The sequence below is a fragment of the Petromyzon marinus genome, chromosome 15 (genome assembly GCF_048934315.1).
Source record: "Petromyzon marinus isolate PM22_M1 ecotype Great Lakes invasive population chromosome 15, UKy_Petmar_22M1.pri1.0, whole genome shotgun sequence".
Taxonomy (NCBI): domain Eukaryota; kingdom Metazoa; phylum Chordata; class Hyperoartia; order Petromyzontiformes; family Petromyzontidae; genus Petromyzon; species Petromyzon marinus.
Genome location: NC_133681.1, coordinates 15,188,115 through 15,260,203, shown reverse-complemented (window position 1 = coordinate 15,260,203; position 72,089 = coordinate 15,188,115). Strand labels below are relative to the sequence as shown.

The 72,089-nt window shown below is 42.7% G+C and overlaps 2 long non-coding RNA genes across 3 annotated transcripts; both read right to left on the bottom strand.

Annotated features, from left to right (window-relative positions):
• Window positions 1-18,865: 18,865 nt before the first annotated feature.
• Window positions 18,866-45,731, bottom strand: LOC116942721 (uncharacterized). Of its 2 annotated transcripts, XR_004402847.2 has the most exons (4): window positions 38,433-45,731; window positions 37,943-38,053; window positions 22,785-22,983; window positions 18,866-20,949 (listed from the first exon to the last, which is right to left on the bottom strand). It is a non-coding gene; the product is annotated as an uncharacterized LOC116942721 (long non-coding RNA). The 2 variants fall into 2 exon arrangements; XR_004402844.2 differs by lacking the exon at window positions 38,433-45,731 and having other exon boundaries at window positions 37,943-38,391.
• A 7,589-nt stretch (window positions 45,732-53,320) lies between these two features.
• Window positions 53,321-60,083, bottom strand: LOC116942720 (uncharacterized). Its single transcript, XR_004402843.2, has 3 exons — window positions 59,353-60,083; window positions 57,586-57,661; window positions 53,321-53,683 (listed from the first exon to the last, which is right to left on the bottom strand). It is a non-coding gene; the product is annotated as an uncharacterized LOC116942720 (long non-coding RNA).
• Between the last annotated feature and the right edge of the window lie 12,006 nt (window positions 60,084-72,089).

Genomic DNA, 72,089 nt, shown 5'->3' with positions numbered 1-72,089 from the left:
CCCCAGTGGCGATGTTCACTACACACCGCACCAGGTACTCGTTTGAGGCTGAGTCGACCTAGGGGAGGCCCAGGACCGGTTCAGATTATCGTCACTGGTGTTGGCCATGAGAGAGAATCGACAAGCACACTCGCACGCGCACACATGAACGCACAGAAGCGTCAGCAGAAGTTCAGATCTCACTTTGGCTTAAGGATGCGAGCACAAACCGTCCCTGTGACCTGTCCAAGTGAACTCTTATCCCCGCCCCACCCCCATCACATTAACGACTTTTAACTGAATTATATATATTTTTTACAAATGTAAAATAATGCAACCACTTAAAACGATCACTGCAATCTGAGCGAGATCCGAATGGGTGCGTCGTCTCACGCGGTAGCGACCCCGACGGCACAATCGGGGATGCACCTGGGGGGGGCTAACGAGAAAACACATCCAACAATAATTGTAGCCAACTGAATTCAAATTGGGCTGGACGGTTAAAAAAATATATATATGCTCACACGCATGTGTAGCGTATAAGCGTTAAGTGGGAAAATAAGCTTCAGCATCCAACAACCAATTGACCGATGACCAGCCATGAAGCTGAAATGGAGAAAACGAAAAAGTGTGGGACGGCATAGTTAATGGGTTCCTGGAAGGCAGGGCTAATGGTATTAAGCTGGGGTGCATTGAAGTATTGGGTAAAGAAGGGCACATATTACAATGTGATGACACCATGCTGCAATTTTCTGTGGGACATCTTAAGCTGCTCTTCTTTTGAGACGCTCACTGCAATTAAGGCCCTGGAGAACCCTAGCCATATTATGCAATTCGTATTTCACTTAAAGCCCAGTTGAAGGTTGAACATTTTATGCACGATGTATGAAGCCAAATATCATCCTTGTAGCCTTTAACAGACTGTGGGGGAAAGTGCTGTTTGCAAGTACCTAGCAAGGTCTGCACATGGCACTATAGAATGCTGCATCAGATACTCATTTAAGGCTAAGCCGATGTAGGGGGAGGCCCAGGGCTGGTTCTGATATCACTCGCCACTGATGTAAGCTGTGGCCAGGAATTGAACTCAGGAGCTGGGTTTATAAAGCAGTTTGCTTACCACTGCACTGTACTGCACCCTTCACTCTGTGTGTGTGTGTCTGCTGAGGCTGCACACACAACGCACACAACGCACCGAGTGAATGTAAGCTATTCTTGGTTCTTTCGGTAAAGTCACGTAGAAGGGAAATAATAAAATAATAAAGATGCAACAATAAAAAATGTAATGTAAGATGTACACATAATTCAATAAGCTATGGAAAAAAATATGAATGCAAAATAATAAATTATATTAAAACAACGAGATAATTCTAGCTTAATGAGCTTAATTTTTCTTCGTTTTTCTGCATAAGCGTGACGTTTAATTCACTCGCTTCCAGTTCAGTTTATTTTTAAGTGGTCAACGAAATTTCAAGATACTTCAAATGAGGCCCTATCCCAGTAGCTGTCGCACACGTTAAATTAGTGCTGCTTCAGATAGTCTTACAAAATAACATTTGTATGAAAAAAAAACAGATAATATTTTTCCATCACTAAGACATCTCAGATAACTATAGCCTTATCTGTACAGATGATAATCTCTTTTGCATGCCGGTTGCCACGTATGCATGGTGAACGTATTTCGCACCGTACGTAGCCAACCGTGCTAATCGGAGGTGCGGAGGAAGGACAACAAACTGAACACACACAAAAAAAACGACACGACCCTTATCAAAACAACATTTTGAAATGTCTGTAATACTTGGCTTCACATTACTTTTCATGAACGCAGAGTAATATCAAACCAGAACGAGTCACGTCGGGAACCCCGACTCTGTGTAATGTGCGAGCGTCAATTACTCTCAGGTTGATTCAAGTCCAGCAAAGCAGCCACAGAGGGGTCACTATATGTACTACCTACCAACATCGTTGCATTGCTCCATCATGTGATCCAAAGGTTAGGAGAGAGAAGGAGCAGATGGTTGCACAAAAGTGGGAGGCTCTGGTCGGAGCTCAGCCAAAGGTGGGGAGTGAGGAGGCTGGGCGTGAGGGTATGTGTTCCACATCACATCCGAGATTTGTGCCTATGGGCACAGTCCAAGTGATTTACAAAAACACTGGCCCATCCTTATACCAATTCCTCCCCCCCCCCCCCCCCCATTTTCCCTCCCACCACAGTGACCTCCTGAAGACCTCATCAGAGGGAGCGTTGAAGAGAATGGGGGACAGCACATAAGTTGCCTGGCTCGCCGGTCCTATTCGGAGACATCCATGTATTGGCGGATCCTTTGGATGCGACGCTTCTGCGAGACGCTCTGAGCGGACACAACGCATTCGGATGCAAGCCGCTGGGTTCTCGGCGCCTTCCGATGCACACAATTAATGAATATTAACCGTGGCTGTTTTGCGCACAATTTACATAACTTTACAATCGCGTTGGGCGACATTTTACGCGAGGCAGCATTTTTGTTGTTTCATTCGCATGTTCAAACTATTAATGAACCAGCTTAAAAATGATACACCATGCGATGGAATAAGTAGAACACAAAATATGGTCACGTCACGCAAAATGCTGTGAATGCTGCACACGGTGATCTAAAACCGATGCGTCCAAGGTTCCACGCGAACTTGATATTTAGAGGTCCTGGGTGCAGTAACAGCATCCCATGGTCACCAGCTCGGCGTCGTGTGAAATGTTCTGGGATGGGAGAACACTTTCAATTTCCACAGGGGAGCCCTCGTGTTTTTCAGTGCAGCACAGGGATCCCCTTGGTACAAGCCTAGTGCGAGTAATCAACATGCTCGTGCTATGCTTTCTTTACTCATTTTGCTGCGTTAACTGTAAGCGTCCTTGGCCACTTTTACTTACAACTTAACCCTCAGCCAGCCCGTGCTTCTCGGGGAAAACCCCGGCACTCGTGCAAACTGCGACGGCGGCTGCAAGTGACGCTCCCCAGTGAACCTTCGAAAGCTATCGCGACGGACCGACGCGGGCATTTGGCGTAACGCGTTAACCGCCGATTTGAAACCTTGGGTGTTTTGGGGGCAGAAATGACCGCGCTCGATTGACAAAGTGGGGCTGGGTGGGGGGCAGCTTCAGGTGACTGGGCGTGCGCCTGAACGAGAGCAAACTGTTTCGGGCCAGCTGCGCAGGACAGGGTTAAATAAAGGCCAAAGCAGATGTTGTCGCTGCCGTGAATGTATTGCGCATCCCAGCCACCGTGGGGGGAAGGGTGCGCGCGGCGTATAGAATGGAACCGCAAGAACGTTAGAGCCCAGATTGGAGATATTTATCTTTGATGCCTCTCGGTGTGTTTTCCGTGCCCCCTGGCTAGCGTCGACAAACACAGAGCGCCATGTGTATAAACCCCGTCTGTAGACAGGAGCTGTAAATTAGGTCCATCCCTCATCCTGACGTCAATAACGTGGCCACACTTTTCATTATCAGGTAATGGACTGCCAGCGCCTTTTTCGCTGGCTACTTGCACTGCCTTTGATTTCAGTCCGTGACGGAGACATTGCGGGGAAATTAAGAGAAGAAAGCAAATGTTTGGCATGAGACAGGCCTGGCGAAAATTCGTGCCCGATGAAATTACTGTGTATATCTAACAGCGGTGTATTGTGACATGATGCTGGCGTGTAGTTTTCTGTCGGCGAATCGTCGCACAGGCATTTTCGAGAACATGTTTAGAGTCGCACATTTTAGAACGCTTACTAACTAAAAAAAAACTCCACCGATATAAAATGTACATTCCATGAGATGTGTATGCACCATTGGTGCCACTTAACACGGTGCCAGAAATGTGAGGCTGCAATATAAATCAGGTGTGGAATGCATGGAATTGGCATAATGTACAATACTGCAGCCCTATGCGCAGTTGACTCCGATTCCATTTATTCAACGTCAGATTTATGCAGCAACCTCACATATAAAGAGTCATACCACACCTGCCACATCTCCCGTATTCATTGGAAAGTCACCTCAGGGATAATGAAAAAAATGAAAAACGGATATTTTTCGCAGGTCCGTGCCCATACAAAAATAGAAAATCATCTTTGATTTCAAAACTAACCGTATAAGATATAGGATGCTAGAATAAAAATGATATGAATAAAATGTGGTATCTAGACTGCTCCTTTAGAATATCTACAGGCGATAATTCAACTTGTTAAGGGAGATGATGCAATACTTTCAAGGGCACCCCATACAAATTGCACGTAGTAATCGTGTGTTTATAACAAATGTAAGAAATGCAATTGAAGGCACGGCACTGTGTGTTATTATGTTATGGGGGTGGGAAATATCACTGTTATAGCTTTGTGTAATTGGCATGAATTACTCTAATTGAAATCGGCTAATTGAACACTGAATTTCATAGTAGGCAATAACAATTGCTGCACTAAATGCCATCAATGGGGAATTACGTAAACTGGATAACTACGTGTGAGATACATAGATGTTTGTAAGCAACACACAAAACTATACCGCCCAAGAGGATTAACTTGCCCTAGCCAATATAATACAATGCAATTTGGATTCGTATAACGTCTAAATTCGACAACATCTCAAGACTCTGTACGGACACAATGTACACAATCAATTTGAAGAAGCAGTCAGCTTTTACGCAGATAAATAGAGGAAGGTCTTGAGCCTGGACTCGAACGGGGGCATAGAGTTGGCAGCACGGGTGGCGAGGGGGGAAAATGGATTCCAGACATTTTGGGCAGCAGAGGAGAATGAGTGACCTCCCGCTGATCGAAGGTTGACTGGGGACTTCGACAGAAAGCCTAAGTTGCTCGAGCAGAGAGCGTGGGCAGGGGAGTAGAGTGAGAAGAGAGGGGGGCGAGTCCACAGAGGATCTTGGAGACGGTGAGAGCGATCTTGAAATTGATCTGGGATTGCATTGGAAGCCAGTGAAGCCATCAGCGTATTGCTTGGCCGTACTTCATCATGCTGGTCACCGTGGATTTGTGATCGGTACATAAACGTTTCAAAGCCAAAAGTAACGGCAATAAAATGTGGAACAAAAACGTCAACATCAACATTAGCATCGGACAAAATCAGGCAACCAGAAAATGTGCAACCAGAAAAAGTACACAGAAGCAGAAATATTCAGCACAATCTGCTCGGCTAACTGTACGCAAAATTAAAGACAATAAGCATGCAGGCTCTCATGCCTATCCTGTATGCCTTGACCAAGCTGCCCTGACCAGTGCGGTGAAGTTCAGTCAAATGACCCCCTGCGACCCGGAAGGCGTGGGTGAGGCCCTTCTGCTCTCTTTTGCACGGCTGCTGTAGACGCAGAGCAACAACCACAATTTCACATTCAGGTGGACGAGCCAGAAAACCGCGTCAGGAACAGAGGCCCTCATCCAGCAAAGGATTGACACAGCGGTTGTACGAGGCACCTAAGCATCTGTTCTGCTAAGAATGCAATAGGTTTAGCAGGAATATGCCTCAGTTATTTACGCAGTGTAGGAGCGGGCAAAGAACAATAATTAATTAGCTGTTCTGATGTCTTGCATGGGTTTAAAACATGATGTAAGTGGAGAGAGTGCATTACTTGGCACAAATGTGCAATTGAAGCACAGAAGGATTGGCAGAATTCCCAACTGGCTTGCAGGACTTGTGCTGAGAGTCAAGTGCCACCCAGAGATGCCATTGTGGTGATGGAAAAGAGTGGGTAGGATGGAGGGGGAGACGGCAGATAATGAGATGCCTAGTGCTCTTTCATGAGGCCATTAACAAAATTAGAGACAGTAACCTTTTCCAGTTAACATATTAGGAAGCTGCTGGATGTAAATCTGAACTTCAATTTGATTTGGGGAAGGCCAATAACTTACACACCATAAGTGTATATAACATTTATTTGACAAGGAGACTTGAATTTAAAATTACACCGCAATGCAGCGCAGGTTATTTTAATTTCGCATGTAAAGTGCTTTGTGTTAAAAGCAAAAGGGCTGCACTCTGGGTTTTAAAGGGCTGTTGTACCAAAAGAGCATGCCTTGATGTGCCTTTTTTACTCTGTTCGCTTGCGATAATATAATATTTGTACACTTAAATATATTGGAAATAAACGAGATCACTAAATGATGGGAAAACAAACATTTGTTTTCGATGCCAATTTAAGCAGAATTACTAATGCTCAGAAAATGTGTATTTTTATGGAAGGAATCATTTAAAGTTTACCGTTCCGATTAGTATAAGTAAATAAATGGATTTTTTTATGTCCGCACTTGAGTAAAGTCTTTACGTGTCCCAATTATTATCAGGAAGTGTAATTGCTTGCCCATATTTGCTAATAACAACTAGCACAGAAGCTTGCAGAATGGCCATGATTTGAGAGTGTGAATTAGGAACATGCATAATTAACTTAGTTCAATAAAGCTTGTCTCATTACCATGCATTAGGGAGAAAATTAGAGTCGTGGAAGATATGTAATTTTAATAAAATCTAACCGTGTAAAAGTATGTTTTTTTCCCGTGGTTGCAAATAATTGTCAACGTGGCATCTTGGCTAAATTCTCAGTAGGCAAACACTACAAATGGAAAATCCATCCTCTTAGAAACACAGGTCCACACACTACAATTAAACTATTATTTTGCGTTAAATGCTTAACCCATTACTCAGCGCCTATTGGCTTATTACTTTGCTGTTTAATGAGGATATGAATTATGCATGGACGGAAATTGCACAAAAGAACTACCTAATAATTTGCTAAAGAACAGTTTGGTTTCATTCCTTAGCACGCCTTATCTAAAAAAAAAACGAAAATCAAACAGGGCCATGCAATTTTAAACATTATAGGATCACATTAGAAATTTAAACAAATACTGTGGCAATCCAAGAGGAAATAATTTATAGGAATACTTCATCAGTATAGGTCCCTTTTGGACCCATATTGATGGGAATCTATGATACAAAAAATATATTTTATTGGCTAATAGGTTGAGCTGTGTATATTTTTAAATGTATGCATAGCTTAACAGCATCGATCTATATTTGTATGTTTTAAACATTTACATTATTGGGATTACACGTTTAATGATTCTACAGTTAAGCAGAAACTGGGGTAATAAATGGCATGCCCTTTAAGCGATGGTAATAATAAAAATGTAAAACGCTTTGTCAATCCACTGCTTCACTACCCTGCGTCGAACACGGGGTTTGTTTGACCATACTTCACCATTCTAGATTTGAAGCTTTCGTGACTGCAAGGATTCATACTCTTTGGTTTTATTCGGTAAAGTCACGTAGATAAAATAAAACAAAATAATTATATTCTTTTGTTTTATTTTACATACTTCACCACTCTGTAGGTTGGTGCAGTGAGGGTCCAGATATATCACTCACTGCTGACGTTAGCCATAGCGATTAGAAATCAAACTGAAGATGATTTGAGTTCACAGTGCAGTACACAAACCACTGCACCCACCGTTCACGTAAAAAATAAATATATATTTAAACCTCAATCACTGCACGAACCGCCGTTATTCAGATGTTGTATCTATCATGTGCGTAGAATGCAATACGATATTAAAAGTATATAAGTTTTGTTAAGTACAACATTGAAAGGGTGAGTTGTATGGCGTGGCCCAAAAGTCAGAACACAGGGTTATTATATTTACTTTAACAAATCACAAAGGGTGATTTTATTTATTTGAACACACGTTCAAACTGACTTCCATTCACATCAATGCATGCATGAATTCTGCTTTGAAATTAACTCAGAACTTTTTTGAAAGATTATAGCTGTAATCTTTGAACATTCATCAATCATTTTTTGTCTCAATGCAGTCATTTTTCTTTCCATTTTTGAATGTCGTCTGAAAAATGAAGAAGAAAAATAGATATCAAGAAGGATAATAGATACAGAATCCACCTAAAGAATAAACAGTTGAAATGCTCTAATGCCAGCGTTAAAATAAATATAATAACCCTGCGCGTTCTGACTTTTGGGCCACCTTGTATATTCAATTGCCATTTAATATATTAAATAACCAAAGATGGTAAATGATCAGAGAGAGCATGACCTTCAGCGATAAAAAAAACCTACATGCGAAGGCCACTGTGATTTCCGGGAAGGGAGCGATACATTCCGCTGTGTCTTTCCAAACGACTGAGCCGAGCCCAACACTGCCATTTCAGTTTGTCTCGTTTCTCTTTTTTTAGACCTCTCACAGAAAACACCTCTATTTCATCTCTACCCTGTCTCGAATTGGGACCGAAACACAACGTGCGCATTGCGCTGGGTTTGGGAGAACCCATTTCAGGCTCTCGTATTCGCACGTTCGTATCCCACCCCCCGACATCGACCATAACTTTGCTCGCCATCAACTTAAAGACAGATTTTTTAATAGTGGCACTCACTCTCCCCCAAGACACCGGGGGACAGGTTCCAATTGAGGGAATGAGCCTCGATAGTCACTGTCAGAAAACACTCTCCAGCTGATGGTGCCTTGATCCCCCGCAACACCGCTCACACTGATGTTTAAACTCCACCGCAATACATGCACATATATACTTGCGTACAAACATGCAGCTTATATAGATATAGCTGCATATTGGCCTACAATACATTGCCCCTTCATGAATGCTTGGCATTGGCCATCTACTGAGTGAAACTGCTACAAAAAATGGTTTGACACTGGAGCGAATTTGTCATACGATAGATGATGATGATGATTTGTCACGTGACGACGTTCACGATGGTGACAATGGTGATTATAGAGTGTTTAATTAATATAATAAATTATTATATACGGAGGTGGATAAATAAAATCATCTCCAGTGGATGTACGAGGTTGATGATGACACTGCAGGATCGTGAGGGACAGCAGCGGCTTGGGGAGGCCTCCATCCAGCAGTGGATTGACCATGGCTGCTGCTGATGATGATGATGACCCCTTAACCAACTCACACTGACCAGAGTGTTGCAGTACGGTCAGACAACCCCAACAGCCATCAACGTCGTCGATTGGAGAGAGATGCGAATCCTAATTGTATTCGTTTTGTATGTCACGTGGCATCGCAGAGCAGTGACATGTGACATTTTAATTGTACGAATACTTTGAGCTTACATGTACGGCACTCCAATGAAGAAACAAAATAAAATAACATCGCACTGAAGCCCCGCCCCTCCCCCCCCGTAATAACAGCATGGGGACACATTGATATGAACATAGTTGCATGCTTAGTCCTTGTATGTTTGTGCCAATAACAGGAGGTGGTTAGATATACATAAATCATATATAGATATATAATAAAACTCCTTATATCCTTATATAAATGATAGAACAGTTGGTGTCATGTATAGGCCATGGCTTTTCAGACTCCGGTGGGAACTGTATCCAGTCACAACTCCCTCCTAATATCTTATTAATGGCCACATATTACCTCAATAACAAAGTGATAAAGGGACTATCAACCAAAATACTGTTACGTTGGTAAGAGGACTGGGATGAACAACAAGGCCAATACACAATTTGGCAACTTGTGAATAAAATATATCCATCATGAGGAAGATGCGCTCCATCTCAGACCCAATGTTCCTACTGGGAAAAGCAACGTTGGTAAATCATCACACATATATATTGTGTACGTGCGCATGTGCAGTTTCAAATGTAACAAACGAGTGGGTTTTACAACTTTAGATATTGCTGTTTGTTCTGGTTTATGAAATGATTTAAACTGGGCATTTTACGCCGTGCTTTTACAATATATAAAAAAAGCAAAGCGTTTGCCAGGCGCCGTGTGCATACGCAGTTACCGGGCCTGATCGAGATTTCAGTCGAGCACCAAAAGGGATTGAATGCGATGCTCGTTAGATTCAAATTCATTTTCAAATTCATTTTGAATCTAATACAGGGATCTCTGCCCTGGGTGCAATGGTTAGCACGCTGGCGTAGCCAGAGGTCACCAGAAGGACCCCTCGGCACGGCAGTTGAAGCAACGGGGCAAGTTGATTTTACCACCCCCTCCCCGCCTCTCATCACCCATCGCAATTATCAATCAACAGAATCAGAATAATTATTTCTTTTGAAATTGCCACACCACACACGAGCTAATAAATGCATAAGCAGTTACATGTGTTGGCCAAATCATTGGTGTAGTGATGGCGCAGTGGTCATTGCACCATCACTGAACCCAACAACCTTTAGTTTGATTGATTCTCAGCCGCAATCAACATTAGTGGCGGAGTGATATCTGAACTGGTTCCGACCCCGTCCCCACCACCCAGTATGGTGAAGTATAGTCAACTGCCATGAATGGCACGGTGTGGAAAGGCCTTAAATGGGCAATCACCATGCATAGCAAGTTGTTATAGACTACGGGCTGCATGGTGAATAGCAGAGGGCAGTGCTGCACTTCTATGCTCTCGGCAGTAGATGGACAATCGACTGCTACCTATGCATTATCTAGTGCCTCCCATATCGGCCTTTTTGCATATGTATGCATGCATGTTGAACTTCTTTCGCACCGTACATAGCCAACCGTTCTAATCGGAGGTGCACATAGACAAAATGTAGGCCTTGCAAAGCCCACACAGCCGAACCTGCTTAGGTCACATCATGCCGATGCTCGACGGGCCTTGGTAACAAACAAAAAAAGAGCAATTCCGCAAGCCGTCCGTGGGTTATGCTGAAAAAGAGAGGCTGTCCATGGTCCATCGAGTTTTTGGCATCCTCCCATCATGCCTGAGGTGCAGGGTGCCTGAAAACATGAGGAGGATCCTCCCCATCCCCACGACATTGGTAAGCGAGGGTGATGAGGGGAGGCGGTGGTGTTAGGGGCGGGGGGGGGGGTGGTTAGCCCAGGCCTCGTGCCATCGCCCACGATGGAGCGAGGCAACTCCTCAACCAACGGCACTTGCCCCATCAAGCCTAACAGGCCGGGGCAGAATCATTATCTTTATTAGCTTATTCCGTTCTGTTATGTGACTTTCTGCCACTTTGGGTCGGAGGCAACAACAAAAAAACGGCCGACCCAACGTAGCGCCTGGTCTCGTACGATTACAGCAGAGCTCTCCGTGGCAAAAGTCTTTCTTTTATGCACACCCCCCCCCTCCCCCCCCCGCGAAATAAAATGTTTAGTAAAACTTGCAAAATAACACACATGCCATGCGGAGGTTATGTAAATTCTAGTCTACCGTATGCAATTCATAGATTCATTTTTTTTATTTAAACCTTGGAAAATACCGTCAGCTGTCGTCGGAAAGGGTTTGTGGGCACTTGCACCGGCAATGTTCATGTTCATTATTTTTTATTTTCCTCTTCTGAGGAAGACACGCATTTCACAGTTCTGCCATTAAAAAAAGGCCGCATTAGGCCCTGTATGGCTCATTTCCCATATAACTAAAGTCCTCTCATCAAGTGCAACCAAGAGGTCATATGGCTCACATTTTCCAGCATCATGCATTTAATCTTCAAGCTTATTCTATGGCAAAGCCTTTGGGTATGCATTCCAAAGAGATCATGTTAATTATTGAATTGATCGACTAAACTTGTGTTAATAAACTGTGAGATTACGCTCTCAAAATGCACAATGACATGGATACATTATGCATGATAAATCGATGTATTTGCTTTTTTCTTTAATGGAATAATTTTAAGATTTGTGCTTTAAATGCAACTTTGTTTCTTTTAAAATATTACCTCTTCGTCAGCATGTATTTTGTGGTTTTGGATCATTTGTTCTCTGTTTTACTTTTAACTTCCCCCCCCCCCCCCCAATTTCAATCCACTATACATTGCTATGCTATTCTATGGTTCTTTCGGGTTGCATCGATTTCAGATCTTGTGACATCTGCAGCGATGTGTCCCAAACCCTTAAGAGCTACATCGACCTGGGCAATGATGTCATCCATTGGTATATGTTTTGGGGTGGCTGCAAAGTTAAGATACCAGTCAGTAACATCAGTAAGGAGGAGCGTTTGAGTTATTTCAATAAAAAAGAGGGAAGATATCATCATCCTCTCAGCCGACAAGGGAAATACCAAGGTCATCATGGACAAACACGTGTACAATAACAAAATTCAGGACCTACTTAGTGATGGCAGCTACACAAAATTTTAAAGAGATCCGACCAACTACCTCGTTACAAAAACGAACAGACCAAATGGTTTTCCTTAAAACCTTCTGCTGCTAGATCACTCAGACTATATGACTTATCAAAAATCGTAAGGAAGAGACACCCCTTCATCCCATCTTCTCCACTATTGGCTCACCCACCTACAAACTGGCCCAACTTCTGTCTGAGACCTTGCAGCCATTCACTGGTAAGACCACCTCTTCTGTTCTAAACTCAGCTCACCTTGTATCGTCAATTAAAGACATCTCACAGTCCCCAGGTGATTTGCTCGTTAGTTTCGATGTAATTTCTCTGTTCACCAAAGTTCCTGGGCCCAATACCATTGCAATAATTGAAGATTTGGTCCAACAAGGACTGAATGCTGATGTTCCAGCCCTGGTGAGACACTGCCTCACGAATACATACTTCACCTGGAGTAGAACATTCTACAAACAAACTGAAGGCACCCGAATGGGTTCTCCCTTATCTCCGGTTGTGGCCAACATTTTGATGGAAAAATTTGAGACGGACGCCATCCGGGCATCCACTCTACGCCCGTCCTTGTGGAAGAGGTACGCAGATGACATGTTTGTCATCTGGCCTCATGGCTGACCGGCTCTGGAACAATTCCTCAACCACATCAATTCCATCCACCCAGCAATCAAATTTACCACGGAGGTAGAAAAGGATGGCATGCTCCCTTTCTTGGATGTCCTAATCAAAAAGAGACCAGATGGCTCAGTGAGCCATTCTGTCTATAGGAAAGTAACCCATACTGACGCCTACCTAAAACCCGATTCCCACCATCATCCATCCCGGAAGAATTCCCTCATCAAAACGCTACACCATAGAGCTCAACGTATCTTCGACCATGAACACCTGACCAGTGAACTCAAACATGTACACCAGGCTACATAATCCACAAAGCCATCATCCCAACCGTGAGGAAGGAGCCATCTGAAGATACAATCAAAACCATCACCTTACCTTACATAGCAGGGATAACCAAAAAGATTTCCAAAATCTTGAACAAGCACAAGATCCAGGTCCGATTTAACACAGTGCATAAAATTCGTGACCTGATCCCATCTGTGAAGGACAAGATTACTGACATGCAATATCCCAGCGTCTACAAACTAAGCTGTATCTGTGGCAGCAGTTACATTGGGGAAACCAAATGACATGTCTCGGACCATGTTCGTGAACATGAGGCAGATCTGAAACACAGCAGGACCAATACTTCTGCCATGGCTGATCATTACTTTAATGCGGCTGGCTCACGTGAAATTGATTTCTCTAAAATGATGGTACTTTGCAAGTCGACTGGCTATCAACAAAGATTTGTTCATGAAGCCATCCATATATACAGACACAGATACAATTTCAACCGAGACGACGAATTTAAACTCAGCAATCATTGGAAAGATGTCATCAACCAATTTGAGTAATGACTTGATTCATATTTTCTTGTCCACCTCCACCGTCAGCAGTGTAGGTGTGTGGAGCGAGGTGCAATGCTTTGATTGGTGTAGATCTACTGCGGGTGTCGGAGACCTCCCCCACGTTAACATTAGCTGCCCCGCCCATCTCTAAACCTTTATAAACAGCTCTTTGATTGGTGTAGATCTACTGCCGGTGTCGGAGACCTCTCCTACATTAACATTAGCTGCCCCGCCCATCTCTAAACCTTAATAAACAGCTCTTTGATTGGTGTAGACCTACTGCCGGTGTCGGAGACCTCTCCTACATTAACATTAGCTGCCCCGCCCATCTCTAAACCTTTATAAATAGCTCTTTGATTGGTGTAGACCTACTGGCGGTGTCGGAGCCCTCTCCTACATTAACATTAGCTGCCCCGCCCATCTCTAAACCTTTATAAACAGCTTGCCCTCAGAGGCTAACCTCCCTGTTCCTGATGACGACCGCTTGTGTTGTGATCGAAACGTTGTGATATTTTTATCATTTTTTAATCACTTTATTTTCATTTTTATTATTTTATTGTTATTATTTTTTCTATCTACGTGACTTTCCCGAAAGAACCATAGAATATGAATTCCTGCAGTCATGAAAGTTTTAAGTCAAAATTGCTATGCTAGTTAATGTATTGCGTTACAATTCTGAAATTCACATAGAAGCTGATTCATACCATCACTCGTAAAAGCATTATATTTAAAGTGGTGCAGATGAACAAACAACATATGAAAACAGACAAATAAATAATATGGTTATCACACTGTTTAACGAGCCTGGCGACCTGACTTCACTTCCCTGCCAAAGCTATTATCGGTGACGAGTGATTCTCGAATTGATGCTGCGTCCCCACTTCACCAACCTGCCTGCATTGGTTCGCATGGTGAAGTATGGTGATAAATTGTCCACGACCAACATCATGTGCGGAGACCCTCTATCCAGCAGTGGATTGACAAAGGGCTGGAAAATAATAATCATCATTTTTTTTTAAGTAATGCCTATTTGACTGATGGTTATAGCATTATTCTCTTTACACATTTTACCGTAAATATCTAATAACAAAATAAATACATTTAGTTACAACATTTTTTCATGCTTTTCAATGCACTAATTTGACGGTTGAAAATTAACTGAAACCTCCATATTTAAATCGGTGATCTATTCAATTGTTCCCATTACGGTTCAGTGTACAGAAAAAAAAGCGAAAAAAGTAAACCAGAGGTCATCCCTCCAGACCCGTAACCTTTATATCCCGGGGCTGTGCAGCTGGTGGCTCTCGCCCCGAATCCCTTTATAGCACTCGTATAGTCAGCAGCAGCCTAAGCCATGTGACACACACTGGAATTAAAAAAGACGTTCTGGAAATCAAAGCAGCGGGAGGCTCGCCACGGACTGAAGTGGTCGTTTTGACTCTTCACACAGAAGCCCTTTCATTCCTAAAGCAGTCTGGCTGGGGACACGAGGTTTAGCCGCACCAGTAAATAAAGTCACGCGTAGGCCCTGGCGAAAAGAGCCCCCTTTCACTGCCACTCCAAAACGCCTCTGGCCCATGGGTATCAATAACTTCAAACGCGTAATTTGTCCATGCAGCGGTAGTTGCCAAATTCAGACAAAGTGTGGCCTTTTTGAGCCGTTCCCGGAGTCTCATTCAAAAGCTTCAATTGAAGACGCTGGAGCACATGTCATAGGCAAACAGACGTACAATTACAGTGCCTCCAAACAGAGCAGACTTTTCTCGGCAATTCCTCAGCTCGTTATGAATGTAAAGGAAACTTACACTGGTTGGAATCGTATTTTGTAATTTAAGTACAATTTTAATGTCAGAGAGGCATCGGGAAGTCTTCATTGACCGGTGTTTCATTGACATAGAGGTGTACATTGTTTGTCAACTTTATATTGTAATTATTACCATATCCAACACCATGATGAGGAGCATTAAAGTCGTAGTAATGGTTTATAGCAATCAAATGCACACACCGAATGTATGGCAAGTAGCTGTAAGCCATTGGCTATGGACATACACCAATGCTTAAATCAATGTTCATATACATAAATGTCTTTAGATGTTATTAGTTTTAAATATGTCGATGATTTTCAGCTTACATGTAAATACACAAAACTAACACACGATCGTTTGGCAATTCTTTTTTTTACTCTGAGACATAATCATTGTGAGAAGAAATATATACTTTTTTACCATTCCAAAACGCTTTGTGGACCAAGTAATTTGTATAATCTTTCATTAAATTTAGCTGATTTATATATAAATAGTAAACATGGAAGTGGTTGATTCCAAGCGAATGAATTACTATTGACATCATGCTCATCCTTCTTTACTCCACTGCTAAATGAAGGCCTCCCAGTGTCGTTATGACCACGGAGTTTTACCATACTTCACCTCGCAGGTCAGTATGGAATGTTGAAGAGGGAGAGGAGGCACTCAGGACCGGTTTAGATATCACTCACCACTGATATTAACTTTGGGCGGGAATCAAACTTCGTTCGCTGGTTCATTGTATGGTGCGCTCACCACTGCAGCACCACTCACCCCTAGCACAATACATGTCCCATTAAAGTCTGTATAACGGTTAGGATACGATCCACATTGAAGGCTTCATTGTGAAATGATGCCTCTGCACTGTGTGGTAATCCACATGACTTGAATGGGTCCGCTTCAAATGTGAACGTGATTGCCCGAGCGTTTCCGTAGGAGTATTCGCAAAGGGTTAATAACATAGCAAAAGCGAAATATCAATTTCTTACATTACCTCAATGTTGCTAAATGCAACAGCAAAAAATCCTTTCTGGAAATTGCCGTGTATATGGGATCATGAGCTCAACATTTCTTGATAATTGTTTTCTGCAATTGGGGTTTTAGTCTAGGATTACAGAAATTGCACGAGGTTTAGACAACACATAACCCCGAATGGCTTTTCGGTATCTCGATATCGTATATCTCCCACGTGGATAAAAAAAAATCATGGCTCTCCCATTGCTACATTACCTTATTCCAAAACATTTAAAGTCCCATTCGCTGGAATCCTGTATTGAGATCAAATAATATAACAAAGCAGACCCAATTCAACGCTGCATTTAAACATTTGTTTTGATCCATTATCCCATGGATGATTAAAACAATATTATCCAGCAAATATTTGTTGAATTGATCAAACTTTGCAGCGGATCCAACCTTTTGGGTCTCATCAACATAGTCAGACTTGTCCAACAATTAGAGTGCTGTACTGCAGAATTTCCCGTTGTTATTGGCAAGAGAAAAAACATATGTATTGCAAGCATTATATGTTGCAAAATTCATCTTGACTGGCACAGGCATGTTAGTGATTATGCAGAGAAATGGGAATCAATTAATTAAGCATACAAAACACAACTCATTTTAACATATATTTATAAAGTTTAGCGGACAAATACAAACCGACTGCCTCAACGTGTCACAATGAGCCACCTTTTAGCACCTCCCAGAATATGACCAACTTTGTAAACATGCAACCTAAGATAATGACTCACGGCGAGCCTGGATACTTTCTAGACACTTGTTTCCGCTGCAGTCATACCGCACAGGATATGAAACAGAATCCTCTCCCTGGGTACGAAAAAAAAATACTTCAATGTGGCAACCATGGAAATGTTTCAAGACCGCCAGGTTAGGTGGTCAGCCACGGTCTGATGGAAGGTAAGTTTACAGAGTCAATGTCATCCTTTCTCTTTCTCTTCCCCTGCATGCTCAGGTCTCACGCGTCTCAGACGAGACACACATGATTAATCGCTCACCTTCAAGTGGAACCTGCTATGACAGGAATATTCTGATGTCGTCTCGACAACGGCCTTCATTGAGGTGAACCTGACAGCAGCGGCTTTCTTTGGCTACCTGGAAAATGCTTGCTAACCTTTGTTGTCATTGTGTTGGCAAGACAGTTACACACACCCCCACTTCCTGGAGATAACAAATCACCAAAGATGGAGAATGTCAATGTACAGCGTCTAACCTCAGGTATATCATTGCGCGACAGACCGATGATCTGCTTTCGCACAAAGGGGATTAATTTTGCTATGTCGCGGAACAACGGTTACTTATTTTTTTTATTGGTTATGACATTAACACGTTGAGGCATCTAAAATGTATTCATCAGGATTGTGTACAAAATAGGGTGGAGCTGCAGTGCAGTGGTTAGCGTGCTGTGCTATGAATCCGGAATCCTGAGTTTGATTCTTGGCCATGGTGAAAATCAGTGGCGAGTGATATCAAAACAGAGTCTTTACCTCCTGGCCCGTTCACCAACCAGCACTGACCAGTGTTGTGAAGTATGGTTAAAACAAGCTCCATGATCCACGTGGTGTGGGGGAGGCTTCCGTCCAGCAGTAGATTGAGAATGGGTGGAACGTATTTTTCTCATTTTTCATATTCAAAATTAATAGGAAAAAAACGTCACGTGGGTTCAGAAATTAATGGCCATCTGTGCAAATTTTCAGTCTAAACCGTTAACTGCAATTGTGTGCATTATTCCTTCTGCCTTACATTAAATATCACACACTACCATTTATGTTTGCATAAATAAATATATCTGCATGCTGTATGCCTCTTATCAACTTCAAAGACTTGTAGACATTTTTCTCTTTAAGCCACAAGCTTCATTACATTGTCAGCGTGCTAAAGGTTCTCAATATGAACATTTAAAATACTTAGAGAAGAAGTAAAATAAAAAAACGGGGGGGGGGGGGGTGGGGTAAAAAAAAAAACTAACTCGGGAGTGCAACATGAAATGGTAAGCACAGAATGGTACAAGGCGTAATTGCCTCCGATGGGGACCGCAAACATACCAGCGTGGGCCCGTACAAATAATTCACTGGGAAACCGGATTGCCTTAGGAAATCAGAAGCTATTTGCCGCTTCCTGTATGTCTCAAGAGCCCCACAGCTTCAGTATACGCCACTACAGGCGAGCTGTACGTAATCCATTATTGAAAATATATATCTCGTCCTTTGTTACAAATTCACGCGTCAACTTTTAGGGACAGATATCACATCATGTTTTTTGTTTTGGCAAGGGGGTGGGTTGGTGGTGGTGGTGGTGGTGGTTGGGGGGGGGGGAAGGGATTTCGGTTGTTGTTTGGTTTTGTTTGTTTTTGCTAAATACCTCACTGCTTGTGATAAGGGCCAGATCTGTTACATGGACGTTAACAGGAAACAAGAAATGCACCAAAAGTCACGTTGTGCTCTTCATGAAAAAGTATTTCATGGCATTAATTCCCTTTGATGCAAAGCCACAACACGCAAACCTTGAGTGCGGTGTGAATTATTTTACGTTTATTTTACATGTACATCTCACTGTCACTCTTTAAACAAGGAATCAGGGGTAATACATTTTAGGGCATGTGCACAGTTTAACAATGTCAAACAGTATATATTTTTAATATAATTGTTATAAAAAGTCAATATTAATTTTCCATTATGCAAAGAATCATACACAAATAGCAATATTGTATTATTGCTGTTATTGAAAAATATTAATCGTTAAATAGTTTTGACAATTCACAGAATGCAGCTCGGGCAATGCCTTAATGTTTAAAATTCAAGCACACGAAATTATTACATGTTCCATTAAATTTCTAATTATAATAAATAAACAAATAACACTAAGATACGTTTTGCAATTAAAAAATAATAATTATCAAAAATACTTTACATTTTGCTCTGTTACGTGTTTAAAGTAAAAATGCGACCACTTACAACCATGCCATCTTCTTGTGAAAGGGTGTTTTGATTCACACTGCTAACGATATAAATAAGTCAATACATATATATCGCCATCAGTGTCGTGACCAAGCAATTGCAGGGATGCGCCCTGACCTCTAAAAAAAATCTACAAAGCTTTACAGTACTTAAAGTTGTCTAACCTTCGATTGGAACAGTTCGTTACGTACGGTGCGAAAGAAGTTAACATACATTCATTTTAAGTGGAAACTCATTTGTCATTTTGGATTCCAGTTGTGATTTTAATTGCACCATAGTATGAAGTTGCTCTAGCAGTTAAAATAATACATGCTTTAATTTTCACAAAGACATTTGCCCACAATCTAAATCGCCAGGAGTAGCACGATGAGCAAGCAATTGAACGGTTGCACATTCGCCTTCTTTTAAATCTAAATACCTAACAAGGAACGCCAACTACACCATAGTAAACAGTTGTTAAAATTAATGCCTGTTTGAATTTTTCAGAGGCACATTGGTAATTCTATTCGTGGTGTTTTATTAGTGCTGTCATTTTTTTTCCTTTCCACTCCCCGACAACCCCGTTAGGCTGAAAATCTGGAGCCACACAGCATTGATCCACCTTCTGAGCCTGTTTATTAGCTGCAGGCGCAATGCACAACTGTACAGCAGGGATTTGAGCGGAACAGTATGGCGCATGTGTTTCCACGCTTATCAGTAAATCTTATTAGGATTTGGCTTTTGTACCTTATAAAACACGGCACACCATGTACGGATACACGGTGTGTTGTGTAAACGTGTTTGAAAAGTATAGTTTTACATTTTTATGGTATAATTTGAATTCGTATGATATCATGCACTGATGTCAGTGGACGTTTGCTTTTTTTACATATTCAATACATAGCAATGTTTAATTTGTATAATTTATTGCATTTATGGTTGGTGATAATTTTGACTCGTTTTGCATTTATAATTAAAATCAAGTTAAAACACATTGCACATCATCAATAAAAATGTTAAAAACGCGTGCCAATTTTACATATAAGTGATAACCAACCACATATGTGATCAATTATACAAATTGAACATTGTTGCGTATTCAATATATATGACAACAAAGCAGACATTCACTAAAATAAGTGCACTATATAAACATTAATTCAAATTAGATCAATCCATTAAAACAATATATTTCAAACATGTTTAAAATTCGCATCACAAATGCAAATTTTACAAAAATAACATTAAAGAAACATAGTAAATATTATTTAAAAAATGATAATACATTTTTAAAATAACCATTTGGAATGTCAAGTTAGACACAATCTCAATTTACAATTAATTAACTGATATATTTTATTTTGTTTAAGTTGTCTATACATTTCATGCATGTGCATAAATGGTAGCAGCCAGCAAATGTTCAAGCATCATTACTGCAAAGGGCTTTTCAGTGTCTTACAATTATGGAAGCATGAAGTCACATCCTGAGGCCCTCTTATTATTTAAAAAACATTTATTATTTGCTACATGTAAGAGTTGTGAATGCGCCTGGCATGGTATGGGGACTAATGCAATGAGCTACAGGAATTATATTTTAAAAGGCCTAGGCTTGATGTTACACAAACCAAATGCTCCGATGCATTCATCCGGTCATGCCTTTGGCCCTGAAGGGAAAAAAAATGGTTTCAGTGAAATTAAAGCCACGTATTTAATAAGTAAATAAAACAAATGCGCACAGGCAAGGAGGGGGGGGGGCAGTCCAAAAGTTATGGTACGTAGACACTAAAATTCAGGAAAACAAAGACTTATTCACCCATTTACTCCGCGCAAGTATTAAGTATCCGCGTCGGTGCACTCATTGTCATGTGAAACACGGAGAGCGCTCGAGATAAGCCCAAGGTTAGCTAGGCGCTACTCTTTGTAGGGTATCATTCTCAGATGGTTGATCCAGCCCCCCTCGTGTACGTACGTATATACAAGACAATTGTGCGCATTCGATGTATTTTACTTCAATTTAAATATGACATTGCATTCGACAACGCTGCAATCAAACGCAGCAACAAAACAATACCTATTGGACGACTCATTACGTGGGCAATGCATGTATGGATACACTTGGCCAGAGGGGTGCGTTTAAGGGCATGTGCAGTTGAATACATAAACTTGCTGACAATAAGCAGAGGAATATATAAAAAAAACCCGAATGTCTCAATGTTCTATATCGTCGTGTCATAATGAGGGTATCTAACAAGTTTGTCAGGTTTTATTTTTAAGTATGCTTCAGTTTATTTTGATGGTATAACTACATTCCAGCGGCAGAACCACATCACTTGCCAGGTTTTCAAGTAGCATTATCACCCAGATACAATTTTTGAGCAGTACTTAGGATGCTAAACAATATTAACCATGTAATGCGACAAATATTCCGATTATAACAGATATTTTTGGTTTGTTATATATTTGAGAAATAACCGTGAAAGTGTATAACAATCTTGATTGACAACAATGCCTCCGTCTAAAACATATTGTGGGGAAAGGTAAGCATGGTAGATCATATTGCAATCTACATTTGTGTAATAATCTGTATAATTATGAAAGCGAATTACCCAAACCATCACACATGATACGTACTTTTTTCCTTTTAGGGTGGTGTTTGTGACTCGTAAAATGGGTTGGGTTTTTGTTATATGTCCAACACTATAAATGCAGTTCTGTATTACAAACAAAGTGTTTAATAACCTATATTTTATTTGTTTCTAGAATGTCTATGTACCATAAGATGAGATAAAATTGTAAATTCTAAGCTGGTTCAAATATCATATTTTAAAGAAAGATATCCCGTAGGTATTTTTGTAAGGATTTTATTGTGACCTTAGCTTGTAATAGCAAGCTGAATCACTCGGCCCAACAAATGAGCTTTATGACAAATTGCAGCATGCCCTGAATAATAATTACATAATCAACGGCACGTCAGGTACACAGTAAATCCTAACACTTTATTCCTATGGGACGTCTATTAATTAAATAAATAACCGCGTAGCCCTACCGCTAAACAGAGAAAGATACGTTGCAGATTTTAATTTCGTCATACAACTCATATATTCACATAGTAAAAAATAAAAAGACGATTTTTGAAGTTTCATATTTTTTATTTATGCGTAAGAAAATAGAAATTTCAAGCCCTCATTTTATTTTCTCAATTTTATAGAAACTTGGCTACACATCCAGTGATAATTAATACACTGTCAAATCTTACAGTGACATATTCCATAATATTGCAAGACACCACCCTAACAGAAATTCAAGCCCACACCCAAGTCACTTGGATTGGATGAATGAGGAAACTGCGTACGGTTACATCTCTGCCCCCACTTTACACAGATGTGGGAGGAAAGAGAAAAGGGAAGAAGTTAACTGTGCCTCTAAATGCTCGAGAACAGCAGATCCACGGAGGAAATTGCTATTGTTGAAAAATGGAGACAGATTTTGAACCACTTACTGGCAGTATTGCAGTAACTTGTTTCTTCCATCACTTGCGGGCTGCAGGGTTATGGATGCCTCTCCGTGTGACTCCGATCTGACCGATGGGGTTTTTTTGAGAAGAACTCTGCAGACTACTGCGCACCACCCACAGTCTTCCATGGCAACGTGTTCCCGAAAACTGCCGCTGTAGCAATTGCCCTTGAGGTGGTGGGCTGCTGGGGGAAAAAAACAAAAGACACGTCGGGTATTATTTTCTCATTCCTTTTCTCTCCCTTTTAGAGCAACAAGATGAAGCTCTTCAATCCAATGTTGCCTAATTGGTGCACTTGGAGGCACCGTGCAATTTTTAAAATTAAATATTTTTACAGGAACAAGGGTAAAATTATTTCAAAGCGTGTTACCCCCCCCGCCCCCCTCCCTTAGACATTCGATAATTCATTTACATAGTTGGAACTGAACACTCCTGCACGCTTTGCACAACACCCGTTTAAACGCTCCGGCTTTTCATCGTCAATATCACGATTCGCCATTGATTTTTGTATTAGGCCACGAAATGATTTAAACAAATGTGTCATGAATCCCTCCACCACCCAACACAGCTTAACAAATTAAACTGCCCCCGTGCACAAGCGTTTTAACTGTACACTCCTGTACAGCTATAACCTATACTCGCTGTAGCACCTTAACAAGGTAGACTGGTATAATGATACTCTTGGTGTAGGCCTTTACTCTGCTGTAGCGATACAAGTTGTCCTACTGCGACTAGCACACACATTGTTCACTCCAAACGAGGTCTTAAACACATCCCTCGGCTCTATTTTCAGCCCTGTTGCAATTATTGTCGCTTCATGCTACTGAAAGCATGAATGAACATATATATTTTTTTTAAAATTATTCCAGCCTAGATTTACAGGAACACAAACTTTCACAGCACCTGCTCTTCATTTTCACGACACCGACGTTCGCACTTGAATTACATCTCAAAGTTCTACATCTCTACTCGTGCCGATGCGGATAGTGCCGTGAAAGCAAATCGTTTTATTGTTATCCGTCAAAGTGAAGCAATGAGCGAGTTACATGAACGCTAACACATTCCACGCACGTACACATTTGCCAAATGCGCTCTTGTATTTGTTTTGCCGCCAAAAAAAAAACCTGTTGAGAGATTCGATCGTGCGTGGTATCGCGTGTTTCAGCTGAGTATACCTGATTCACTTTGCACTCGCAAAACAAAACAAAAGTTACAGCCGCGTTCGCCATCAATTCAAAAACAACAAACAACAAACATGAAAACGGCCGAAACCTTTCACCCCTCGACTTTTTTTTGCAAAGTTAGTTTTATTTTCTTTAGTTCTGCCACGGCGAACACAACAACACACTTTGACCGTCGCTCGGCGTGCATCAGTGACCGGAGAGACGCATCACGTGGCAAAAACCTTCACGATTTCTTATCCCGTTCCCCCTTTTTTTCGTGGTGTTGTTGTTGTTGGTGGTGTTGTTGTTGTGTGTTGTGTGTCTTTGTGGTTTTTGGAACGAGTGCCCGCACATCCCCCCCCCCCCCGGGGGGCAGTGTGGATGCCCCAAAAGCCCACATAAGCCTGGGTAAGTGGCTAATTGATGATAGACAGGCTTCCTGATGGGATGCCTGCATTAATTACCTCAATAGCCGGCTGAGCCGACATACCAGCAGGGGCGGTGAGAGCACACACACACAGTCCTGTTCGTTTGGCCTGAGGCCTGGAACGCTCTCAACTGAAGCCCTACAATTATGGTGGATCAACGTATAATCTATTTTACTGTAGCTGAACAAATTATAATAGAAGAAGAAGAAATGCATAAAGTCTTTAGGTACACATATATGTAGATGTACCGCTGGGTACGAATAACAACAAAACTGTCTCGGGAAACTGTGAGCGCGAGCGGTGAGTGTTGCTGTAATATGGGTTTTGAGACGAGTTATTAACAACTCCCAGCAATCGTCGAGGGCAGTAGTTGTCATGTAATGTCCTTCGGGCTTCACTAGATGGCAGAGTGCAACTGAAACGACGCTGCGGGGGAGGGGCAATGAAGACACAGCGCCGTGGGGGGGGGGGGGTGCCGCCTTAATGACTTTGCGCGGGTCACAATGGAGAGGTCACATTTTTATGCCACACTCCCGCGCAAGGGCTCCCGACGTCAGATCCCAGGGGAATATGCATTCATTATTTCCCATCCTCAACCACCCTACTCCCTCATTCGCCCGCAGCCCTCCGCTCGCCCTTCCCTCACGACAGCTGTTATATTATGTGCTTTAACACCCGTGCGATGTGGCCGCAGTTCATCCTGCAGCCGCTGCAAACGGTGCTGGTGAAAAAGGGCATATCCCGTTTCAGCTTGCCGCCATATGGTCGCGAGCAAGAGCGTGCGCCGACGAAATCAAGTCAGGAACAGCAAAGCAACTTTTCACGTGTTCTGGTTATCGTCAACCAAATGACACGTAGTTTCGCTCATAAATAAGTAATAGGTTTTGTACAAACATTTATGGTGCTGATGAATTATTTTTTTTAAAAAATGCACCAATAATCATTGCATGTCATGTTCTATTAATCACCTCCATTAATATTATAACATATTTAAATTAAGGGAATGAACGTGAATGAACGCGGTCAATTATTAAACGTGAATATTTGCTATCCGTACTTACATACATTTTATGTAGTGCCTCAAACCACTTAAACTTTGACTTGCTTTATGCAACGCATGATTAAAGCAACGAGAAGCAAGTCAATAGAGCTGGTGGCTTTGATAAATTGTGGGTTTGGACTCTGCATCTGCTACTTAACCAGGTGTTTGGCACTGCGCATTACAGAGCCATAAGCTGGGTTCACAGCCATATATTCAATTTGCATACACCTGCTCAGGTGAAGGGTTATTTATTTTCCTCAACAATGCGTAGATTATAAAGTATACCCCCCCCACCCCCGCTCCACACACTGCAAAGCAATTGGATTGAACTGGTTTCAAAAAAATCGCAAGGCGAAGATTTTATTGTCGGAAATAAAGGTATAATTTATACAAAAGGGAGAATAATATTTGAAGGCAATAAAGGAAGGGAGGCAATGTGCGTGATATAAAATTAAACTAAACCAACAATCCCACAAGCAACAATATAATGCAATTAAGAATGAGGCTGGAATGGGGAAAAAAAATATGAGTCTACATTTGGCCGTGAGGGCTTTTCTCAGGACTGATGAAACACACTCAGATTTTGTCTTTATTTTAGTCATGATGAAGGCCCATAGGCCTTGTGTAATAATTACTATATCCCCCCCCACCCCCTTTCCTTTGTGTTATCTGGAATCCACTTTTATTTTATTACCTGTTAAAAGAATAAAACATTGACTTGAAGCTTTCGTGACTGCAGGAATTCGTTTTCTTTGGGTCGTTCCGTAAAGTCACGTGGATAGGTTTAAAGAAAATAATTTAAAAAAAACGACGACGTTTCGATCGCAACTCGAGCGGTCGTCATCAGGAAAAGGACAAAAAGAAAAATGAGAAAAAGAATAAAAGAATGCTGATGCCAGAGAAAAGAAAGCAAGAGCAGGAACAACAACGTGATTTACTAACTTTTTGGTTGCACAACTGTGTACTCTTTGGTTCTATTCGGTAAAGTCACGTAAAAAAAAATTCACGACGTTTCGGCCACACCACAAGTGGCCGAAACGTCGTGAATTTTTTTGTTGTTTTTTTTAACGTAACTTTACCGAATAGAACAAAAGAGTATTGATCCTTGCAGTCACGAAAGCTTCAAATCTAGAAATGCACGACTGTGTGTTAATGTCAACAGCGGCTTGGAACTGTGCACCGTGCTCCAAAATGTCTAAATTAAGTAGGTGCGGTAATTTTTTTTCTTCTTACGTAATGTCAAGTTACGCCTAAATTATACGTCCAGGTTGAGGTTTGCGAGCCGTGTGATAGCTTCGGGAGCAGCGTGACAAATGCCGTCCGGTCCGCCGGAGAGAGGGCATGGAATGCGGTTGCTCGCGATATAGTCCCAATGTGTGGTCCGGGTGGCCACAGCCACTGCATTGTGGGTCAACTTTAATTATCCGCTTGTGGCTAATACATTGATATGATGATGATGGTGGTGGTGATAATAATAATAATAATGTACAGCCCTATGTCATTCACGTGCTGAATAAACGCTTCTGCACACCATGCCAGTCGTGGAGTTTGTTTGACCATACTTCACCACGCTGGTCAGTGTGGGTTGCTGAAAAGGGGGAGGGGATCTGGGACCGGTGCAGACAGCAACTTGACAATTATTGTAGTCATGATCGGAATTAAAGTTCAGGTGGCCTGGGTGATAGCAGAGCACACTAATCACTGTGCCACCGCTTACCGCCATTATTATGTAGGCAGCTATTATGTATTTAAACAAATGAGACTCGAGAAGATACAAGCAGCAGCACCAAGCTGTGAGGAAAGAAAGGTACAATAACCCACGAAAAAACTACTTTGCTAAAATATATTACATGGAAGAAGACTACAGCATAAAAATAAGATATAGAGAATTGTACCATAACTCAAAGATGCATAGTATCGTTTTTAATACAATAAACCACAATACCAACGTGTATATATATAAAAAGCAGTCATTTTATATAACACTCAAAATATGGAGTGTGAAAAACAAATTCTACCATCTCACACAGGTGGCCAAGCGATGACAATTCAACAGTGTATTCCTAAATCTATCCGTGTGGATTCTGTTGATTGTTATCCACTCGCATGCGCGCATTTTCTCTTTAAATTCTCCGCACATGGCCAGAGACGCATTCATAGAATTAACCAAACATCTCAATGTGGAGCCATTGTGTTATTATTTTATAAAAGGTTCTTTCAATGGGCAGTCTCTATTGGGTAAAGAACAAAAGAGAGCCCATCGTTATTATGAGTATTATGACTTTTCTAAACGACACAGCATAAGACTCTTTAAAACCAAACAGGCCTCGCACCTGCCCCCCACTCCGCAATGGACAATTGGACATTGACTCGTCTGCCGGCTTGGTCAACGCGAGGTCACTGCTCGTGAACCCCAACGGCGCGATCGCTCTGCGCGGATTAGGAGAATTAAACGGGGCGGTCCCTGAAGCCGCCCGGTGGGCCATTGTGGGGGTCTCAGTGCGACAAACGGGCGATTGAAACCCACGCAGGGATTAATTCACTCACGCACGCCCTCCTTCGACTCTCCCCCTTGAGCCGCCATCGCCGTCCCACCGAGGAGGCACGTGGCTTTTGCAGCCCGTCACAAAGGAGGCGTCTTTGTATGCGGGGGGGGGGGGAGGAGGGGGGTGGAGAAAATAAAACCCTCTTCGCACAATATGTTAGGCATTTAACAGATTACATCCGACGAAACGTTTTTTTTTAGAAATCTCAACAAAGACGTATGCTAATCGTTTAGATCATATAGCGTTCATTTCGTTTGCCGCGCCTCTGTAAATGTTAGATGCCGTAGAGGGCTGCAGCAGCGATGTATTGAGGATGTAATAAAAGGTTTTAAGCGTGTTTTCCCATTCTGTCATTCTATTATTTGAAGAGGTAAAATTACAGTCTAAAGTATAATAATTGACTGTTCTTTGTCGATCCACTGCTGGATGAAGGTGCACCCACATCATGTCAATCATGGGCAAATCATGGAGTTAGGTCTTACCATACTGATCAGTGGAGGTTAATGAATCGGGGAGGGCGGGGGTAGTGGGGGGGGGGTGGGGGCGTGGCCTGTCAAGATGTCACTCGTCGCTATAGTTAGCCGTGGTCAGAAATTAAACTCGCTGGGTTCATAGCGCAGGGCACTGACCTATGCCCGACCGCTCCGCCCCACATAAAAGTTATCACTTCGTAATATACTGCTTCACCAGTAACATACAAAAAAATATAATGAAGACAATATCTGAGACAGTAGAGATGGTGTTATAGATAGTAACAACAGTATTGATGATGGCACTCACAATGTCAATAGCAGTTGTCATACAGCTGATGGTGGTGGCAGACACGGTGAAGATAACACCAAGATAGGGGACACGCTGGAGATGGCGTTAACCCTGCTAACCAACACTTGCAAAAATTGGTGTTGATATTGGAAAAGCCATCTGTTCTCTGTCAAAACGATGCATTTATAATCGCATATGTTCATTTGACAAATATGATTAAAAACAGCAATTATTGTGTATATTCCTCACTGTCAGAGAAAAGTGGACTGTGTTTTGGTAATTTGGTCTTGTACAGAATATGAATAATAAGTACATAAACATATTTTTATATTATACTGAGTTTTTAAATGCTTCAAGCTAGTATCGTTTTTAGTACAATGCCAAAGCAGTGTTTTAGATGTACAGCACAAGCAGAGTTTGATTTCTGATAATTACATTTCGAGTGTATTTGTATTACTATATCGTTAATGGACAGCAGACACCACACACACAGGCGCACGCGAAATGCTCTGCACCTCTTTGAAAGCGTACAGGAGCATTGTGCCCTTTGTTCTTGAGAAAGTTAAAAAGAATATGAGATGTGAAGTTGTATAGATGACTGCAATTAAATCACTTAAAGCCCCAGAGCATTAAAAACACATTACAATTGCTTCCAACGCACATCCCAGGACGATATGGTGCAGTGGCAGATGGTCATAGAGTGGTTAGAAACTATGGAAAAAAATTACACGTTAAGTCGGGAGAAACTTAATAATGCATTACACCAACACAAATGCACAATTGAGCTCGCGCTGGCAATGGACACAGTCGATGAAGAAGCCAAAAGGATTAAACTGGCTTCTCGGTATTGGGAGAGTTCAAAAGGAATGATTTGGGCCATCATCCCGCCACCACCATCAGAGAGGTGTGAGTGTCATCATTGCTGTGCACCCACCTCTATACAACGTGGCCGACTGTGACAAATTGTTAAACCCAAGCAACTAGAAAAAAAGGTGCGCAGATCGTAATAGTCCGTGGGCCAGAGCTGAAATTGGTACGACCTCAGATCGTAAAAATGTGAGTAGCACCGATGGCTAATGTGAGTGAATTACTTCATAATCCACTCATTGCAATGGTTATCCCATAATTCACAACAGTTGGTCACATAAAGATATCCAAACCACTGAAGTGATGCCATATCACGTGGTGCCACCTTGTGAAATCATCTGGCCTGCGCTGATGGACTATCATCTCCAGTGGGACTATAGGAAGTGGCCGTGTGTGCATATCTTCAGCATGAAGACTTCTCTACGGTGATCGTTGGCTCTGGGAAAGGTCACAGTCAGGTCAAAACGGTGGCCAGCAGAAGTGGCCAGGTGGCTCAGGGGACCAGAGCGTGAAGCCAAGTACCACTCATACCCTGGATTTAGCCACTCAGGATTAAGCAGCGTGTAGTGATCATCAACTCACTATGTGTAGTGCATGGGTGGTGTATGTATGCTGAACTTCTTTCGCACCATATGTAGCCATCCGTACTTATCGGAGGTGCGGGTCAAACAACCCCTATGACTGGTATGGCGTGGGAAGGCCATCATCCAGCACTGGATTGATCAACGGTCAATGAGAAAAAATATTTGTGAAACATCAAGCATTTCCTATGTTTTTACATTTTATGGAGCAACTCAATTCCTGTGGCCCAGTGTTAGATGGCTTCTGCCAGGGCACATGGCGGCATTAGTTTAACAGGCCAAATCTGTATGATGAGACTCAATGAAGACAAATCAGTTTAATGGTTACCATTTTAAACAAATGTATACATGTATGTATGTTGATCTTCTTTCGCACCCTGCACAGCCAACAGCGCTATGTGGAGGTGGGGGGGGGGGAAGGACAACAAACTAAACACAAAAAGCAGCTCTTAAGAATGGAGTTTTCAACCTAGATTTAAAAGCACATAGCTCCAGAGGCTTCATAATATTGGAAGGAAGGGCGTTCCAGACGGCCACAGAAGCGCATCTGAAAGCGCGTGATGCGGTGACCATCTTTGGTCGATGGCCAACCAAAAGCCGCTGCTACGAGAATGACCGGCGTTCACGTGATGGTTCATGTTCCTTGACAATACGCTGAGTTGAGCATCTCGTAATTAAACAGCGTGCAGGAACCGTGTTCCACTTATTTTGGCTGAATTACAGCTCGGAATAGCAGATGTCGATATAACTGCCACGTGATGAAAAGTTATCTGCAGCAGGGTATGCAGCAACATCTGCAACACCTCGTGTGAGGATAAAGAAGGTCAGTTGAATGTAATTAAGACGTTGTTATATTATATATATACTCCTGCGGGTAATTTGTAACATACAAAGCGACGCTTTGCTCTGAGAGACTTCCAAATGAGACTTTTTTATTGTCACGACATGACAAAAAATTAGCACAACTGGAATAAAATTGGGCAAAAGAAAGAGAGAGAGAGAGAAATAAAAAAAACGGGTGCCTAGAATGCTCTACACACAACCTTGTGGCATTGGGGGGGCGGTGGCATGGCAGCCAATATTAAACAAACTTTAAAACAAACGTGAAACCCTACACCGAATGAGTAACGATACGATCTGCTGTTGTCTGTCGTGCGTCCTGCTCCGGCTTCTCACCGCATCTCTGTGTTCGAGGGGAAAAAAAACCGAGAACGAAGCGATGGCTTCGTTGTTTTCGTTTTTTTTGCACTGACCACGTTTGACTGGACTGTCAGTCAAATGTGGTCAGTGCAAAGAGCATACACCATCACGCGCACAACCAAGCCTACCGATTTAAGCGGTAGGTTAACGATTGTGTATCTCTTTAACAGCATGCTCACTTACACAGTTAATGCCTCTTCTTTACAAAACAGAACATTCCCAGTAGGGTTGTGGTAAGTATGCAACAGGTATAGCAGTGCCTCTCTATGCGGAAAAACAAAACAGAATGCATCTTTTTCCCCAAGTGAGAATATAGCTCAGTTTAGCTACAAGCATTTAGGAAAATTATCAGGATGAGTAATTCGGCTATTATGTGTTTATATGATGCCAACATTTCTATAAATGTGTCACGCGAAAACCAGATGTTCATGTCATGGAACTGAATATATTTAGTCTGGTTGTGGTGAAGCGAAAAATTCCAAATCCATAAGATCTCCTTCCCATGGTCAGCTTCCCCTTCTAAGGCATTGCTTTGTTTGTGTCAGTGTCACATTAGAGTAATAACAACTTTACATTTCCACCATAGAATGAAGCATGTTTTCATCTTTAACATGTTTTAATTTTTACAGCAACAATTTGGAAAAGCCTTTATCCAGCAGTGGATTGATCATGGCTGCTTGATGATGATGGCGACTGCCATTCGCATAGTTGTTTGAGGGCACACCCATTAATGGAAATACGATCATCTCATTGTGCATATTCAACCACGATTGCATCTAAATCCGTTTCACACGTGCCGCAGTTCACACGCGCACGACTTTCGTGCGTGAAATTTGAACGCGTCCTTGTCGCCAGACCACGTGTGGCTTCGGGACACAATGCGGAGGTCACCACCGAAATGCGAGCGGCACTCAGTCGAATGTCCTGATGCGACTGAGGCCGCTGTTTTGTCTACGTCGTCGCGGGGAATTCCCATCCCGCGGCAGGTCCAGCGGAAAAAGGCGGGCATCAGACACGTGGTCGTCTGCGCCTCCCCATGCGTCTCGCTGCCGAGCCGTCTAGCTCCCCTGTTGCCTCAATCAATGGGCGAGGTGGGGCTGTCTTCATTCACAGCAGACGCTCACGCTGCTCCGCTCTTTAATTATCCCCCTTCCCCATCATAGGCCGTGTTGTGTCAACAGGAGCACTGTGATGTTAAATGCTCCCGCGGTTGGAGGGAGTTACAGCGCCACGCAGGCATCTCCACTCCTCTTAAACATTATCTTGGCGGCGGGCGATGGCTGGGTGTGGCGTTTGAAAGGGCTCCAAAGTAGAGGATTCCACACCAGGAGATGTTAAGCGCCCTACTTTTGAAAATTGCATTCATCAAGTGACTCTGGAAAAATAAGTGACGGTCGCTTCTGTTTACAGGCATCAGGAAGAGAGATAAATAAAGGGTCACATACAGCACTCACGCACACGAGCGCGAGTGCGTGCAGTACTCTATTTGCAGACACAATAGGAATAACATCAGTTTGTAATGTTAATAAAGATAGCCAGATCGCCCGCGCAAACATTGGCACGCTTTCACATCGTTCCATTTGCTATGGTAAACAAAATTTCGCTGCAATCGAAATATAATACAATTAAAAGCTATAAATTGAAATAATGAAAGCAAAAAACCCACGACTTTTTTCTCCGCCTGATGAAGGCCTCTTGTGTTGCAATCGAAACGTCGTGTTTTTTTATTTTATCATTTAAAGTTATCATTTGAATTTGTTTTAATCTACGTGACTTTACCAAAAGAACCAAGAATATGAATCCCTGCAGTCACGAAAGTTGTAAGCCAAAATTCGGAGAGACGTCATGGATATCGCCCCTCTCACACCAAGGCCACGATGTCTGTGCATCGTTGGTGTTCCCGCTGAAAAGGTTAACGCTGCAAAACACTAGAAAAACCTGGGTTCATTTATGCGTAGCTGGCCAGGGTTTATTTATTAATGTATTTATTTCCGGAATGAGCATTTAGGAGGAATATTAAACTAGTACGCATTCCAAAAATGTCTAATGTTAAAACATGTTTGCTTTTTTACGAGTTGCAGCTTGCTTCTTAATTATTTGGAAACCTGGTACCAGATATAATAATTGCACAATAGAAGCTAGGGGGAATGTTAAGCAAGTCTTGTCCATTATACCATAATATAGAGTTCAGTATAAAAATGTTCTTATCATGCCATTTACATGTTAAATATGTACATACCCCAATCATGCAGACATTAAATTTTGAGCCTAAAAGGTCGATATACAATAATTTAAAATCTTAATACATTTAAATACAAAAAAGCATTGTACGACACTGTTACGTGCATTGCATAACTGCCTGTCCAAACAATTAGTCTTCCACGCATGAGAGATAGAATAACACTTTGACTCGCACTCGATCGAGCGACGTTCAAACGCGTTTTCATCTATTTTTAACTTGTGTTGAGGGTCCACGCCACCTCTTCAGCAACCTCCAGCGAGGGATCCTGTGATCCACCACAGCGCAGGGTCAGGCTGGTGTCACGGGGCCAAAGGCCACTACAAACAGGACAGAGAGCACATTTACAACAACTACAGCCCGTCCCATTCATTGTGGATTGAACTCGATTCAAGCGGCCTCTTAACCTCTTCAATGTAAGTTTATGACAAGAGACCACATACCAAAGGCGGAGCAGTGGCTCGCGCAGCTCACTGCTCATCAATGAGCCTCTTTATGCTCATGAGTCCCGTATAACACTTTTAAGAGGTATACTCTAAGACACAAACGACCCCGCTGATCCCTCATCACGACAAAAAAAGGTGGCGCTGCCGAGGATTAGCTGATTGGCCGAGGAATGCCGAAAGAACAAATTTTCACGGTGGCTTCGGCAACTGCCCCTTCAGGTCACCCGTGTCGCCACCCGTGCGCAAAGAACTCGAGGAATGCGGTGCGGGGTCGTGGGCGAGCGTGGGTGAGTGTGGGTGAGAGTGGGTGAGCGTGGGTGAGTGTGGGTGAGCGTGGGTGAGTGTGGGTGAGCATGGAGGGGCAAACACCCGGCTAAGCTGCTCCGGATGACGACACTACTTCAAGGAGAGGGGTCGAGCAACAATTTCTCGTTCCCTGCAACTTGTCAATCAGTTTCAAAGTACTTTGAATATTTCCATGTGAGTTATCTGTCTCTCCATTCGACCTCTCCTTCCCTCCCCCCTCCCCCCTGTGTCCTGCTCACCTTTTTTCTATTTTTTTCCCAGCTCTACCTGCAGAAAAGTGCAACCAAGGCGATATGCTTATCGTCCAAATCCGTACGTCCAGGCAATTATAACACGGACGCCACTCCTGGGCTGCCTGCTGAGATTATGGATGTCAGTGTACGCTGTCAGCCGTGAAGTTTGTGCTGCACACACACAACCCACTTGCACTGCAGGTAAAAATAAGGTAGCCACTGTCCACGATCATAATACACCTTTTGTCAAGTAGACTAAACTATTAAACACATTTTTTTTATGTTGCCAGGTGAGGTCCACTGAGCTATGCAGCTCTCTTTCAGAAGCGAACTGGCCACAAATGAGAGCTCAACGAAGTGGCTCATCACGTGTGTGAACATGTATGGCACCTAAATACTCCAAACGCATGTGGATTCTAAATGTGGTGGGGGAAAAACCGGAGAACCCAGAGAAAATTCCTCGTGGCCACGGAGAGAAACTCCAAATATAGAGCAGGCAACAGGCTCGAGATAAAACCTACGACCTCCTGTATACCAGGTGAAGTAGTTCATATCTTGCCATCACAAATTTGCATAATCCTAGTTTGGTCCCTTCCTGTAAAGCCACGTTTTTTTTATTTTCTTTAAAAAGTAAATACCATGGCATGCTTTGCCAATTGTACCCATTCCCCCGACCACTGTGGAAACAATGCAAACCAAGCAAAAAGATCGTTTCAATTGTATCACATGCAATTGTGAAATACCGAAGGTAATGCATTTCATAATATATAAATATAATCTACGATATAAAAGAAACTTACGTGGCATCAACAGATGTTATGCCGTTGTAGTGTAATCTTTAAAAAATGGTAATAGTTCGTTGTTTATCCATTATATGCACGGGTCATATGTTCTTGTATATGAATTAACTATCGGTCATAGGCTAATAATAATCTACAGGTCATCTAACACTGTATCACACCAGGCGGGAGAGTGGGCCCTGGTCCGAATCCAGGAAAAGTCATTAACTCAATTCTGCATCTCCCCAGGGTTGATAAATTGCATGCCTCTTTGAGGGGACGTCAACAGTGGTAGTTTATTAATTGTATCTTCCCCTGCCATAGGAATGTGGAATTGCCACGACTGGCTCAGGGATGTTAAGATGAGATGAGCACCGTCATACGTTCGTTTGTGTGGAAAACCATGAATATATATTTTTAATGGACTATACATGTTTGTAGCATCGAATAATATATATGTATGACATTCATAGGCATGCATCTAGTCGGTTTACTGAATAAGAACAAATGTAGCACTTCATAATTACAGATGAAAGTAAAAAACAATGTAAGCATAAGACTTCAGGATATGCCACCCACAATTACTTAATAATGCAACTGGGTCTTATTAAATTGACACACAGGTCTGAAACATTGACACGGGAAAGTTGTATGATGCACAAGTTGATTGTGGAGAATGTAATTTATATCTTTACGATATGTCCGCGAGCCATAAATTACTCCGCACAAAGTTTATCCATTGTATGATTAATTGTAGCCAGTATGCCCTGCAACTGCTAAAAAAAAAGGAACCAAACTTTATTTATTACTTTTGTTTAATACCAACTGAAGCACACTTCATACATTATGAACAGGATAATAACCAATTCTTTAAGAAAGGTAACAACTGCCAATCCCCACACATACTGCAGGCAAGCCTTTAGGAATAGCAATAATTACATGCTTTATCATTACAATTTCCATACATGATTTACATGTTATGCTTATTTAGAGCTTGAATTAACGACGCGTTATCCATAGCACGGAAATTTTAGTGAATTTGTTTTCCCGGAAGTGACGTTTACAAACTTTCCGCGGCGTTTTTTTGCGCGTGCGGAGTGTGGACTCGCTTCCTTCCGTAGGGGTTGTTAGGCAAGAAGAGGAAAAATTATTCTACCCACCGCTAACACCGTATACACAGAGCTTCATCACAACAATGGTCTTGTAGCAAAATAATTTGTCCATTTATCAAAGTTGGACAGTTGACCCCCCCCTTGAAACATAACATCATTTGGACTCTGTCGATAAAGACCTCGGGCCTAAGCTTGCTTGTTACAACTTTGTCCGGCGCGGGGAAAATCTACAGCTGCTTTATGACACCAGCAAAGCTGAGCTTCAGCTTGGATCTAGAAATGTGTGGAAGTTTACTGAATATGTGTGTCTTTGTGCGTGGAAATCCACATCCATCTGCTCAATCATCTCACGAGGATTCTCTTCAAATTAATGCAACTGTGGGCTTTTCATCACCGCACATTGGCGTGCAGCCTAAACATAACATCCCTGCAGTTTCCTGCCCATGCCACTGCTGGCTGAAGGGCCTATGCGAGCAGGAGCTCTGGATAGGTCCTCTCGTCTAGAGGGCATTTTTGGCCTACTCTTCCACACTGGCTGGAAATTCTTCTACGCTTTCACGCTGGCCAGACACCTTTCAAGAGTTGGCAGGACATACATGTTATCCTGACACACGTGACCTGCCAATTGACTGGATTTTGTTATCCCATTTACACTGCTGATTGAACAGAGGCAGTGGATATTTAAGAAAGCTATACCATTGATTCAACTGCCGCGTCCGGAGATTGAACCGGTGACCCCTGGATTGCGAGTGTACATTGTTTAGTCTACAGGCAGCTTCCATCACGTCCAACGAAACATTGTCCTTGTTTAAAATAATGATAGCAATAATAAACGTGCAATATAAATGCATTTAAATACAATGCTGTAATTTCATATTTGGATAGATTATTTCTTGATTGCTTTAGCCATGCAATTGAATTGGGCGAAATGTTTCACAACCACAAAACTTGTTGGTGGTTTTAGAATGTGTCTGCGTATAAAACATCTATTGTATTTATTTTGGGTTCATGAATTTGCTGAAAACTACAAATGGCAAAAGCAGAGCGTAATGTTTATAATTGTCGTATTAATAACAATTTGGCATTTTTAAATATCTCATGCTTAAATGACAGTTGTCCGCGAATGTTTATGATAAAAACACTACTTTCAAAACGACTGCATTGCATGTCATTTATCAATGGCAAAGTGTATGACAAATGGGTGTGGATAATATCGTAAAAGAAATATTAAAATAGCGGTGAGAAGCCAATGCAATGATGGACGTAATAATGTATTATGATCAGTGGAGTTATTCCTTCTGAAGCAGTGCAGAATTAAATGAAAAAAAACCTTATTATAAATTATGTCAGGTAGAAGGAACTGTATTCACGACAAAGTGTAATTATCCCAAATTATGTTAAATAACGCCATCTCCTCTCATTCCAAGCCATGGTTGTACCTGTAATTCGTTAAGTTAATTTGGCTTAGATTAGTGCTAATCCACGCTTTGATCACTCCTTTGCATCTTCTGCAGGCAGCAACGTTCTCTGTAGGGAGCCACTCAAACCCACTGAAAAACAATCATAGAAGACATCAAATTATTAAACTCCCGAGTGCTGAGGGCAAGACATTTTTTTTTTGCGTACAAGTTCTACGTATTTGTTTAGCACGGTGTTTTTTTTCTGTACATTACCACTATTATTATTATTATCCTATTTTCATTTTTTTTCACATTGGGAAAGAAGCAAAAAGGAAACACTGGAATATCTGTCAAGCTGACAGGCCTAACTGGAAGGCATTGGAGGCTTCGCAGTCCTGAAGGTAATATTCTGTTGTGTCTGATCATGTTAAATGTCAATGGGAAGTGCGGGGTGGGGTGGGGGGCTAGTCGGGGGGGGGGGGTCAAGGATGGAAGGGGAGGAGGTCCCATCCCCGAAGTCCGCGCTCACCGTGAGCCGCATGACGAGAGCTTGCTGGCAGGCCGGATCTGTCACGGAGTGGCCAGTCTGCCTCTGGGTGGGTGGGTGGCCCGTGGCCCGCCCCTCCGCCCGCTGCTCCCGCTACGCGGCAACTCGCACACTCCCTCCCGTTGAGCGGACGCCGCTCATAACCTTACCGTGCAGTGGCGTTTGCCCTTCACGCTTCGCCCCCTTGTTAACCCTCGCCCGCCCCAGCCAGCCCGAGAGCCGCCCGCGCTTTGCGAATTGCCAGAGCGGCGAGCGATAGAAGGGAGCGGTGATTGAACGCTTCCCAGATTGAGAGCAACAACAATAACAAAAATGGCCCGTATCCGAAAGGAGCGTGTTGCTTAGACGGCAAGATGCCTGCGTGTAAATTGGCAAGAGGTCCGGTGCGCACTCACAAGATTGCACGTGTTGCGCTGGACGTGAGCTCGTTAAGACTGACAATTTTGCTTTAACACCGTATCGGCAGCTATCCCATGTATCCGCTGTACGCTATTCCTGGCCGCAGTGATGTTTACCTATTATGGTGGCTCCTGCCGTCAGTAACCTCAGGGATCCACGATAATTGTCCCCGTCCTATCCTATGGTCAGAATTAGGCAATTAACAAGCGTATGCAAAACAGTGTTGCTGATTTACATGTGGAGAGTGAAATGAGATAACTGTGCTACCAACTGACGAGTGAACACGACAGCAGCCATGAACGTCAAAGGGAAGTTTAAGGGTAGTTTCACATTTTGAGCTGGCTTAGAAATGTTGGTTGGAAGATTTACACTTGCAGATGCATGCCAATTTAATGTTGGCAACTTGAATAGCGTGGCGTTTCTGGCCATAGTCTAGGCATTAAAGGGTTCAATAATTATTTGCGTAAAGGCACCACAGCACATTTCATTAATGCGTCCTGTTTAGGCTAACAAGCAATGGCATCTGACATGCTGTTGGTCAAAGTCAACTTATGCATCATTACAAAAATTGTGCAAAAGCCTTCCTTTGACATTTTGATGCAATGCTCTTGCAAAAGTTATTGGCAATAAGTTTCGCATTCATCTTGACGTTATGTTTCAAAACAATTCTGAAGTATGAATGCGTCCAATATATATTTATTTTTTGCATTATATGCCATGATTTATCGTAGAGAAATATATATATAATTTGTGACCTAATTGGCCATATTTTTGTTCTCTAGTACAATAATACATCTATATGTTCATACAGATTTATATCATCACAACTTCAGGAATTGTACAACTTTAAAAAAATGCAAATTTTCTGGCAGCTTTATTACAAACTTATAACATTTCACCAACATTTCAGAAGTATGACTTTTTTTGCAAAAAACACATTTTCAACCTACATTCAATTTTGAGGCGTGTACAATCTGCAAGGTTTGGCCATTGCCTTCCACAACACTGATGCCCAATCCGGGAAGAACTACATATATATTTTTGCTGATACAGGAGGAAGTGCTCTGAAACTTTGACCATTTACTCACATTAACCACTTGTACAAGGGGGTCTGATTACCGCACGCGGGAATCACGCTCCGTCCTTGGTTGAGAGCAACAAACCCCATCCATGAAAGAAGTGGCCTACCAACTGGCGATCCCCAGGCAGGAGTGCCCATAAGCAAAACATTGCTGCTGCCACGTCCACGCTTGTTACGCGAGATTAGTGTAACACTGACCCCGACTGGCGCCAAACTCACCGTGAGATGACACACACGGAGCGATATGAACTCGGCTCATTCCTCCGCCCGCTGATCATTGCATCAGCTCGCTCGCAGCCAAAGCAAGACACGAAACTATAACTCCAAGAGGCCAAACAAAAAGAAAGGCGTGTTATTTTCCCAGCCAGTGCATTTTTGTTTGCTTCAAATGCCAATTAATGTATAAATAAGTGGAGCAGAAGTGCATTATAAAATTTGAGCGTTCTTAGGTTTGATGTGGCATTAGTTTACTGTTCATGCTTGTTTGTTTTGTTAATTCATGGGTGATGTAATGATTTATTTTTTGCAATAGCACGCAATAATACAATTAATTAAACATGTTCCGGTGTGTGTATATATAAGTGTAGTCCATTGTTTTATTCTTTAACACACACGCACATATACTGTTACATTCCAGAACCGCAAGCGATGACAACTTTGGGAGGCCTTCATCCAGCAGTGGATTGATCATGGCGAAGATGATGATGATGATGATACGTTTGACGAATTTATTTGCAGTGACAAAATGCACAGTTGCTAGCATTACACAACAACGCCATCACCATTAAGCACTGGTTATGTGAATGTTTGCCAAATGCAATGGAAGCAATGTTGTGCAGGAAAGATCTCTGGGGGACTATGTAAATGCAGCGTAAGCTTTAGCCCCATTGTGTATTATTGAGTGGCCAATTGTGTGAATTGATCTGCCCCTGCTTGTCCTTGATGCCACATTGTCCGGGTCATGGAAACTCCTCCAAGGTCACTCGAATTAGTCACAACTCACAAACGTGGTAAACGATAATCCCCCAAAAAATGATACATATGCTCATTGGCATCATCATCATGATCATCATCATATACCTACCACACGGATGGGTTCTGTTGCAGGGCCGTTCTTGTCAACTTTATAAACTGTCCGAATATAAAACTATTTCCTCTTCGAGTATGTGTATAAAAAAGGTAATAGTTCAAAAGTCATGGGAAGGGGACAAAGAAAAACACCCATTGCTATGTATAACCCATGGCCTGGAGTAACTAATAAATTAGCATAGCTGCAAATAGCCAATGCCCAGATAATAACATAGTCAGATTGCACCATATAGTATGCATGAAGATCCCATTATGCCATATATACATCAATAACACACGCACACAATCATACTTTCTTCCTAACAACGACCCATGTAAGCATCACATTTAATATACAGGATCGTGGTCGTCTGTCCGGTAGCGTTGTGTTTTGTAGTTACCATGCACAGGGTCAGTGCAGGTCTGAAGGCAGTTAATTTTGCAATGCTCAAAAGATATGAACATTCACTATTATATTGCTCTGCATTGTTATGACAATGCCAAAGATAGGGTGATTGGGATACCTTGTTTAGCTGTAGGGGTAAGAGGGCGTCACACATTTTATAATGTTTATAATTCCAACGGAATACATGAATTGTTGATAGCCCAGAGCACATCATTTCATGATGAACAGCAACGCATAGAAAAGAATATGTAAAATATAAATATATAAATGAACACAACCACGTAATGGTGAATACATTTTCCTTTGCTTAAATAAACATGAAGGTGTAGGTGGGAGCAGGTGGTCTGTGGACTTGTTCCAAAACTTCAAAAACAATTATAATAATTATATTTCTACCGAACGTCCAAGCCGTGGGTGATGCTCAAGTGCCATCACGCACGTGTGTGTGTGTGTACGGTAGTGTAGCAGCGGTTAGCGCTACGCTGCGCTACGAACCCGGCGACCCGAGTTCGATTCCCGCTCATGGTCAACACCAGTGTGACGAATATTTGAACCGGTCCTGGGCCTCCCCTAGGTCGACTCAGCCTCAAATGAGTACCTGGTGCGGTGTGTAAACATCGCCACTGGGGAGACAAAGGCGGTCGGACGTGGTGTTGGCCACCTACCCCCTTGTGTGCCGTGCCGGCCTTTATAGGTGCTCGCTAACAGCACTTGCCCCAACAGTCTTCGGGTCAGTGTCTGTTGTACATACAGTAGATGCAGTTGTAAAATAATAATAATAAATGTGTACATTCATTTCATTGTATGTGTCAGTCAAGAAGTGTTGTTGTACATGAATGCAAATGTTTTTATTTAAACCAGGGTAATACGGTGCGTCTGCCGACAACTCGAAATCTATTTCAGGTCAGCTGCATGCAGGAATAAGAATGCGTCCAAGAGAACGTGGAAGAGATGGAGCAATGAAATTGGCTTTTCTTGCAGGTGTTTGATGGCATTATTACAGCGCAGGATGGCGGGAGATGGCGGCGGCTTAGGGAGGCAGTGGATTGACCATGGCTGCTGCTGATGATTATGGTGGTTATGAAACAATGCACAACATCATAAATGTTGTATAGCCTGGCTTCCATTGTACCTGCAGTTGGACAGTTATACAAACTTTGGAATTCACTTCAATGGTTATTTTAACATCAGATTTGTTGTTGTTGTTGAACGCATATATACGTAATGTTTTACAGTATCGGGCCTAATGCAAATCATAGTTCCAGTATGTCGGCTTCTTAGCCATGAAACAAAATTGAGACAAAATAAATTCCTTTGTAAATCAACTTTTGGGTGGAGGCCTCCCAAAACTTTGTTGGTTGTGAGAGTTGTCTGACTACACTTCACCATACTGGTCAGTGCTGGTTGGTAAAGGGTCGGTGGGCAAGCCTGAGACTGGATCAGATGCCACTCGCCACCGATGTTAGCCGTGGCTGGGAATCGACCACGGATTATTGGGTTCATGGCATGCGACCCACTAAACCACTGCTCCCCATGCTAAAACATATGCGTACAATCATTTTAATAAAACAATTAAAGTATTTTTCAATGAGTAAAAACTAATCTGAATGCACTCAATCTCGTCAGAAGCTAATCAGGATTTTTTTTTTTAAGCCTGGCTAGTACTTGGATAGAAGTTTGATTATGAGCACGAGGTTTTGTGAAATTGCTGCTGTGAGGTGGCGCGGAGATGAGAGTAGAGCGATGGATTCTTGAATACATCTGTGCAGAGCTTTGGGTGTCACTCGCCTCTTATAACGTTTTATGTGGGGCACTCGCGTTTCGTCCCAAATGCTGGTAACTCATGAATGGAGCTGACCGAACTTCCCAGTGCAGGACGCTCGTCATCCCTAGAGTGGGAGTGAATCGCCTCAATGAGGCCCACTCATTTTATCGATGCCAGATGAGTGAGCACCCATGACTAGGAAGTGAACTTGTAACCTTCGCATCGTACGTATGTATGTATGTTGAACTCCATTCGCACTGTACGTAAACAACAGTGCCCATTGGAGGTGCTGGTAAGGTGTGCAGCCTAACCGCTGTTGTGCCAACCAAGGCGATTGTTCAAAATGACCGATTTGAACATTATATTATTTTGTCCTTATCACCCCGAATGCTACACGTATGTGGGATGCGATTGGTGGTGGAGTTGTTAGGGTGCTGTATTAGAAACGCACGCTCCAATTGGCATGGTTAGCTACGTACGGTGCGAAAGAAGTTCAAAATACGTGCATAAACCCTGGCGGCCTGGGTTAGATTCTCACATGCCATGGGCTAAAATCAGTGCGCTTAGATTCCTGAACCGGCTCTGGCTCCCCCTTCCCTAACCCGCACTGACTAGCGTGGTGAAGTATGGTCAAGCACCTCCACGACCGAAACATTAGAAAACTTACATTGAGAAGTTGGATTGGCAAAGGGCTGTAAATAAATGAATAAATAAAACCCCACGTATATGTTAATAGACTCGGCCATGGAATAATACTACCGATTTCAAATTATAGCCCAACATTAGATACGATGACATGGCAGTGAATAGAATTCAACCCGTTGCAAAAAGTACCATTAACAGTGAAGTTAATAATGTGTGGCAGGAAGAATGGAGAATAAAACCCCGTAGTTTATTAATTATAAACCATTCGGAAGCATTTAAGTCATTAACTTATGTGGGGTTTATTAAAAGTAATGACCATACTTTGCAGATACATTCTCAAATGTTCACGTTCTCATGTTTCAATCCATAAAACGTTATAGGAATGTCCAACATAGGCTGCACTATACATTACTGCTATAAAAATGCCTTTGAGGTTATGCTTTTAAAATGAAATCAATGCACATTTAAGCTTATTTGGCGGAGACATAGAGCCTTGGCTTCACAACATGGTTAGCATATGTCAAAGTACTTCTGCGTCATTTTCAACATGTGAGCTACACTGCGTTAGTCAAAACCGTTATGCTGAATTAATTCAGGATTTCTCTATGCAGTTCACTTTGCATATCCACATTTTGTCCTGTGAATTTACGAAGCGGTCTAACTCACGCAATATTTCGGGTTTACTGGCTAAGACTCACTCCCACGATCGATTTCTTTTTTGGGATCTGGTTTAAAATAAAGCTTGACAAATTCGCTGGCAACGAGTGCATGCGGTTACGTGGCATGCATCATAGCCACCACATGCAAATGCTTTTCAATCCGAAAGAAGTATAAACAACAATTGTGAACGTTTTGGAGATGTCATGAAGAAAGTAACAAGATGCAAAACAAAATCCGAAAAGGAGTCAAAGAAACGCCCTCCCATCAAGGGAATTTACAGCGATATCAGACATTTTATTTGATAATGGAAAGTAACTCACCAATGCATCCAAAAGTGGAACGTTTTCAATCAGTAGATATTGACCGTGATGATGTACGGACCAAAAAGATGGATTCTGATAAAAAAAAAGCGTGAACAAAAACTGAAACTATATCACGTGACCCTTTTTTGCCAGTATCAAGGTGTGAAAAATAAGAATAGGTTTAACCCGTTCTGGCAGTAGAAAAAAGGTGTTGTCCAATCAGTTTCAAAGACAATGCAGAAATTATATCAGAGCATGTTTGTGTGCATGTTCGCCACGAGAACGTGTGGTTAATGCAGACTTTTAATTCCTTGCAAAATGCATCTATTTTGTGTTTGGACATATTAACACAACTGTTTTATTGCCAGAAAGGGTACATCATATTCTTTGTTTTACTTTACTGAAACGATGCAGAGGCATGGAGAGAGGGCCAACGCTGGCAATTCGACTTGGAGATAGAAAGAGCAACACGTGGATGAGAGAGGTAAAGACATTCTAATTAGACACATCGCATTCACCGTTAGGACAGATGATAGCAGCCAAAGGAGGAAACACGGCCAATAGGACAATCAACATGCAGACGAAGTGATGGGGGTAAGTTCATGCGCAGGACCTAGATGGACCGTGGCACAGTAGGAGCTTGAAGCACCGCGAGGGAGGACTTCATCCAGCGGCACATGAATCAGGGTAGGTGGTGATGATTAAATATCGGTCAAAGACACAATAACAATTCCATTTATATAGCGGCTTTTCATAAACGTCCTCAAAGCGCTGGGCAGGACACAGCAGCAGCAGCAGACACTCAGCATAAAAATAATTACATTATAAATACATTTAAAGAAAACATTTACTCAAGAAACTAAAACTTTAGCAATGGATTAATGTTGGTAATATCGTCCTGTTGCATACGTCTCCTATGCACTGAATGTTGTGCTTCGCTAAAACTTTGGCAATATTACACCGAATATTACACCGAACATAGCCAACCGTGATAATAGGAGGTGTGGGCGAGGGACAACACAATAAGCACGCAAAGTGAGTTGCAAAGAAATGAGTTTTCAATTCAGATTTAAAAGTGCACGGCTCCAGTAGCTTCCTCACATCGGATGAGCGCGTTCCAGACGGCCACGGAAGCGCATCTGAAAGCGCGCGATGCGGCGACCGCCGCATTTGTCCGATGGTTTGGCCAAATCCCGCCTGTGGAGGGCACGACAGCGATCGCCGTAGCTGGCATGGCTGAGAGTGCAACTTCTCCTAGCGTGTGCAACCCAAACAACACAAAGCTCCGCGAAAAGGGCAATAAATGAAAGCGCATGGTGGGTTGGGGGGGGGTGGAAGCAACTTCTTTTTGCAGCGCCGCAGTTCGCGAAAGCCGCCCGCCCGCTCGCTCGCTCTAATCGCGCGCGCGCACGTGTCCACAAGCATCGTGTTCTAATAAAAATGTTGCACGCGTGAACAAGCCTTAAGAGAGGCGCAGCAGCGGCAGCAGCAGCGGCGGCAGTGTGCGTGTCTCCGCGTGCGTACGCAAGGTGTCGCAGGCAGTCACAAGTGGTCATGGAATCACGCGGGACTTCCGTTTGACTCGTTCGTGTCGCAAAGGACAGCGATCACAAGAACAAAGATCCCCCGCGCATAGCCGTTAGCAGACTGTTTGGGCAAGTGCTGTTAGCGAGTAACACCTATGAAGGCCCGGCACGGCACACGAGGGGGTAGGTGGCCAACATCACGCCCGGCCGCCTTTGCCTCCCTCGTGGCGATGTTTACGCGTCGCACCAGGTACCCATTTGAGGCTGAGTCGACCTAGATGAAGCCCAGGACCGGTTCAGTAATCGTCACCGCTGTTGGCCGTGAGCGGAGATCGAACCGCAGGTGGCCAGGTTCGTAGCGCATCGCATAGCGCTGCGAACCTAACCGCTACTACAATACCGCTCCCCACGCACAAAGGCAAAGGTCCCCCGTATAGCCTTCGCATACCGTTAGGGCAAGTGCTGTGAGCGAGCAGCACCTACGAAGGCCACGCGCACAAACACACGCAACCGGGGGGTGTTCTTTTGCTCTCTTCCAAGACGACTTCATTTGTTTTGGACGCAACCGTGACATCGATAAAAAAAAAACTCGCACCTGATTGGTCACGTGATTGCTGAAGCCAGCTAAAAGCCATTCAGTCGTAGACGGAGATATCAATTTCTTTGAAGTTGCGTCAGATATAAATTAAGGTGCAGCCCTGCAAGTGCTTGCTCATGCCACTCGTGGCATGAATAACCTTCACGAGACCGTAGACTCTACAGAACCTCTCTGGAGTCTCGAGGGCATTTGGCCTACTCGTCCACCCTGGCCCAGCTGTTTTGTAAGTGGTAGGAGTTGGCGCACTTTCGCCCACACTGCACGCGACCTGCCGCCCGACTACCTGCGGCGTAGTCATTTATCCTGCTCGGTGGACAGAAGCAGGGAGATTTTAAAATTATCCTGCACGTTATTTCAACTGCCACGCCGGGAAATCGAATCGAACCGGAGGGGCTCTCGATTGAAAGGTAGGATGGAACCGGCGACCAAAAGACAGGTGATGCAATGTGCTACAACCATTGCATTATGACAACAGAAAGGGTTTAATTCTATAACACTTTGACAAATCGGACATTTAATGTACATAAATCATTAGTTATATATTTTAAATGTTACATTTGTGACACATTTCCAAAGGGCAGGGGGTATCAGCTGGGAAGGGAGATGGGGGGGACAATACCCATTCTTCAAGTACTCACCTTTGCTGTATCCACACGGCTTAATGTGTGATGAGAAATGGCATTCGAGTCGTCGACTTCTTTGAGCTACATGCATGCAAACCGTTCCGGCAGCGGGCGAGGCTTGCCCCCTGAACAAGGCTCAGCTGCAAACGATTTACTCGCGGCCTGATGAGACGACGCCCCACTTTGCCCAAATCACAACTGTGCGAGATCGGGCGGAAAAGCAGTAAAAATAAAATAAAAATAAATGTGGCTTAATAGCGGAGTTCCTAGCTATCAGATCACTTTGATACACTCTATCCCCAAACCACAGCAGCGTTCTTAGATTTCTGCGGTGGAGACGCATTTGCAGTCTCCGGCTTGGAGACTCCTGCTCGTCACGTGAGGGGGCGATCGTGCCACCACCACCACCACCACCACCCAGGAATCATCCCTCAGGTAGCATTACCACCGTCTTGACTACAACCCCAGCAACGCGGAATACAATCCAGCCGGTGAATCATCATCATCATCATCATCGACATCAGCCATGATCAACCCACTGCTGGATGAAGGCTTTCCCTAGCTGTTGCCGTCTCTCACGGTTCTGAAATATACTTTGAAAACATTTTTTTTTTTAATTTTGATTTAAAGCTTTCGTGACTGCAGGGATTCATATTCTTGGTTCTTTCGGTAAAGTCACGTAGAAGGGAAACAAATAAAATACAATAAATATAAAACAATAACATTCTCACGACGTTTCACATGCAACACCAGCCATCATCATCAGGTGTGAAAACCTTCTACGTGACTTTATCGAACGAACCAAGAATATAACATTTTTTAAGAGGGATCAAGAGTAAAATTTCAGATTGTGTTCAATAATTGTGATCTGTTTTTTTTTTTTGCCAGGTTTCCTCACGAGATGAAGTGTTTTTGTTTGAGCGAAGACATCGATTCATTGCAAACTAAAGGCACATGATCAACAGCAGAGTCAGTGAAACTGGGTTTTTAATTATCCATAGTGTGTAGGATTTTTTTCACGTTCGCGCTGTGAAGCTCAACGGTGTGTTTTCGAGTCGTACTGCGTGCTGTTCGGCACGATGACCGACGTTTCAAAACATCGAACATCGTGCTAAACAACACGCGGTACAACCGAAAACACACACATTCATAATAATCTGTAAAAATATGAGCTATTTATTAACTGCTGCGGTATTTGACTCCAACTGCGCTCATTTTTGTTAACTTGTCTGTACAGTGTTTTTAATCGTGTTGATCGACTTTTTAATCGCCCTTTAATCGTGTTTTCAATCGTGCTTCACGAATGTATTTCCTCGTTTACTTCTTTGCCCCAGGGGCAAGATGTTAACTACCTCGCCTGGTATACAGGAGGTCGTGGGTTCAATCCCGACCCTGATGCCTGCTGTTTATTTGGAGTTTGCGTGTCTCTCTCCCCGTGGTCCCATGGCTTTTTCTCCAGATCCTTCGGTTTGTCACTTCACATTTATAGTCGACATGCATTTAGAATATTTGGCTGCTATGCCTTTCCACGTGATAAGCGACTCCATTGGGCTATCATTTATTGCTTTTGAAAAAAAATCTGCATAGCTCAGTGGACCTTTCCTAGTCAAAGCAAATGCACAATATATTAATATATGTTTAACTTCTCATTTATAGCCGTATTTAGAAATGTTAAAGGCCTAGTTATATATGAATTAATCGATTAATCTAGGTTGTCTATGCTCACAACAAATGTATTGAATCGTGGTCGTAATATAAATGTATCACATTCGTTGTATACAGTGGATTTATATTACCTCTACAGATACAAGCCGCCACTACATTCACCACACTGTCAATTCTTGAATCAAATATTGGACCCTGAACCATAACAATTTAATTATTCGCGAGAGGTGTGTCGTTACGCCCTACGGAAGACATCAAGCGAGTAATTCAAAGTGTCTAATTATTTTGGATGGAAATTTGAATGTAAAAATAACGATTAGCAACGTGAAATTTTACGAAGAAAATGTGTTTTGCTCATAGCTGTCTGAATGAAAATACAATTCAAATATAAATCGTTTTAATGAAACAATATCAAACAAAAATTGCTTCATTTTTTATTTAATATGATGTGGTGAGGGACATCAATTAATGTTTTTTTTATATTTCCAAATAAACACTATATTTTGCCAAGTCTCTACCACCAACAACAACAAAAATATTGCAATGTGTCTGAGCCGACCATCCAATTTTGATGAGAACCTGCAAACCAATGTTCCTTTCGGAAATGTATTATATCTTGTCAAGGTAAAAAGCCCATCCAAAACCAGCCCGAGTGGCTCAACTGCACAGCCGGTGGATGGAGCGCTCAACTTGAGCGAAACCTTCGCATCTCGTGAAACAAACCTGGTGAAAACAAATCACAATTATTGAATAAATCTCTCGATGTTACATTTTTCCCTTTCTGTGAACACGGCCCGCAGTGTCTACAGATGCACCGTAACAGAAAATGATCCAGCGTGTACGGAAAGTGTACCTGCTTTTTAATTTCTATAATATTTTCTGAAACTCTCAATAGAATTGTCCTTTCACACGCGTACGCTCTGTTTTTTTTTATCAGAATGATTTTTTTTTTATTTTCTTACATTGGACGAAGGAAAAGTAAGAAACACGCCCGGAGGACGTCCACTGCGGAGATGGATCGATTAAGTCAGCTCGCGTGAAGGAGCGAGATGGATTGTTGCGTAGTGTGACCGTGAGGAATGGCGGCGAGATTGGCAAGGCTTTCATCCAGCAGTGGATAAATCATTGCAGATGATGACGATGATGATGATGGTGTTGCATTTTCAGCATTTTAATTATCAACAAGTAATGTGGTAAAGGTCCTTTGAAATGTGATCATGTGTGCAAGCAAGCAAAGTTTACCTATCCATTTCAAGAATGGCTTAAGGTTTCCATGGTGTTAGCAACAAACTTTTTGTAAAAGGAGTAAAATACACAGCAGTCTATTCTATGGATCTATCTCACACAACCACAAATGTACATTTTTGTGTATAGCTACCCCAAATGTTATTAATCTGGATAATATTTATAAAATTAATATTCAGCACAGGCACTCTCAAACAGACATAATTACTTAATGGCAAGTTTTAAATTACATATGCAGGTCCACTTAATAACACGCACACATAGGTATATAAAACGGGAAGTCAAACCTGTCTCAGAATAAGGATATCAAAGTTACACAGTCTCGCACAAACACGTTTATTGTTCAGCGCATTAGTGTCTGACGCATATGCACTTACGTTATTCTACTACACAACTGGTACTGTATGTTAACTGCATGAGAATAATTAAGGTAAAGGGGTGGGCGAACATTTTTGGTGATGCACTCTGACAACTTTAAAGAACTATGTTGTGTGAGATCCCCAACAATCGCATGTCGATGACACATCCTGTCAAAAAGCAGTATAGCAGATACGTTTATGTGCACATACTTTGAGTGTTGTCTCCATATCGGCATGTTTTGGGTTTATTTTACATTTAGGGACTGCCCAAACGGTCTTTAGACACTATGCGCAGAGTATTTGGCTGCTATAAATCTCCACATGATAAGCCACGTCGTTTAAAAAGAGTTCTATAACTCAGTGTGCCTGCCCTGGTAAAATTAAAAATAGGCAAGATGTTCTGGAAAAAGTGACGAATTGCAATGATTCATGGTCATGATTCGATTCAAGATTCAAATAACTTTTGTCTGATTTGTAATGTCACAAATTCGTGCAGTTTGGAATGCACAATTGTTTCTAAATGTACCACTAGCATATCAAATGCATATGCATCACAACGATACTGGATTCATACACACAATTGAATGCATGTATCACAAGTAGGAGAATCAATTTCAATCGATTAGTCGTTACATTGCTTGCATCTGTGCCCTCTTTTCATCTTTTTTTTGCTACAAAATTTACTGCCCAACATGAGTTACTTAACGTAGTAAAACAACTCGTGTTCTTTTGCCACGGCTGTAAAACTGTGGCTTCGGACAGATGGGATTGGTTTGTTACAAAAAGAGCAATCACTTTGGAACTTGGCATCAGTACACACAAACAGTGCATGTAGCGTCATCACGGGGAAACGAACACCATCTTCAGAGGCTGTGACTCAGGCTCTTTAGTCAACAATAGAGGCACCTTTCATGCCACGTGCACTGAGAAATTTCCACAAAGCGCATGAAATGTTGATCTCTGAGGTCTATACTGTCAGATTGGTTTGCATGATCTCACAACGCGAGCAGATTGCTCTAACTCTGGGCTCGAGTTTGATTTTTTTTGGCACGCAAAAAAGACGGAATTTCTTCCACCAAATGAAAGGGCACCATAACATAGTAGCCGCTAAACTCTCGGTGCCATCACACGAGGCTGTGCAATCATTTAATAAAATGGGAATTTAAAAAAATTGCATTAAACTTTAATCACATGAGATAACGTACAATTAACCAAAAAAAATGTTCTTAATATGAGAAGTGAAATTATTCAGCAAAAGTATGCCAGTAACACTGTGTTATTGTGTACAATACGTCAGAATCCCTACAGGAGCTTTTAGGATATTGCCGAAATGCTATAGGATTTATTTTTGTAACAGTTCTCAGGGGAGAATAGGTGAAAGGGTTAAGTATGTCATATTTTAAACATTATTGCTCTGCTCCTGTTGATATAAAAAAGTAAACCAGTTTTATATCGTTTATAGAAACTCCAGCAGATGGTAATAGAGTAATACTTTTAACATTTTTCATAGACTCACATTTTTTTATTCTAATTTGACCACGTGCAAAAATTGCTTGATAATTTGCGAACATGCCAAAACGACACTTTTAATTCGACCATACGGTTAAATCATCCATACAATCGTCTTAGGGGATCACTGTGCAGCATTCTGCATCTTGTATTCTGCTTCAGCATTACTAGATCATGTAGACAGCGAAAATAGAAATCCTTCATTTAGCTGCAGACCACACTTCATCTTCGTGCCTGTCCGCCACGCTGCAGTTTACAAGTTCCAATTGTTTGCCGTTGGAAAGGCGAGTAAGGGTCACATTGAGAGCAGCATATTGCTTCTGGGTTTGAACACACACTACCCGTAGCCCATCCCGAAGGCTTGCAGAGTTCAGACAAGCCCAAAGGAATTCTTGAGAAAGGGCTCTGCAGTCCGCCAGGCTATATTTAGCTTTATAACCCCTCCCCCCCCCCCCCCCCCCCCCCCCCGGGGAGGAGTGCTGAAGCAATTGGGGGCTTAAAGCGCTTTGTTCCTCACTGCGTTAAAATTCCAAAGCTCTGATCAGAGGTTTTACACATCCATCCGCAGTGGGTTTCATGGTGTTTATATATGGCATAATGAGTACCCCACCCCTCCTACCCCTCTTTTTTTTTTAACTGCAGACACCCAGAAAAAAAAGTATTTCGTGCAAATTATAATTGCACGCCACTGTGTGCCAGCGACTGAAATCGCCCGGCGATGCGCCCGATCTCGCCACGTCGCAGAAGATGAGCAGAGTTGAGAGCTCCGGTGCCGTCGTCTGGGATGGGATGGGATGGGCCACCGGCGTGCGCAAAAAAGTGAGATCTTGCATCGACGTTGCGGGGCAGTTAGAGGGTCGTGGAGCAAAACAACAATAATAACAACAACAACAACAACCACACTGTTCTTTCTGCCTTGCCCTTCACCTTCATCGACGAAGCACTGCCCAGCATAGTGAAATATGGTCACATATATATATCTTACTGCCCAGCAAGGTGTGGGGCGGCCTTCATCCAGCAGTGGATTGACAAATGAGCTGTGCATGTATAATCGTGCGTATATATACAATTTGTGTACTGTATCTGAATAAACGCACGCTGTTTTTCGTCTCTGGAGGTGACATTCCCAATGACATTCTGTGACCTGCAAAATAAACTCGACTCATACTTACAATGGACACTGTACATTCTTTGACATCCGAGAAGAGGAAGTTCAGCCCGCCATCCTGACTGCTTCCACGTGTGCATAAAGGATCCCGGTGCATACTTGGACTAGGGAGAGCCACCGAGTGACTGTGTCAAAGCCTGCCGGCGGTGTCTAGATTCCCCACAAGCGGGTGGGAAAGGCCCTCCTTATACAGACGCCGGACAGTTGATCAAACCTGGCCGGATGGGAAAAATCTATTTGTTACTATTAAAGATCTTACCAGGTATAAGGCCCACTGAGCTCTATTTTTAAATAAGCGACCTGGTCACAAATGATAGTTCGACGCAGTGGCGATTTATAGCATCCATTGATTGGTTTCCTTTAACTTTCCTTCTTCCATCGAACCCACGACCTTCTGCATAACACGCGAGATAATTAACATCGCGCCACTTTGGAACCCCTATCTATCTATCTGTTGTCATCCTCCTAAACTGAGGGTTGATACTCATGACAGGGGCTTTCCACATTTTCTCTCTCACGGAGAGTCCCGTCCACCTGCGACCAAAGATCCCTCCTATAACTTTAACAGACTGTAGGGGCAAGTGGTGTTAGCAAGCACCTATGAAGGCGCACGAGGGCGGGGTGGCCAGCACCACTCCCGGCCGCCTTTGTCTCCTGAGTGGTGATTTTTACACACTGCACCAGGTACTCAGTCGGCCGAGGGAAGGCCCAGGACCGGGACCGGTTCAGGTAATCGTCACTCGTGTTGGCCGTGAGCAGGAATCGAACCCGGGTCGCCAGGTTTGTAGCACAGCGCGCTAACCACTACACTGCCACTCCCCCGCCACCTGCTCACACTGCTCCACCAGCGGATTGGTTTCATTCCACTTTCCTCCTTCCATTTCCCCTTGAAGAATCATCTTAATCATTATGTCGCCAGTTGACCCTCCTAGGATATGTCATACGGTTGACAAATGGAAGCAAAAAAATATATTCACATAAAAATACGAATTGATTCAAATGACGGTCCCGTTCGCCATGCATATTTTTAAGATTAATACAACATTTAGGAGGCCATGAAAACCCTTTGTATGGACTTTTAAAGCAATAAAATGCGCCTTTTAAAACAAGAATGTAGCATAATATCTGGCGCAGGACAATTTTTTTTTATTCCATACCACCGGCAAACTAAAAAAATAGGGTTAAAACAAGAAAGGGATATTCCAAGTAATTTTTCGAAGGAATTGAATATTAGATTTCAAATTCAGCTGTAGCTACCCAGCACTCGAAAAAGCCTTAGATACAATTACAATATCAAAGCAAGTGCTGCATTATCAATTAGTACATCAATACTGTAAAAAAATGCCAAAGAACAATATACTGTAAAAAAAAAATGCCAAAGAACAAAATGTTACCTGAGCAGAAACTTATCAACATATTAAAGTTGAGGAAGAATTCAAGAGAGTAACAAAAGGCAAGTGGAGATCAGCTACACGCAAATGTACTAGCGGCCAAATGCACCTTATATTCTGGTGCGGAGTCAAGAACACCCCGATAAAGACTTCTCAGCTGATCGTGTGTGGACATACGAAGACTGCCAATTATTTGCGTGGAAAGTATAAATATTGGTGGGGGGATACAGAGGGACACGTGGTCTCCTCCGCAGGCATTGCCCTGTGCAGGAAGCCACTTAATGTGTGTTTATTATTGTTTCAACAAAACTAAACAAACACGGTACATAAATAAGTGTACAGCGCTGGGGCATAAATCAACAGGGTGTACGTTTTTTTTGAACTCTCGAATATCATTCACAAAGCGATGTAGCACCAAACAGTAATGTGAAAGGGTCGTCATTCAATGCCCAGTCCTGAGTTTAATGGGCTGACTGTGTTTGTTGTGGCTTACAGTACATTGCAGTGCTCATTACGTGTGTGTGGGTGTTCTTTTTCTTAAGTGTCACATTTTAAACAATACCTTAGCATGACAACTCTGAGATTATATTGGGAATAAAATGATATGTAATTTACAATATTATATTTGCACTTTGAATGTACCTTGCTTTGCTTTGAAAGCTGAATTCTATTGAAAATGCCGTGGAATTTTTATCTCAAGGTCATCATTATTGCAGTTGATTGATTTATTAAGTTCACAATTGAGTTTCTTATTTTTTGTATTAAATTCGTTACTTTTGGATCTCCGTCAATCACTGCTGAATGAAGACCTCCCCAATACCGTATATCAGCCATGGGAATTGTATGACCACACTTCACCATGCTGGTCATTGTGGACTGGTGAAAGTAGATGCTTGCGATCAGTGCAGATATCACGTGCCACTGATATCAAACGCAGATTAACAGATTCCGACTGCAATGTGCACGTGACATGGCTCAAATCGCAATATGGAATTTTTCTAGATTTGAAGTTTTCGTGACTGCAAGGATCCATACTCTTTGGTTCTTTCGGTAAAGTCACGTAGATGAAAAAATATATTTAATTTAGTTATTTTCATTTTATTATTTTCATTATTACTGTTTTTATTTCTCATCTACGTGACTTTACCGAAAGAACCAAAGAGTATGGATTTTTTCTGTTAATTTAGAAGCCCTCCTATTAATTTTATTTCAAATGCCTAAGCAACCAAGTTGTCAGTTGCTTTTACTGTGCAACATATCGGAATGTGCCAGGTCGTGACACTTTTTTTTATTAGCAGAACTGAATAACATTACGGTTTTATGTTATAAATCCACTGAACGGTCAAAATCTATCCCCATCTATCCACCACTGCAAATTAAACAAAAAAACATGATGTGTAATACATTCAATACATTATCCCGAGGAATAAAACCACTTAACATTTTTATTTTCTAATTTATTGATTTCAAAAACGCCATTCTGGTGAAAAGAGCGAATGATGGGAAGATCTTCTTGTGAGGCTATATTCACGACAATTTCTTTCACAGCACGCGGGGCTTTGAATCAAATTAAATCAGCACGTGGGAAATCGCTACATGCCCAGCGAGGCCCTGCCATGGATTTGGAGACCTGCGGTTGTGCTAAGGTGAGTCTTTGAAAGGATAAACTCAGCACCACTTTGATAGCCCCCCCCCCCCCACGATTTCTTTGAATTTGTGACATGTTGCTACTTTCCCGGAAGTGGATAATCCTACTGGGCAGTGGATTTTTTGTGTGGAAAGGCTCGTGCCCAAATCGTATTATCGAGGGCGGTGAGTTTTCTTTGCACCACATTAATTTGACACTGAGCCGCCAATATCATTAAAGTTAAGAAATAAATCAAATCAATAGTAAAATTATCTGACATCAATTGGAAGTAGCCGGAATATTATTGAATCCGAGTTTCTTTCGAGATGTTTTGTTATTCAATTTAGCTTTGCGGTTTTATTTTTTACTTTCACACACGTCGTTCGAGATTAACTTAATTTGGATTGATTACGTTTTTTATATAAAAAGTGAAAGGTGAAAAAAATTAAAACAAATATATATTTATATCGGTACTATATTTAAAGTCATAATAATGTATAGCCCTTTGTCAAGCTATTGCTTGATAAAGGGCTCTCCATACTGTCAGTTGGGGGGATTTTGACTATACTTCACCATCAAGAGGAGGGGACCCCAGGACCTGTTCAGATATCACCACTGACGTTTAGCTGTGGCTGGGAATTACAATATTTAAATTGCTAGGTTCATTATTGGCACTATGTCTACGCTTGTTTTACCCAGGTAAGCCCAATTGACTCTCGTGGCTCTTTCTCAGGATGGTCTCGTCAAGATGACTGCTCAGGATAATACCAATTGAGTAATTTGGGGTTTATTTTTCCGAATTTGGAAAGTTTGCACCGCGACGTGGACGCACAGTGGCCTACTCTTGCGAATAACATCATGGGATCTATAACATGTACTGTGATGCATAGTTAATGCAAAATAATAATTACATTTTATATAGAGCCGTTCGTGCAAATCTGGATCTCACAACGCTGTACAATACAACAGCAACAACAATCATATATATTGCCCTTCGCAAAAACACATGGCACACCCAAACCAAGGTCAACTTATTTAAAGGCCATAGTCATCACAAAGGTGTTATAAATGAAACTTAAATCGGGGGAAGGGACTTACGTGGACGTGAGTTCGACACTGTGGGAGCTGCAGATGCGACGGAAAGGTTGGTTTAATCAGGGTGGCCCTCTGCATTCTGCGAACGCGCACCAAACGCGCAAAGGAAAGCATCAACAGTTTGCATTTGGGAATGTGACAACGAATGTGGGATTGTCCATTGACAAAAGATCATTCAATCGTCGGCGGTGCCGAAAATCCGAGTTCGAAAAAAGCAAGTGGGCATATGCAATCATTATCATATCTGATCATGTTTCTGATCATTAATTGCTCATATTGATGTTCTGCTGAAAAAAATATATCTTATCGCTAATATCAGACTCAAGTTAAACCCAAATGCATTACAAAGAGGAACACAAAGTAATGATGCTACCTTTCTTTACGGGGACAATTTTATTACATATTGGATATTTTATAGGTAAATAAATATTGTTGGAGGTCTCCCCCGTCTAAGAGGGCTATTGACATACTGGAAATGTACAATATATTGTTCTTATAAGCAGCAAGCAAGAGAAATTATTTATTTTGGGGGGTGAGGGGGAGGGGCAAGAGGCCCATCTATTAAACAGTATCTAATGTAGGGCCACGTCAGTATCTTCAAAGATATCGATACCACTCAGCAGAGGGATGCGTGTGCTTTAGCCCCAAATGTTGGAGCGGTGGCATACAGGGCGCAACAATGGGGCATTGCCGCAGCGTAGTTAATTTTGTAATGTTTCTTCTCTGTCCAATAATGAATCCATATTAATGAAAGCTACAGGCAATTTGAATGCAGTCACTTAATTGCAAAGTAGTTTTTTTATATATATATTTCGGCTAGTTATGCTGTAAATTATTAAATGTGAAGGGAAATCTAAAGCTGATTTCAATCACTGCATAGGTAATGGTTGACATGGCAATAATCGTAGTCTATGAGAATTAGTAATGTGTAAAAAAATCCGCTTAAACAATGTGGTGATTTAAGCGTGTGAGTATTACAATGATTATTTTTGGGCTTTTGAACTCCATCATAACGCTTAGGTTTTGTTCTTGTGATAAACACATTTTTCATCACATGATTTGACAAAACCATGATGAATATAGTTTAATTCTCTTTTCACGTGTGTGTTTCATTATGTAGCCATATGTGTCCATTTCTCCTTTCCATATTACTAATATTTGTTATCTTTGCCCCGTACAATATGGAAAATATATTGGTTGGAATATGATGACAAGCGGGGGGAGCTTGAGTGCAGTGGTTAGCGCGCTGCGCTATGAACCCGACGGCCTGAATATGATTCCCAGCCACGGCTAACACAAGTGGTGAATGATATCTGAACCAGTCTCAGACTCACCAACCGACCCTTCACCAATCGGCACTGACTAGCATGGTTAAGTATGGTCAAACAATTCCCATGACATAAGGAAGCCTTCATCCACCAGTTGATTAACAAAGGGCTCTAAATTAATCTTATTATTATCTTAATATTTTACATTACTCTGCTTATTTACCTTGCCTTTCATCAGCATTATTATTATCATCATCATCAGCCATGTCTCTCCACTGCTGGATGAAGGCCTCCCTATGCTGTTGTTATCCTGCAAAGTCCTGCAATGCCAGTCATATTCGCCTTTGCACGATGGAAAATACATTGTATGGAATGTGGTGACACAGCCAGAGGTAAACAAATGATCAACACCGAAACAATTTAATGAAACGTAAATCCAATGCAAGCTTTTACATGTTTTACAATTTCAGAAAGCACAGCATTTTTTTTTTAAAAAACTTACATTTTGTCCATACACGCATTGTTTGCAGCAGTAAAGGTTCAACAATGAGTGGCACAATTTTGTTTTGGTGGGAGAAAATATGCTGGCAGTCACAAATAAAAAAGAAAATAATAATAAAACAAAGATGTTGTCAGGTCCCCAAGAGAAATAAATAATGCAGGATAACACTTTCACCTAAGGAACCATTTTATTTTCTCAACTTCCACCTGTATCAACATTTCATTGGACAGTTTTTTTTCCCCCCAAAAAATCACATCAACTCTCAGCTGCCAGACAATACCCCATACATATCAAACTCATGCCACGCGCTACATCGTAAAACCACACATCGGTCTGATCGCAGCAAAAAAAAAGGTGACTTCAATTCATGCCACTTTCCATGCCATCTCCATCATCGTCATCCCGGGCCGGGGAAGCTGTGGGCAAAAGGGTTAAGGCTGGCGCTCTCGTCCCCGGGAAAGGAGCGGCTAAAAAGACTTTGACAGCGCGCGGGCTGGCAGGCTCTGAAGTGGGAATTCTCCAGGCGTGTGCGTGGCTCTGGCGAGCCACGGACCCCCGCTGACTGCTGCATCTGTGCAGACTTCACAGAGGCTCGGCCGTCTTTGATCTTCCCATGCAATGCACTGTAGCGGCAAACGGCTTCGCCGAGGACGAGCAGCAATTCAAAATAAAGAGAGCTCGCAGCAGCAGCAGCAACAGCACACATACGTACAAAGACGAAGATCCCCCCCCCCCCCCCCCCGTGTAGCCTTAACAGATTGCTGGGGCAAGTGCTGTTAGCGAGCACCTATGAAGGCACACGAGGGGGTTGGTGGACAGGCACCACGCCCGACCGCCTTTGACTCCCCAGTGACGACGTTTACACATCGCAACGGGTACTCGTTTGAGGCTGAGTCGACTTAAGGGAGGCCCAGGACCGGTTAAGATCAGTAATCGTCACCGTGAGCGGGAATGGAACGCGGTCGCTGGGTTTGTACCGCAGCGCGCTAACCGTTGCACTGCCGCTTCCCACACACGCATAAGTACGTACACACACACACACGTACACACACACACGTACACGTGTGTGCGTGTACGTGTGTGTGTGTGCGCAGAGAGTGAGAGAGGAAGCAGGAAAATGAGATGCAGCCCCATTGTATTGGGGCGGTGGGGGCGTTAGGGGCTGGGGGGGGGGCATAGTGGGGGGCTGAACCCCCACCTCTGCTGCAGACTCATCCCCGTTTCTAAGTCGAAAAATGTTGCTACAATATTTAACAACAGTGGCAATTTCTTTTTTTTTATTTTCTTAAGCCTTTTTCTCATATCCTCATAGACATATTGGGAACAGAATGGTAGGCAAAACAAGCGTATTGTTACTGATTGTGATAAGCGTTTAACAGTTGCTTAAAGCGAGTTGTTGCATGTCTCCCTTTAACCAAGGTCACCTTATAGTTTTTACGAGATGGTTATATTCAGTATATGTGGGCACCATTACAAAAGATTCTACCCTGTATAGCCTCATGGAACACTGAGGAAAGAGATGCGAGCGAGCACCTCTATATATCACCTGTCAACGATTTTGGCCATTGCCTCGAAACCTGCAGAAGTTTGCCGGGTCTATGGCACATCGAACGAACCACTCTGTTCTCACACGCACACACACGCACACGCGCACCCACGCACACACGCACACACACACAACAACAACAACAACAACCGCCATTCGCCACTAAGTGGCGGTGACGTCACCACGACGCTTGTGCCAGGCTATGTGCACCGTGAGGCCACGTGAAGTGTCGAACGCCCGCTGGCAGGAGGTCACTGGGCAGACCCAGGTGCCACGGGTCGACTGACTGAGATGACTGGCTGATGCACCACCTGTGCCCCCTACTGTGCCAACCTGCTGTGCTTTAGCCACCCGGCGTTCCGCTCGTTGTTGTGAGCGTCGCTCCTCCGCCCTCCGTTGTTGTTGGAGGGCGACTGCCTCCAACTGCCCAGTAAGCATCCTTCACGAGCCTCCTCCACAGAGGCCGATCTTGACACCGCTGGTACCAGTCATCGGCAAGTCCACTCAGCTCCACGTCCTCCTGTACCACATCACTCCATCTCTTCTCTAGCCCGTGCCGCGCCCGCTTAGCCCCCTCAATCCGGCCAAACAAAAGCTGTTTCGGCATGCGGTGGCTGGGCATGCGGGCTACATGACCCAGCCATCGCAGCCTTGCCTGCCGGAGGAGCTCACCGATGGGACCCTGCCCAGATCTTTCAAGGATTTGTGAGCTCCTCACACAATCCAGTCTGGTTAAACCGAGGATGGATCGTAGGCAGGCCAGCCTAAATGTTTCTAACCGGCGAAGATGTTCCGCCAGGGGGGTCCACGTTTCGCAAGCATAGAGAAGGGAGGGAATGACCGTGGCCGAGAAGACCTGAAGCTTAGTGCGGAGCGACAGACCAGGTAGCTTCCACACAGCGTTACGCAACCGATGAAAAGATATTGCCGCTCGACTGATTCGGAGTGAGACCTCTGCTGTTAAACTGGAGCCAGTCATAAGCACACTGCCCAGGTATGGGAAACTCTCCACTCTCTCCACAACTGCCCCATCACCGATTGGGAGTTGTGGGGGTGGAGTGTCCGATGGTACAAAAAACCCAGGCAAGTGCTTAGTTTTGGTGGGGCTGATGGTAAGGCCCCACCTCTTAGTGGCATGCTCCAGTCTCAGCAGCAGCGTCTCCAACTCCTCCTCTGAATGAGCAGCTATTACCAAATCATCGGCATACATAATGTGGTTGACCAATAGGGAGCCATTCTCTGACGTGGAATGCTGTAGACGATTATAGTGGGCCTGTCGCTTTTTCTCAACCATCCTGAACACCTCCTCTGTCAGCCAGGGTCTCTGGGAGGTCTGGACCGCGTACCCAAAACAGCCATTGCAGCTGCATGAGTCACAGTCCTAAACCTCGCCCATTTACCCTCGACATCAGGAGGAGTGGGGGACGATGCCAACCCCAGCCGCAAATGATGATTAAATTCTTGCTTGCAACTTTCATCAGCTAATTGAGACCAGGCCACCTTAGATTAGAATATGATCCTGGGTGTACACCCACCACCAGGGTGGAAGAATGGCAGGCGCATCTTACAGATGACTAGTCGATGGTCAGAGGGCAGATCAGCTCCACGTTAGGTCCTGGTGTCAAAGACATGGGCTCGCATCCGCTGGTCCGTCACTATGTAGTCCAGCAGATGTTCCTGCTTGGACCCGGCATGCATCCATGATGTTGTGTGGATGCGCCGATGCCGGAACAGTGTGTTAGTAATTAGAAGCCCATGGGCTGCACAAAAATCTAGCAGCCTCCTACAGTTGTTATTGAGCTGATCTGGCCTATGCCTACAAATCACTCCAGACCAGATGCCAGCATCATGACCAACTCGGGCATTGAAGTCACCCAACAAGATTACTCTATCCCGAGGGGCTACTTTAGCCAGCACCTGTGACAGGTCATAGAAGGCATCTGACTCATTGGCTTTGCCTGTATCCCTCCATGTATGTTCGTCTTCAGTGGGGGCATAAGTAACCACGACCACCACTCCTCGCCTCCGGTTGATGGGAAGTCGAACCCAAAGTAGCCTGGGGCTTACAGCTTCCCACACCTCACCGCCATGCTCCCACACCCCCTTCATTATTTTGTTCAGAAGAAGAGCTACACCCTGCTGTTTGGCAGTCTCGTGTCCCGAGTAGAGGACTGTCCACCCCTCATGGTGGCAGGGGCTAGAGCCGGTCCACTGGACCTCCTGAATGCCACAGAGATCCAGGCGGTACCAGTCCAGCTCCCGACAGTGGAGTGGCAGCCTCTCCTCCTCAGTGAGCGTTTGAACATTCCACGTGGCCATCCGTAGTGGCTTGTAATTGTTTCTGGAGGAGCCCCGAGGGTAATGATTCGATCTCGTGGCTCCGCCAAATGTGGTTTGGCCAGGAGAATTCATAGACGCCTGTCCCCCCGGGGCCTCTGGGACAAGCTTATTAGTTATATATTTCAGTCGTGGTTTAGTTGTAATTTATTGAAGGTGGAGGGGTTACCAGCCCCTTGCACCCATCCAGAGCCCCCATTTAGCCACTGTAGTGGTCACTGACGCGTTGAGGGGAGAGGGCCAATCGGAATTGGCCCTCCCCCCCACAGCACTGTCCACGACAGCGTTGCCCGTCCGGCACCGCGTGGAGGTAGGGGGTTGTTTTGCCACGAACACGCACACACACACACACGTGCACCCGTGTACGGCTGACACAGGCAGCAAAAGGCACACAAGAAAACGTGAGGCAGAGCAAGGAGCCAAGAGGAGAGGCTTGCGAGATCCAGTGGTGGGGGTTGTGCTGCCTTCTCTCCAATTCAACAAAGGGTTGCATCAACACACTCGAATTCTTTCACGGTCACCAGCACCATCGTCTTCAGCGGCATATGATCGGCCTTCATGGAGCTCCGCTTGAACAATAAACGAACAGAACTGCTTATAGTTGTTGCGGAAGGCGCTCTCGGTGATTGATGCACGTGGGTAGGGTGTCACGGTGGCGAGATGTTAACTTCCTCGCCTGGTATACAGGCGCTCCTAGGTTCAAATCCCGACCCTGACGCCTGTATGTTTGGAGTTTGCATGTTCTCTCTCCTCGTGTTCGCGTTCATTTATCTCCGGGTTCTCCAGCTTTTCCCTCCACATTAAGAAACAAATGCGTTCAGAGTATTTGGATGCCATACATTTCCACATGATACGCCAATTTGTTGCACTATGAATTGTGACCAGGTCCCTTCTGAAAAGAGCTACATAGCTCATTGGGCCTTAACTATTAAAATAGTTTTGGATTAGGATATATATTTTGTTGGTGTAACCCAGTTTGCTTTGGGAATTAATCAATACAATCAAGTGCCTTGGTTTGGATCTTTAAACCTAGGACAGCTTCATCGCATCTTAATAAGCATATATGAGGAAAGAGTACGTTGCATATCATCGCCGTGAAAAGATCTTGGATAAAGTGAGTGTGTGCAATTTGCCTCGACGAGAATTCACGACGTGCGATGTGTTTGGGGAATGCAGACACCATAAATAATAAATCAATGCATACTTTGAACAGGAATACAATTTCTTTATTTTTATCCAGCCACACAAGTGCAAGGCAAGCCCTGCAGAAACTCATAGCACATTTTCTGTCACTATCGGTGATAAACACAGCATTAAGTGCATAATAATAATAATGTACAACTCTTTGTCAGTCCACTGCAGAATAAAGGCCTGCCCATGCCTCGATGGTTATGAGGGTTGTTTGATTATTCTTCACTATGCTGGTCAGTGCACGTTGAAGGGATGTGAGTGGTGCAAAACCGGTTCAAATATCGCTCACCAATGGCGTTAGCCTTAGCCAAGACTTGAACCGAGGTCACTCGGTTCATAGTGCAGGGTGCGAGCTACTGGCGTCACCACTCCACCAATGAATTCATATATGAGAATTGAATTAGTTTTAAAATGATTGCATCGTTAGTATGAACATGGCATGTAATGCTGCATCAATTAAAATCGATTCCTATACTCGCAACACAAACATAAAATTGTGCAAAAATATGATTTTACTATTCATGCAAATTGCACCACGTTAGTGGTACGATAATAATGTTACACGAGCTCACGAAGCAAGCAAGGCCTGTACAGATGTGACGCAAATAAACCCATGAGAAACAATACAATAAAGTTGGTAATGATCGCACAAAAACGAATGCCTCTGGAACAAAAATCGCTTCTGCTAAATCGCAACGATTCATCGAATCTCTGGTAGGTGGTGAATCATTCGGTGACCATTAATAACACGCGGTTAAACAAAGAAAGGCTCGTACGACGGTGTTATTAGGATCAATTGTACAAGCGACAATTCTAGAACCATGGGCACATCTTAAATCTCAATAATCTCAATTGCGTGAGATGCGTATCCCCTGGTTTCTTCTTTTTTTTACTTTAAAAAGATTTCAGATAACAGGACCTGTGGGCGATGTTTGACCCGCAAGAATAAAATCTCATTTTGCTCATTTACAACCAAATTATGTTAATGGTTTTCATGGCCAGTAATAATGCAAAGAATTATCTCGAATAAATCTTAACCAAATGAATTTCTTGGAGCACAAATCATTACCATAAATTATACAAAAAGAAAAAAGTGTGTCAATAGCCCTTTTTTAATACGTTTTTTCTCCAGTTCTCATAATAATTTAATACATTGAAGTCTGTATATGCATATGCCTAGGAGTGAATATTTTTTATTACGAGTCTCTTTTTGGGGTTCTATTAACATCTGCGCTTCAGGATGTTTAACAAATCTATTGATAAATTTCTACCTCCTTTAGCTCAGAGCTGTAATTATTTTGATAGATAATGTGCAATTGATTAAAAAAGTCCTTTTTGAGGTGCCATTTGTCTAAAGATCAATAATCTGCCACTGTTAATGAGTAGCAATTGCAGAATTAAGAAATAATAATGTGGCGTTACAGTGCACTACTTTAAGAGAGCCTTATAAGCAAAGTAAGAAATATACAGTATCACATTGTAAGCAATAAGTGAATGGTGTTATTTTAGTCGGCATTTAAATACAGACAATTCTACCATAGATATACCACTACGATTGTCCTCCTCATAGATGTGTGCATTGCTCAGATTTTGAAGAATCACTATGGACGTCACAACATTTTGCCTGTAGCATGAGTTAAAATATAAATCCTCACAATATATGAACTGATTTACAACCAAGTTAGGCACAATGCAATGCATTTTCATGCACGGTAACGTGGAAGGCTTGTGTAAACATCAACTTCATGGTGGCATTGAGTTTGTCTTTCTCAATGCTTTGCTAAAATAGTTCATTGAACGTCCATGTTTCATTTAACAATGAATGCGACAGCATTGTGACGCAATAGCTCTTGCAAAGGACTTTAGACGCAGCTGCCGGAAACTGAGAGACAAGGTGATGGCGATGCTTCGTGGAATTATGACAACATACGCGCACAGACCAGAGAGGTGACGCATGGCTAAACAACTCCAATAACTAACATCGCACGAATGAGGCCTTCATCCAGCAGTGGATTGGCAAAATGATGTCGATTCAAAATTATTACCTCTTACTCTCGGGCAATTTCACACCATTAAATAAAAATAAACTCTCAAACTATCTATTTTTAAACAATGTCTGATGCATTAGTTGTTCCCCCTCTAATGGGGAATTAACATTAACTGTGCATTTGATGTAGAAATCCCGCTGGAAAGCTGGACACGATGGGAATAACGATCATGATAGGATCATTCGGTCTTGTTCGTTTTAACATTTTCATCTTTCCTGCACAACCCAAGAAGCCATTTGTTATTTTTCCCCGAAATTATTTAAAACTGTGTACTGTCCTCACTATCTGGATAATGCGATCCACAAATTTTAGACATTCTATCTGGAAGAGTGCCAGATATGAATACCCAAAAATTACAATCTGGAGCCATTAAATACAATGCAGTCTAACCTTTACGCGTGCATTATTAACGCTCATACAATCCTTCACAATTACTTCATTTTTTTATAATTGTAACAGAAAAAATATCTCTTAAAATCAAGTGTACATTCCTAATAATTTATTAACTTTTATTTTTCTTAACAAACTAAACTCAACGTGACGTTCATGTTTTCATGAGAACAATAGCAATGATAAAATTCAGCCAGCGACTTACGACACCCTTCCCAATTACACTTCGACGAAGAGGTGGAAAACAACTTGAGGGGCAAGGAAGCAATAATAACTCACCGCTGTTTTAATTTTAATGCTTTATTGGGCTGCATTCATAAACGCGCAACGTGGAACGACACAGCACGACACAAAGTAGGCTTCTTTCATGCATCTTTGAACTCTGCACCAAGACCAACGGAAAAACCAATGAAGCGTTATCCTCTTGCCCTTGTTTGCTAAATCAGCCAGAGAGCGGCCACGAGGAGTATGAACCATCCTCGCAGCGGTGGCTATTGGCTAACCATCGAACAGAAGGTGGTCACCGCATCGCGCGCTTTCAGATGCCCTTGTGCGGTCGTCTGGAATGCTCTTCCGTCCTCTATTAGGAAACCACTGGAGTTCGACACTTGTAAATCTCGGTTGAAAACTCATTTCTTGAGAACTGATTTTTTTTGTTTAGCTTGTTGTCCTCCCGCTGCACCTCGGATTGGCATGGTTGGCTATGTACGGTGTGAAAGAATGTCAACATGCATACGTACCCAATAGCCACTGCGAGGATGCCCGGAGTTCGTGTGATGTTTTATGTTACTTGACGAGATAGGGTCAAGTATCTAAAAACCTTCTTACCAGCCACACTGTTTTAGAGAAATGGGGCTTCACTCAATGGAGAATTTATATTTTTATACTACATTGTCAAATATGTGTACACTTTGAGAAGTTAATGAATATAGAACGTCTTCCAATTATCAAATTTTCGGGTTCACCCTATGAAATGACACGATACGGAAAAATACAACAACCCACTAAAATGCTTCATAGCCGAGTGCAAGTCGTCTTGTTTCATACGTGGCTCAAAGTGGCAGGATAGAAATCCACCCATTAAACGATTGCTCAGTCATAATGAACGCTGTCACTGGTAACCGTGTGGAGCGTATTTTAATAAGCTAACCGCATGCTTGCGATTGTGTTTTTTTAAACACACTATGTTGTTTGTGAGGGAGTCTGGTGTTGCAATATGTTAATGCATCACGATAATAAGAATGGGAAGTTTACACTTAATAATAAATAATAATACGCATTTATTTTTAAGGCGCCTTAATTAATGCTTAAGTAGTCGTCATCGTTATTATCAACTGTAGCCATTCCCCTGCTGGGTGAATGTTTCCCCGAGCAGCTGCTGCTGCTTCCAAAGATAGTGAAATGTAAAACTAAAAATCCAACCAGCGCTTGCACATGAGCCGATGCCATCGCTCCATCTCCTCAGCTGATGGACACTCAGATTAATTCCATGCCCCAATATGTTCGGGTGAATTATGACGACCGGCTTTAGAGATGCTTGCGATTTGGCTGTGGACAAGGAAGGGTCTCGTAATGTATTCAGAGTTCAGATAACCAACTGGGTTCTACGTGCTAATGATGAGTGGTAAGTTTCCTTCGATCAGATTCAAAAAGAGGAGCAAAGTCTGGTGTGCATTATTTTTTATCACATTGCCTAAAGGCTTCAAGATAATGAATGAAAGAAGACATTAATATAATTTGTCTAAGTACCTTTCATAAATACTAATGCATTGCAACTCAACTGATTTTTTTAAGTGCTATATGGTACAATTTGGCATACATTTACTACGCAAGTAAAATAATGATATGTTTATTTTAAGCGCATCGAACATCTCCATCAGATAGCGATAATTAGAATAGTGTAGCATTGGCTTTGTAAAAGCCACAGTAAGCCGATGCTACTCTCTTGCACCCTCTTACTTCTTAAGAAGAGAGATAATTAAGCGATTATCTCTCAAGATTCACACACACACACACTTGGTAGGATTTAGCATTTTATTCTCATTAACATCACAAGTCCAGCCAGCTATCGGCAGCAATTAGTTCAAGATAAGAAGCTACTAGTGTACACTTCCAACCACATTAATTATTCTGCTCACCGGCTGATGGTGGCTTTTTAACTTCCCTTCTAATGCCACCATTGGCCCTGTGATACCTGCCATGAGAACATGAACGGCAACCTGGATTATACACGAATGGCCATATTCACCAAGACAAAACAAAAATCATTGCATAAACTTTAACAGAGTGTCGACTATCGGGGCAAAGTGCTGCTAGCGATCACCTACTAAGAGCAGCAGAGTGCACAAGGCGAAGTTTTGCCTAGCACCACACGTGGGCGTCTTTGCCTCCCCAAGTGCTGATGCTCTACACAGTGCACAAGGTACTCATTGAAGTCGGCATAGGGGAGACCCGAGAAAAGTTCAGTTATTTGGCATCAATGTTGACCGTGAGTGGGGATCAAAGCCAGGTTATCGTGTTCGTAGTGCAGTGCCAATAACGCATGCATGCACACGTACATGTACTCTCCCACACACACAACACGCGCTTGTAAATACATACTCACATATGCCCTTGGAGTGTAAGACTGGACCAGTTCACGAATATTGATTCTTCACCTCACGATGCATCCATCAAATCGCATGTGTAAAAAAAAAAATCGATGTTTAAATTTGACACAATGTAGAATAGAGACCAATACACAAACCAATGTATACAACGGCGTGTACGAGCCCACTGTTGGCCTCCACACCAAAAGACAAATATCCCCCGTATAGCCTTAACAGACTGTTGGGGCAAGTGCTGTTAGCGAGCACCTGCGAAGGCTGGCACGGCACACGAGGGGGTGGGTGGCCAACACCACGCCCAGCCGCCTATGTGTCCCCAGGGGCAATGTTTACACACCACACCATGTACTCATTTGAGGCTGGGTCGACCTAGGGGAGGCCCAGGACCAGTTCAGATAATCGTCACTGGTGTTGGCCATGAGGCGGGAATCGAACTTGGCTCGCCAGGTTCTTAGCGAAACGCGCTAACCGCTCCACTACCGCCTCCACATTTACCACATGCATACACGCCTATATATAGATGGGTGATCAATTTATAGATAATTCACAAAATCACATGGATAAATTATAGCAAAGGCAGTATTTTATTTCAGAGTCTCTACATCTTAACACGTTCCTCTCTAACATATAAAGTTATCGCTGTCACAACAGTGTATGGAATCACCTGTTGAGATTAAAGAGCTTATTAAAATCAATAGGTTATCTATTCATGGATCACCCTCTATATTATATGAATTGTACAAAGAGAATATTTATCAACTCTGGCAAAACTTCAAAAGTCACACTCCAGACTTAATCCATACCCCTCTGACATTTCCACCCCCCCCCCCTGCTACCTATGTTTTGGGAATTCTAATTCACGTGCATATCTGCAGACAGGTTCCTGGAAAAAAAATATGGGTGCTTGGTTTAGATTAGAAAATCGAGCTTGGCTGGGTCTTTAGCGGAGATTTATATTTCTACTCGGGCCGGATTGCCAAGTAGAATGTCAGGCCTGCCCTAGAAGTGAATCGTCTACCACAAGCGACCTGCCGATCAACTAACTGGGTATATTTGAAGTTTTCGTGACTGCAAGGATCCATACTCTTTGGTTATTTCGGTAAAGTTCCCTCCCTGGCTCCTCCCCACCCCCCCTCTCTTATATACAAACTCTTGTTTTGCCAGCAGTTCTCTTGACCACTTCAGCAATTGTTGTTTTCTTGCTGTGGTTGTCCTCCCTGATGACAGGCGTTTGTGTTGTGCCCGAAACGTCGTGATTTAATGTATTTATTTTTATTTTTTCACCTACGTGACTTTACGGATAGAACCAAAGAGTATTAACTAACTGTGGTCTACCTATTTATATTGCTGTGTGGACATCTGCACAGATGTGGGATTAATAAAGCAACTTGTCCATTGTTTCAGCTGCCTCGTCCGGGGAATCGAACTGGTGACCTCTGGATTTCAGCACGACAGAATCCCTGATTTCCATCAATGTGAATTTAAGCATAAGCATTTGATTCAGTGTACACGGAAAGCTTGCTAACATGCGGGGAGTGAAGGGTGCATGGCTGGCTGTAAAAAATGTCGACTCGTATTTGGCTACTCTATAAATCAGAAATTGAAGATACAGACTTGGCATCGATGCAGCTCTTTGCACTTCATAGCAATTCCACAGAATGTGTGCATGATTTATGCAGCAGCCTATTTATTAGCTTGACTTTCAGGATTTGATATATACATTGTATATTTTTCAATTTCAGTTAGAATAAATTCAATACAAGTTTATTGATAAGGTCATCCCCTTGTTAGCTATACAGAGGCACAATAGCTGATGCAGGTGTAGTGTCATCATGCAGATTTAAACTTTTTTTAATATTCATCATCAGCCATGATCTGTCCACTGCTGTACGAAGGCCATTACAAGCAGGCTCCATCTCTCATGGTCCTGTGGTGCAACAGTCCATCGAGCACATACTCGTGAGCTAATGTCATCACTCCCCCTACATAGTGGACATATTTTTCGGGCATGCTCTCCTTTGGCTGCTTCTCTACCGTTAGTCATTAGCCTCGGATCATCATTCTCGTTCTTTCAATATGTATGGCCCCAAACCTACTTACTTTCCAAATTATAACCATTTGTATGATTTGGAAGAAATGCGCTGAATTTCAAAACCAATTCATAACAATCAATCCCTCTCTGTGCGCTTGACGGCCTAAGACATAATTCCTGACCCAACCACCAACGAGACGGTGTGTCGAGGTGCCCTACACTAAGACACAGTCGCGTGCGCTCAATTACTACGCACGACCACGGTGATCGCACAACACCGAAATAGGTGTCGACCGCCAAATTGCTCAAGTGAGCTCAGCATTATGGACGTGTAAGTAATTTACTCTCGAATGCAAAAAGGCAACCAATACAAATACTCATTTTCTCTGACTCTGACAATGGCACAGTAAGTGTTCTGTACGCGTAGAAACTATTAGGGGGTGTAATGACTCGTTGCAATGCAATTATGTGGATATTATATGTAATTAATGCTGATTTCGGCAGGGCTAGGAGGCAAATGGCTTTTTATAAAAGACGACGAGGTCAATTCCTTAATCATTCTAAAACCCCAGTTTGAAACGGAGCCA